Source organism: Danio rerio, chromosome 15 (genome assembly GCF_049306965.1).
Source record: "Danio rerio strain Tuebingen ecotype United States chromosome 15, GRCz12tu, whole genome shotgun sequence".
Lineage (NCBI taxonomy): Eukaryota > Metazoa > Chordata > Actinopteri > Cypriniformes > Danionidae > Danio > Danio rerio.
Genome location: NC_133190.1, coordinates 43,739,663 through 43,811,751, shown reverse-complemented (window position 1 = coordinate 43,811,751; position 72,089 = coordinate 43,739,663). Strand labels below are relative to the sequence as shown.

The 72,089-nt window shown below is 37.4% G+C and overlaps 1 protein-coding gene and 1 long non-coding RNA gene across 3 annotated transcripts in view; both read right to left on the bottom strand.

Moving 5' to 3' along the window:
- The window catches only part of LOC141377917 (uncharacterized), a 5,836-nt gene extending 1,937 nt beyond the window's left edge, over nt 1–3,899 (bottom strand). The window contains exons 1-2 of the long non-coding RNA XR_012391059.1: nt 3,821–3,899; nt 2,043–2,147 (exon numbers count right to left, since the gene is read on the bottom strand). This is a non-coding gene — a long non-coding RNA (uncharacterized lncRNA). The remainder of the gene's footprint in view (nt 1–2,042; nt 2,148–3,820) is intronic.
- Nucleotides 3,900–20,360: 16,461 nt separating this feature from the next.
- mtnr1ba (melatonin receptor type 1Ba) lies at nt 20,361–70,405 on the bottom strand. 2 transcript variants are annotated; one of them, XM_073922739.1, is made up of 2 exons: nt 70,293–70,405; nt 20,361–23,321 (listed from the first exon to the last, which is right to left on the bottom strand). In XM_073922739.1, the coding sequence occupies exon 2, from the start codon at nt 23,242–23,244 to the stop codon at nt 22,453–22,455; it is 792 nt and encodes a 263-aa protein (XP_073778840.1). In that variant the 5' UTR covers nt 23,245–23,321; nt 70,293–70,405; the 3' UTR covers nt 20,361–22,452. The 2 variants fall into 2 exon arrangements, with proteins under 2 accessions (XP_073778840.1, NP_571470.1); NM_131395.1 differs by lacking the exon at nt 70,293–70,405 and adding an exon at nt 58,686–59,035 and having other exon boundaries at nt 22,412–23,321.
- Between the last annotated feature and the right edge of the window lie 1,684 nt (nt 70,406–72,089).

The window sequence follows — 72,089 nt, the reverse complement described above, 5'->3', positions numbered from 1 at the left end:
TTGCAGGCGTTTTTGTAACTGCATGTGTTTTATTAAATTGAAGCACGTTAAGCTCTCTCGGCCACCATAGTAAACTAACTTTAAAAGGTTAAAAAAAACAGGCAACAAAGACGTGATGTTATTCTCCTCACAGTTCATCCATATGAATTGAAATGTATTACTTTCAGCAGACCATGATAATGGGGTTAAATTTGTTCTATTGATTATGATTCATATACAAATGTAAACCAATGAACAAAATTGAACACATTCACAAATGATTATGCAAACATATGCAGGAGTTGAATTAGCTTCATAAATGAAATGAGATTTGTGAATATCAAAGTATGCATAAATGTACATAGCCCAATATATTTTGTTTATATTACAAACACAACTTTGTCTGGCGTTGTCTGGCCTGAGGATTGCTTCTGTACATGTGTGCTGCTTTAATCCTTCATTTTTGGATATCACTTGGTGATTTCGAAAAATGTCATATACAGTTGAAGTCAGAATTAATAGCCCCCTTCAAATCTTTTTCTTCTTTTTTAAATGTTTTCCAAATGATGTTTAACAGAGCAAGGACATTTTCACAGTATGTCTGATAATATTTTTTCTTCTGGAGAAAGTCTTATTTGTTTTATTTCGGCTAGAATAAAAGCAGTTTTTAATTTTTAAACACCATTTTTAGGGACAAAAATATTAGCCCCTTTAAGTTATGTTTTTTTCTCCATAATCTACAGAACAAACCATTGTTATACAATAACTTGTCTAATTACCCTAACCTGCCTAGTTAACCTAATTAACCCAGTTAAGCCTTTAAATGTCACTTTAAGCTGTATAGAAGTGTCTTGAAATATATCTATTATTTACAGTCATCATGGCAAAGGTCAAATAAATCAGTTATTAGAGATGAGTTATTAAAACTATTATGTTTAGAAATGTGTTGAAAAAAATTGCTATAGGTTAAACAGAAATTGGTGAAAAAACAAACAAGCAGTCTAAAAATTCAGGGGGGCTAATAATTCTGACTTCAACTGTATGCTATTTAACTGTTATAATAACCATATGTTATCCATAACCTACAGAAGATGAAATAGTTTAAACCTATGTTTCAGATATACTTCATATTTAATAGTTACATAAAAAATACAACAACAAAATAAAAAGCCATCAGCCTTTCAAATATCCACTGGATTGTGACCCCCTTGATTAATGTCACAGCAATAGTGTTAGTTGCAACAGATTGATTTTATGGCACAATGTTAAACGTTGACACTTTTATGGCACTCACATACATTAAAAATAAAGCCCACGATTGAATATGGAGGATGTAATGTAATGTATTTTTATTTAATGCCTTGTCAGCAACCAAGGCTATTTTCAAGGCATGAATATTTCAATAATAAATATACAATTAAAAATTAACAAACAAAAGAATACATAAATTAAATAAGATTTTTAGTGTTAATACATGAAGAGAATTAAAAAAAAATTCTGGTGTCACTTTGCTAAAAATGTCCTTAAGAGAGGTCATTTCATAAAAAAAAGTCTTCTGGAATTTTTAAAAGCAGGACAGTCTAGTAAAATGTGTTTTACAGTAAGGGGAGTTGGGCAGCAAAAAACCATGGGTTATTCTATTATGCCCAATACAACATCTGGTAAAAACCACTTGATCAAATCTATTATTAAAATGTCTTAAAATTCAGTGTGAAATTTCAGGTTGGATTTACTGTAATTTATTTTTTGAATCTGGAGGATGATCTCTAAGTGGCGGTCTTTAAAATTATACCAACAATAGTCTTGTGCTTGTGTGTGAATAATGTTGCAAAAAAAAAAAAAAAAAATATATATAAAAAAAAAAAAAATATATATATATATATATATATATATATATATATATATATATATATATATATATATATATATATATATATATATATATATGATTGTTAAACTGTTGCACTTTATTATGTTGTCAATATGCTCATGTTTATATAGTTTACATAGTCCTATTGGTGTATGTGCATCATTGTGTGCAGTATTTGTATGTTTATAATCACCTCCGAGCATAGTTGGGGTCATGAGTCATTGGAGTTGTTATTTTTGGGGTCGTGGGCTAAAGTGTTTGAGAACCGCTGCTGTAGGAAATACACAATGAAAATAACCTGGAGGAAGAAAACACAGTGAACTCAAGAGTGTCTTGGCCACTGATATGCTTGTGATACTATTGTCACATTAAAATAACAAGCGTAACATTATTTTCAGACTGATTAAAATAAAGCACAAATAAACACAATAAAGAGATTATTCTCAAAAAGTTAGGCAAAAACTACCTATATAACTAGCTTAAAGGGATAGTTCACCCAAAAATGACAATTAACTAATTATTAATTTATTCACCCACAAGGTTTGAAAACTTTATGAATGTTTTGATCGTGAGACACTAAAGATGATTTTAATGAATGATAAAAACCTGTAAGCATTGACATCCATAGTAGGAAAAACATTTTAAAAATACTATACAGGTCAATAGTTAGGTTTCCAGCTTTCTTCAAAATACCTTAAACAGGTATTATTGAGGCAAACAAAGTTGGTTTTATGCCCCTGCTGGAAAAAAAAACTGCTTAAAACAGCCTAGGCTGATTGGCTGGTTTTAGCTGGTTGACCAGCCTGGTTTTAGAGGGGTTTTGGCCATTTTCAGGCTGGTGTCCAGCTATTTCTAGCCTGATCTTAGCTGGTCAGGGTGAAAAATGACCAGTAAAACCCAGCAAAAAACAGCTTGACCAACCTGGTTTAAGCTGGGCACAGCTGGTTTTGACCTGGTCATCTCCCAGCCTGACCAGCTAAGACCAGGCTTGAAATGGCTTGACACCAGCCTGAAAATGGCCAAAACCCCTCTAAAACCAGGCTGGTCAACCAGCTTAAACCAGCCAACCAGAAATTGAAGGGTTTAATTTTAGTTTCAGTTGGGATTTGCACATTCGGACTTTCTTCTTAATAATAAAACTTCACAAAAATATTATTTGCAAATTTTAAATAGTGAAATCATATTATCAGCCAATGATTATAAAAGTACAAAATTGTTTACAGTCAAAAAATGTGTTAAAGGTGTTAATGTTGTTTTGAAGTCATACGTGAATTACCATGGTAAACAATATAGGGAGCATGTCACAAGTTGTCACTAAACGAATGTGCGAATTTAAAACCAACTTTACCTCAACTAAACAGGTTTGGAATAGGTTGAGGAAGAATAAATGACAGAATTTTCTATTTTGGGGGGTGAACAGTCTTTCTAAATGTTTATTTAACGTTATCTGGCTACGTTGGCTGCACACATATTTGAGGGAAAATTATCGAAAAAATTCATCTCAACGCTTCGTGTTTGATATCTGAATATTCCAATGAATCAATTCGTAACCGTTTTTAATGCCTCTATATTGCGTTGGGACATCTGACTCGTTGTAGTGAATCGGTTCACTCAGACAGTTCATATAAATAAAAATATTCAAACGGATTCTAAACTTATCAGATGACTTCGGCGGTATTTGTCTGATAAACAGGTCCAACTGACCTTTAAGAACCCAGCAATCACACTTTTACTGCGATTATGACAATAAAAGAAAATCAAAAACAAGAGAGAAAATGGAGCTTCTCATTGGTTCTCTATACAAGATTAGCGAGTTGCTATTCAGGGGAGGTTGTTTGCAAACCAAAACCAAAAGTCCCTTGAATAACTAGGCCAGCATATTATTAGCGTAACGTCTTTTTAGGTTGGTGTGTACTGTGTAAACATATCTACTGTTACATGAAATTAGTAATTTGTCAAACTCAAACTCACCTCAACTGTCGTCACTTCAGCATCGTTTGATTCAAGCACGATTCGTTTTAGTGAATCGGTTCGTTGTAAACGGATCCTCAGTTGTCTTGGAAAACAAATCATTCTAATGAATCAGTTCGCAAGCCACCGTCATTCGTGCTATGTTTGCGTTCATTACTGACATAAACGAACATATCGAGTAAAAAACTCCAATTTTACTAAATGTGACTTGTATGTTTTAACATCATTGTCTAAGTATTTTATTCATTTAAAATATCATAGTCTGTTTTCAGGTGGCTAATTTATAGGCTGTTTACAAGCATTGAGGTAAAGGCAGTTTTATAATCACACATTCAGACTTTCTTCTTAATAATTTTTAGTATTATTTGTTATTTCCAAATAGTGAAATCGCAGACAATCACTATCAAAGTATAACATTGCTCACAGTCAAATAAATAGTGCTATTGTTTTGAAGTCGTACATGTTATTTCCAGTGGTGTAAAGAGTACAGAAAAATCATACTCAAGTAAAAATACCATTACTTGCCTAAAAATGTAGTGCAAGTAGAGTGAAAGTATCTGTTGTAAATATTACTCAAAGTATGAGTAAAATGTAGCCCTTACAAAAGTACTCAATGCGTTTACATGTAACAATGTAACAATGCGTTTACATGTAATTTGTGGATGTGTGTAAATGTAACATTCTGTAGTGCCTTTAGTTATTGCCCAGCAGACACACAAAGTCATAAGACCTTAATTTTAGGTTCGATTTAGGTTGGGATGTGAGGAAAATTCAATGGCTAGCCAGCGTTTAAGGACATTATTTTGATGTCCAATAATGGCGTTAAATGATGTTCATATTTCGTCAATTTTAGGTTGCGTTGGAAAGTGACCAAAATCCATCGTCGAGCCAACATCTCAAACCAGCGTCACATTGATGTCAAATACTGACATTTATTCGTCAGGTATGGCAACCAAAATCCAACATCTGATAGACGTCATAGAGGTAACGTCCACACAACGTCAAGCTGTAACATAATTATTAGACATTAATATTTGGTTGATTTTAGGTTGGACATTAGATATTGACCATGAGTTCTGACGTCAACCCGATTTTCATTTCCAAAAAAAAAAAAAAAGCAAAGTCCCCATGACGTTGGAGTACAATGTCAATCTGACGTCATGTTGAAGTCTTGTGCCTGCTGGGTGTTTAAGGCCATTTCGGTCATTATACAGTAAACATCCGTCCTCTTCTTATCAGTGACATGCATCTAAACAATCTCTGGGTCATTGTGTGTAAATATTTTTAGCCATCTTGGAAACTTTTAATGCTTCAAACTGTTTGCTGCAATTATAAAGTCCACATGTCTTGAGGTAGTTCATTATGATGCGATTTACCTTCTGTGTGTGATTTGATTGGACAGGAATCACAGGATTGATTTCTATAATCTCCATAGACAGGAAATAATAAAGTAGTGACTGCAGATTGAAGGAAAATAGTGGAGTAAAAGTACCAATACTGCACTAAAAAATGTACTCAAGAGAAAGTAAAAGTACACATTATTAAAACTACTTAAAAAAGTACAATTTCTGAGAAAAACTACTCGATTACAGTAATTTGGGTATTATAATTAGTTACTTTACACCACTGGTCATTTCAGACCAAATATTCAAAGTGCCATGGGGTGCAAAGAGCATGTCACAAGTTGTCACTGAACAAATGTGCAAATATAAAATCAACTTAACCTCAATTTTACAAACCTATATACTGATTACGGTTAAAAGCAGGCTAATAATAGAACACCTCTCTCGAAAGACTACAAAATGCTAGGTGTCTTTCATGTCCGTAACAAAAACGGTCTGGAGTTTGGCTAATATTTGACATGCACGGTAAGGGGTTTGTTTAAATGCCACTAAATTATATTGATGTTTGACTTAGCGAGCACTCTTAAAAAGCATAGCATCTGACAACGAAGGAGAGAAAGGAGAAGGAAATAGCGAAAACAGAGATAAGGGGAGAGCATGATTGTAAAAAGGACTGACACTCGGAAAGATTGAGCGATGATGGAAAAAGACGTTTGACAAGAAAAGGAGTTTGGAGGAGAGAAGGACAAAGAAAATGCAAAAGCGCCTTTCTTTGAGAATTCACAGGAAAAGCAGACCACTGGAGGATAGATCTGGCTCCAGCTGCTTCTGTTCAGTCCGCTGGTCATGATGGTATTTTTACTCCTTCAGCAGATCAAAGAGTGAGAGAGAATCAAAAAAAATGGACACTTTTTAAAAATAAAGTTTTATTAACATGTAAAATCTTACACCAGCAGTCTTCTGGAAACAGTTTTAGACCATGTTACAATAATGCGTTATATCCCCATCGGTCCTTTCCTCCTTTCCTTAGCACTCATGCTGTCTTTTTGTCCCTTAAAGCAATCGGCGTCTTGTTCCTTAAGCACACAAATTCGAAAGAATTTCAAATAAAACAATCAACGTTCATGCACATTCATTTTGCGGTATGAAATATCACAAGTGTTTGGGGCTGTAACAGTTTCACCCGATTAATGCATTGAATTACTAAGTTAAGTTTTACAAACGTAGCACATCAGTTCATGTTCAACACTACAGCAGCATTACTAAGATGAGAGAACTTACCCGAGTACCAAGACACACTGATAAGATGCACCAGTTGGTTGAGATTACTTCAAGGGTTTACTCAATTACTAACCTTATCCTTAAAGGGACAGTTCATCCAAAAAAAAAAAAAAAAAAATAATTAAATTGTTGATTTTTCTCATCCTCAAGCTATCCTAGATCTCATATTTCATTAGTGGACATTTAAAGGGATATATCCCTCAAAAAAAAATAGGAAATTTACAGCGACAGTGCTCAGCATAATTGAGTACACCCTATTTTGAAAATGAATATTTTGATCGATTTCTCAGTGAATATAGGCAATGTATCTTGAGGTATTTCAAACAAAACAGATTTATTAAACAGATATATTCATTAAAATTATATTTTAGTCACCAAACATATTTAGAAATTGAAAGATAACACAATTCAAGAGTTCACCCTTAGTTGATGATTGCTTATAAAGCGTGTTTGGCATCCTGTCCCGAGAGAGAGCCCTGAGCTCGTGAGATCCTCAAGCCCGGGGCTCCCTCCCGCTGCCGTGCGAGAGGAGAGTTTAAGCTCAGGTAGGACTCCAGAACTTCCCTGCTTGATAATGGTAAATGTAGATTCTGAATAACTATGGAGAGTGTATGCTGAATTTAACGCATGTCTATGATGTCGATTTAGTTTTGTCAATTTACTTGTGTTACATGTTTTTGGTCTGTGGGAGAAAACCGGAGAGCCCGGTGGAAGGGGGGATACCTCAAGACGAAGATGGCTAAGGTAAAATACTCTGGTTATTTATAGTGATTTAGAAATCGTCTGATTAGTGAATCATGCGTTAGATAATGAGGGACCAGCCTCAATCAATCATAAGTGTGTGCTTCTCTCGAAATTAGTTTATAAATAAACTTCACTTAAATTCAAGCAAAAAAAATTACAACCTACAAAATTTCAACTAAATGTCATTTTTGTGCTTCTCTTGATTTTCTCTCTTTTTTTTAAATTTGTATTTATTATTTTTCTATAACATATAAATTTGGGTGTACTAATGTTTTTATCGTTATTGTAAGTTATTTTGTTAGATTAGCTTCAGATTTGGCTTCAGTACTGACTAATCTAATGTATATGCACAAGTATAATATTATATAGCTTCCTATTAAAAATATGAATTTAAAATAGAGATCTGTGAGGGGTGTACTTATATATGCCCTCAGGATAATGACGATGTGGTATGCTTTCTTTCTAGAGCATTAAAGAAAATCTTTAACTGAATCTGTGGTCCTTGGTGATAATGCAAGTCAACGGTCATCTGTTTTTGCGATTAAAAAAATAACACATCCAAATCAATCCCCGCGGCTCCTGATGATACACTGAGGTCATATTATACAAACTGATAGCTCTGTTAAAAAAACTGAACATTGTTTACAATATTACTAGCTTTAATCCATAGATAATGAAACAAAATAGTGTTCAATTGCATGCACAGATTGCTACATAAGAGCTTATCATCAGGAGCCACAGGGATTGATTTGGACTTGTTTGTATGTGTTTATCTTTAATCTCAAAAATGGCTGACCATTGACCTGCATTATATGAATCACCAAGGACCACTGATTCAGCTAAAATCTTCTTTAATGTTCTCCTAAAGGAAAAAGTCACCTTCATCTTCAGTGGCCTGAGGCTGAGTAAAATACTTGTCAATTTTTGGGTGAACTATCCCTTTAGGAAGACTTTAAGTTGAAACTGTGGTCCTTTTTTCATTCGTAAATTGCGAGTAAAACAAACAAATAAACGAGGACTGTTTGTACTATTTTTTATATTTAAAGATACTGATGTAAATAATGTTCAGTTTTTTGCTTCAAAATACTTATGTTGTTACATTTATTTAGTGAGGAATTAGGAAATGCCATCTGAAATGTTCTTTTAAAATCTACACTTTTGTCAGGCTCCTTTGTTTATGTTCAGTTATTTCACGCTATCACATTAAAGTAAGGCTGCACAATATTGGAAAAATCCAACACAATTTCACGGCAATTCGTAACTTTTTGATTTAGTGGCTAATTCGTATGAATTCATATGATCTAATTTGTACAATTAAGTATGATTTCAACCCAAGCTCATTCTGGAAACGTAGCCCCGCGGACGTTTCTGGAGACCGCGATTTACGTGGCCGGAGGTACGTAAAGGCTGCGTTTGTTTTTTTTCGAGCGAACGCTGCGGGGCGGTGTGGCGCCGCTTCGCCCCTTCTCTTCGCGCTAGCCGGCCGACGGCTCGCCTCCGAGTGGAGGGCTTTCCCGATGCAATCAGTTTGTCCGCTTAGCTCATAGCGTTGCGTCGGCGGAGCGGAGGCTCCGGACGAGGAGGAGGAGGAGCCGGCCGCGGGGGACGACGACCGGGATTGAAAAATAAGGGCGAGAACGCGGCGGGATCCGAAAACGCGGTCGAAATCGAAGACAAGGGCTTTTGCTTTTTTTTTTTTCTGGACGGCTTTTGCGAACCGTCGCTCGGGTTTAGGGAAGGAGGAGGAGGAGGAGGAGGAAGAGGAGGGCGGCCGAGTCGGCCGATCCGGCGGCTTTTCGCGCGAGAACGGCGCGGGCGCAAATGGCGCGCGCTCCCGAGAGGCGCCCGAGACGCGAAAAAGCACGCACAGCGGCCTCTCACGGATCCGCGAAAACAAAAACCGCTCGAATACGTACCTCTCGGGGTGTAAATCGCGGTCCACAGAAACGTCCGCGGGGCTACGTTTCCACAATGAGCCCGGGTTGTATGATTTGCTTATCCCCCAATGACGATTGGGGTTAGGGGTGGGGTTAGGTGCCACGCCTCCTTTTTAAAATCGTACAAGTTTGTACGACTGAACTCGTACGAATTCATACGAATTAGCAACTAAACTGGCAAAACGTAAAATACTTGCGTTTTCTGGTGAGATCAGGCTGAAAAATCTAACATTGCGATATTTTTTATTTTGCGATAGGAATACAATTTCACCAGATGATCTCTATTTGGAAAGAATTTAAATGTTATATCTATTGGGAGGATTTTGGAGTTGGAGCGCATCTCCATAAAATATAATAAACAATTTATATATTTTTGGGGTCCCCTGACACGTTTTCGTTGTGGTGCATTTCTGTATTTGCATGTGTTTAGAGTATTTTCATGCATTACAATGTACAAAAACAATGAAGAAAAAGATACAATTGAAATAAAGTGTTTTATCATGTCCCGAGTCTAACAGTATTCAAGTACTGAATGATAAAAATAAAAATAATTCAATAAAATTAATCGTAGTTAAGGTCACAAATGGTACAATTTCTTATACCTGAATGCTTTTAAAGTCATTATATAATTACAGGCATTTAAAAATGCATGCAAATTATACATTTTAATACAAATTCAGCATATCCTGCGATGTAACTTGCAAATGATCACATTCCGATTACGATATATTGTGCAGCCCTACTTTAAAGGCAAGTGAAGAACCTAATTGTTGCCATAAAAGTGTAATAACTAAACCTACCGACAGGAGCCTGGGAGAAATGCTCATTTTAGAAGAACATTTCTGATGGCACATAGACCCTTTTGCATCTAAACCAGTGTTAATTATGACAGCAAATTTTGATTTAGATTTAGTCCTAGTCTTTTGACTAAAATTCCATTTTAATTTTAGTCGTATTTTAGTCTTTGGAATCATTTTGGTTTTAGTCTAGTTTTAACCAACTAAATTTGATAAGATTTTAGTCAACTAAATCTACTTTAGCGAGAGGCTATTCCATTTCAGTTAAGCAAAAAGCACACACTTGGGTAAATAAAAAAGATCTGAGTTTTTATTTGCGTGAATTTCAGGATGATTCTGCTGATGTCACTTTAAAATCATTTTGGTTTTAGTCTAGTTTTAGACAACTAAATTTCATAAAATTTTTGTTGGCTAAATCTACCCTAGCAAGAGGATAATCTGTTTCAGCTAAGCAAAAGCACACACTTGGGTAAAAAAAAAATCTTTAGAGTTTACCTTTGCGTGAATTTCGGGATAATTCTGCTGATGTCGCTTTAGTTTTATCGTTTTAATCCGCTATTTCCTCCGCATACGGTTTACAGTCTTTTTGTTTTGACATCTAACGTGAATCTTCCTTTTCTCTCAGCTATTGCCATCTCATTACACATTAATTAATCAGACAGACGTCCGTATGGAAGATAAAGTAATTGCATTCAGCGTCTACAGTAGACCAGTTACTTTTTAAATGTCACATTCTCGTCTCGTTTTTATTAGTCTACGAAAATATTAGTATATTTTTATTATAGTTAACATCATCACTATGTTAATCATCATCGCTAGTTTTCATCTAGTTTTCGTTGGTAGAAACTTGTTTGTCGCGAAAATTCTGAAGAATTTTTTTTTTCAATAAAATTAGCTCTGATCTAAACTCACATACAGTTGAAATCAGAATTATTAGTCTCCCTTTGAATTATTTAAATTTTTTTTCAATATTTCAAAAAATTATGTTTTACAGAGCAAGGAATTTTTCACAGTATGTCTGATAATATTTTTTCTTATGGAGAAAGTCTTATCTGTTTTATTTCGGCTAGAATAGAGCACTTTTAAAATTTTATAAAAAATATTTTAAAGTCAAAATTATTAGCCACTTTAAGCTATATATTTTTTGATAGTCTACAGAACAAACCATCATTATAAAATAACCTGCCTAATTACCCTAACCTGCCTAATTAACCTAGTTAAGCCTTCAAATGTTAGAAAAATATCTAGTTAAATATTATTTACTGTCATCAATAAAATAAATCAGTTATTAAAAATGAGTTATTAAAACTATTATGATTAGAAACGTGTTGAAAAAAATCTGCTCTTCGATAAAAAATAAACAAGGGCAAATGAATCAGAAGGTTTAATAATTCTGACTTCGACTGTATATGTATATTTTATTAGCCGAAATGCATCTAATAAATCACCCAGGACCACAATTTCACAAATATGTATATTTTTAGATCTGCTGAAGAAAAAGTCACCTACATCTTAGATGTATGCTGCGAATAAGCAAATTAGCATCGTTTTTTTTTTTTTTTGGTGGACTGCCCCTTTAATTTAGTTTCCTAAATTGAGGTAACACAGTTTGCACAGTGTTGTTTCTGGGGATACACAATCAAATAAAATGATAAATAAATAAATAAAGATACCATTTTGCATAAACCATTTAAGTAAACTCAGTTAAGACTCAGCTTATACTTGTTCTTGAAACAAAAGGATTCAGTCTTTGTACCATGTTTAAAAAAATAAAACAAAACTCTTGCCTAATACAGTACATTTACATTGTTTACTGTAGATCCAAAGATCAAAATTGACACTCACAAATTGGATAATGGTATCAAAGTACAGAAGGTAGCAATAACAACAACTAAAATAAAAACTATTAAAAAAAGAACAAATAAAAATAACAAACACATACAATAATAATAATATATTTCTCCGTTCTGAGCGAAGCACAACATAATTATTCCACCAAAGGGAATATCACTTTACAGGTGCTGGATAAAAGCTCTTCTGTCATTTTTAAAGTAGGAGTACTCATCAAAAATTCAGAGACGAGAATACTAACTGCAGATACAAAGATGCCAGCACTCATCAGATTTACCAAGACAAAGAGATTACTAAACAAGCATTTGTCATAAATACAGAGATTATTCATCAAAGGTACTAAGAAATGAGCACGAGACCCCGTCGCGGTCAGAAGGACGGGATACTCATAGAAGTTACTAAGATTAGTCTACTCTCATCTTACCCATGAGAGAAACCGATATAAAATACTCAAAACAAGGAGTCAAAACGAGGAATACCCATATAAACAGTACGATACACGAGCGCTCGGGCACTCCGCTGGAATACTAAGATATTTGTGATTGATGGTGTGACGTGTTTTAAATGCATAGAGACACATGGAGTCGTTCACTTTCCTGCGACAAACTCCATTACTAAGATAACACTGTAACTGTAAACAGAACAAATATGCCACTCTCTTTCTCACAACATCTGCATTTGTGCTTTAGAGCCGCCCTCAGAGGCGACTGTGGCCTATTGTGTTTTAAATATGCAAATTAATGATGTCAAAACTCGCCGTTCGCGTGGTCTGATATGAACTCGCACCTAAATAGTTTACTGTTACTAAGAAGTTGAAATGAAGTCAGGTAAACTTTTTTTTTTTAAACACCCTGAGCACCCCCGGACCATATGGTGTTTAGGTTTTATCAAAGAGCTTAGAATGACCAAGAGGCGACACTCAATAGAACGTTCCATTGCAACAGCAGCACCAAGCAACAGCCCCGGATTCAGCCATTTTGGAGTCAAAGCGATCGGCTGTCCATTGGATCTTATTGCTGTCGCGATGGCAAGCAGCTGCTTTGTTTTTTATTTATTTATCTAAAAAGCGCATTAAAGCTAAGATACAACCTGAAAGACGACAATACACTTACAATCACAATCATCAGCACTTTTAATAGTTTATTTTACAGACTTATGATATGCTGTTGTTCTATTGGAGTTTTCATAAAAAAATGTAGTTTCCCAAATTGCACTAGTGTCGCCTCTTAGTGATTCTAAGCTCTTTGGTTTTATTAACATTAACTGGGACACATAATAAAAACTGCATATATTTAAAGGGGCTGTATGTCGAATTCAGAAACGTTTTTTTAGTGGCGACACCGGTGGCCATTAAGTGAACTGCAGCACTAACTAACTGCTTGCAGTTGTGCAAATATAACGTACGAAAGACTCGAATTACACAAAATAAATAATTATTCATTGGATTTACACATTTTTTTCAAAGGTAAGTGTTTGTGAACAATTGATATAGGCTGAATTTAACCAAACAAATGAAGTTGAACATTACTAAATTTAATTTGTCTAAATTCAGCCCATATACATTGTTTGCAACCACTTACCTTAAAAAATTAAGTAAATGCAATGAATCGTTTTTTTTTTCAATGTAGGTTACGTCTTTACTGATATGAATACATTTAAACAGTGTTTTAATTTAATAACACTCTCTCTATTCACACTATCATTTTTAGTAATTTCATTCGTTTATTCATTTTCTTGTCGGCTTAGTCCCTTTATTAATCCGAGTCGCCACAGCAGAATAAACCACCAACTTATCCAGCAAGTTTTTACGCAGCGGATGCCCTTCCAGCCGCAACCCTACCTTAGGAAATATCCACACACACTCACACACACTATGGACAATTTAGCCTAGCCAATTCACCTGTACTGCATGTCTTTTGACTGTGGGGGAAACCAGAGCACCCGGAGGTAACCCACATGAAGGGAGAACATGCACACTCCACACAGAAACGGCAACTGAGCCGAGGATCGAACCAGCGACCTTCTTGCTGTGAGGCGAACGTGCTACACACTGCGCCACTGCGTCGCTTTTAGTAATTTCGCAAATGTTAATCATTCTCACTGACTGAAAATACTTTGATACTTTGTGCTACGTCATTTCCAACTGTTTTTACTTTCCAGCTCTTTTTAACGTTGCAGCAGTTTGTCGAGTTTTATAAATGGAACGCCATTGAGATGGGGTTGTTACTGCGAGTAACACAGGAGTATTAAGTTGCAAAAGTGATTGCGAATAGACTGGAATGAAGAATAAAGTAAACATTTCTTCTGAAAAACATTTATCTTTAACAATGCTGCACCAAATGGAGAGCATCCAAAACAATGGCTGTACAACCCCAGCAGGCACACAACATTATAAGACGTTAATATTAGGTTAGATTTACTGTGGGTCATGACATCAGGTCAAACCAAAATTCAATGTCTAGACAGCGATTAAGGACAAGGTTATTTTGATGTCCAATAACAACGTCAAATTCTGTTGATATTTGCTTAATTTTAGATTGTGTTAGAAAGTGACCAAAATACAACGTCTGATAGATGTCAGAGTGGTAATGTCCACACAGCGTCAATGTTACATAATTAGACGCTGATATTTGGATGATTTTAGGTTGAATATTGAACATTGACATTGGCTTCTGACGTCAACCTGATTTTCATTTCCAAACAAAATCCAATGTCCCCTCGATGTTAGGGTATGTTGGGGTACAATGTCAATATGCGTCATGTTGAAATCCTGTGCCTGCAGGGATGTTGTTCATAATTCCAGCTGAATTGGTCACATGACTTCATGACCATTCACAGAATGTGTTTTTCCATTCCAATGTGCTACTTATCCAATGTTTTTCTAAAATAAAACACACAACAAATAAGATAAAAACAAATAGTTGAGAGCTGAGAAAACAGCAATTCACAGGCCTCAACTAAAAATGGAAATGTTATGATAATTTAACCATAAAGTATATTAGACACTATAGATTTATATAGATTTGGCTATGCGAGGGTATCATTTGAATTGATCCATTACTTTGGATGTCACTTTGACATTAAAGCATTGCCTGTTCAGCACTATTCTGACCATTATAAGCATTGGCATAATAATCTATCAACAGACTTTAATAGACAACCTCTGAAGTCAGAAAAGCTCTTGTTTTTATAACTTTTGCTTATTACTGGTTTTGTGATGCCAAAAAAAAGCAATTAACACGTTAACATTTGTACATATAGCCCCTTTAAATATAGGTTAAAATTTCATTACAGACCTGCTAAGTGTGCCATGGTCCAGCATATTATATAAAATGCAATTAAATGTAATTTCTCACAATATTTAATGATTAAACTATACTTAAGATGTCATAAGTGCATTGATGTCTTTCATAAAGCATTATTACTAAGCGCAATCAGAACCGAAGTTCCTTTAGTGAACGTTTATAGGCCTTCAAAATAAATCACTAAAACCTTAGTGCTTCGTGTATTAATAATTTGGAGTACTTAATATTTGAGGCTTAAATCTGACCCTGAACGGGAAGATCCACTGATTACTGTGAATAGGGTAAACCAATGTCTATGACTCAGTGGGGAAATCACTAGGCATGAATTGTGCTAATAGCTGATAGTTTAATTGCGTATTTTCTAGCACCTGGGATACTAAAGTAACTATGCAAATTAGGCAAACACAACCACAACATTAATGCTTTTTAATTGCAGAATGGAATTTCTGCAATGCAATTCCTGATCACGTCAGTTGCTTTTAAGTGTTAGATCTGTAGTTAAAGTGAATTGCGGGTGTTTATAGTGAGGGTTTTTGCATTTGAATGCTTAGTGAATTCACCTTTTTTATTTTTTTTGGCAAATTCTAGTTTTTAACTTTTGAGGCTTAAAGAGATCATATACACACAAACAATGTACACACAGTTTAAAGTCTACTGATTGACAATTATTATTATAGTAGAATCTTATTTTATAAGTATTTTACTTAAATCCTTTCCAGGATACTGAAAAACTTTAAAAGCTGTCTGAGGTAAATGCAGAATGTGGGGAATTAAAAATGTATTAAACATTTTCTTTGCATGAATGTTGGGAATAAATTGGAACAAATTAGTAAGGCTTTAGTAATGCTAATCTCTTCAGTACTCTAAGGGTGCTTTCACACTTGGTTCAATTGCCTGGACCGAACCCAAGTTTGATTGTCCCCCCTAGCCACTTTCTCGGCTGGTTCGTGCTTACACCGTCTTTTTTCTTTTCTAAACCCCGCTACGCTTGCGTCATCAAGCTGCTGCTTCGTGTACAGATGTTGCTAGGTGATAGCTTCAAAAGCAAAGCAACAAAATGGAGACGTCCGCATATCACGGTCATTCTGCAAAATCAAAATACAGAGAGCCACTCTGTATCCGGTCTATCCGTCTGCGTCCATCTGCTGCAAAAATAAATTTAAAAATGTCCAGAACATCACATGATTTCTGCAGAAGTCATTTTCAGTGGAGACAAGCAGATATTCGGCTCTATTTTGACGATCCATGCGCAAAACGCAAAAGCAATTAGGGCGTACTTTCACTTTCGCTCTCGTGGATAGGGAAACCTTGAACGCACAGACATTAATTAGCCTATAAATAATTTATTTCATTTGTTAAGCGCACAGATTTGTTTCAAAACTTTTTCTAAATTCAGTTCTAATTTCCAGCAAACTAATAAATGAACAATAATAACGAAGTGTGTTCAAACAACTGAGTTATATCCTAATACACATGCTGTGCCCCATATGGTCTAAAACCTGACAGGTGGACAAATCTAAGCTTGTTTTTAATAGAACAAATATAAATATGGATATAATAAATAAAACTGATAATAATAATAACATTATACAAAAGCAATATGTTATGAATAAATTGAAAAAGCCTCCCGAGATGAAAAAGGCATGAAAGTTTGGTTTTTATATTTATGTAGGCTAGTAAAATAATAAGTTTTGTAATATTTAATCCTTTATATTTATATCCTATAGGCTATTTATTCTTAATATATCCTATATATATCCTTAATATTTTAATTATTTTTCATGTGTAAAGATATTTGCGTGTACACCTTGTCTGTATTAAGCAGTGTGTAAGCGAGGCGCACAACTAACGCGCTCTGCGCTGGACAATAGACCAGCTTTGATCTGATCTATTTGAACATTCTATTTAAGTTCCTCAAAATAGCAGCTCGCCAGCAATGCACCACAATACGCCTTCTTTTTTAGACCAGAACACCTATGGGCGCACATATGAGTGCAAATGCATTTGCTATTTAAACATTATGGTGCAAAACGTCAAAACGACTCTTGCACCAAGCTGAAACTAGCAAACAACTATTGCGTCGTGCCTTGCGCCGGGTATATGATAGGGCCCATTATCAGGGTTTGCACTGGGTCAGTCCCGCTTGTTGCCAAGGTAGGTGATACACATATGTGTACACATGAATGAACGTTATGAAAACTAAAGTCTGTCGTACAGTTGGCTGTTCACTTTCGTTATTTGGTTGCATTTATATCAGAAGTGAACCGGACCAGAGTTTGCACAAACAGTACACCAGACCACCCCTTTCAGTTAGACTCGAGTATGGTTCACAGGTGCACACCTGAGTTCAGAAGACACGTTTACACTAGCTAAACATACCGTACTATGACGTCAAATGAACCCGGGTGCGGACCAAAAGGGCTAGTGTGAAAGCACCCTAAAAACAAAAGCTAACAACAACAAAATTTGCTAAATTACATTATTAAACTCCTGCCAACTGAAATTGCAATAAATTTGCAATGCAATTGAATCCATAACATTTTGTGTGAAACAGTAGCTAATCAGTAATATAAATGATACATTTTTTACAATAAAAAAGTCTATTTTTGGAGGAATAATAATACAAATAATAGGTTTTTGGAGTAATAATACAAAATATTCTTTCAGTAAAAAAAGATGTTAAATTATTTGTAATTTACTATCTGTTTTCTAAAAATTCTAAATAAATCCTGCATTATGTTTTTTTTTAATGTAACCCATCATGCGGCAACATCTCATCACCAACAGACAAACTACTACTACTGGATGAGCAAATTTAAAAGTACTAAAATCAACGTTAGGCTTTTTATTACATGAAATGTGAGTGAATCTTTAAAAATATCAGGAGTATCTTTGTGTACTGTAATACATTAAAACCCTTCACCCTGCACTGCATAAAAACATAATATATATGAAATTTTCCTCAAATGCATAAATCTGATTATAATTATAGCTTGAGTTAAGATTAATGCAGTTTAGACTTGTCTAAAAATCATTAAGTATGTATTGATGATTTAAGAAAACTACTTCTATATCTGTTTTTTTGATGAAGCATAAGGTCCTTCAGTATTACTGTTTTTTTATTTAGACAAAAAAACTGGCACTTTAAAGTTTGACAAAATGACAAAAGCTACATGCTGGTGTTTTAAAGTAAGTACGTATAAAATACGTATATTAATGAGGATTTCGTATCATTATTATTATTATTATTTATAATGCGACTCTTAAAGGGTTAAAGGGAAACTATTATGCCATTTTTTACAAGATGTGAAATAAGTCTCTGAGGTCTCTAGATTATGTGAAGTTTCAGCTCAAAATACCCCACAAACAGCCCCTATAAGCATTGATCAAAATTATGCCGTTTTGGTGACTGTTGCTTTAAATTCAAATGAGATTGTGTGCCACGGCCTCTTTTTAAAAGGGGGTGGAGCTAGAAACGCCTATTTGTCAACACAGCAGCAGATTCAAAACTCTAATGATGACCGGCTGCTTCTCACTCAGGGCTGCTCATGCTAATGAAGGAGAGATCAGCACTAATAGTTGGGGCTTTCCCCCTCTGATGACACATAAAAAAGGGAAAATGTCAATCAAAGTGTTTCTACAGACTCTTTTTATGAAGTGTAATTATAACAAATATAATTCACATTACATTTAAAGGTTGCCTTTAATCACAGACCATTGCCACACAACTGTGTTTATACCCCTTTATAAATGCACTTGTCAACATTGGGATATGAATATCCCGAGCTCAGCAAACGCTCAGTAATATGTTTTATTATTATTATTTACAAAAAGAAAAAAATAAATATATTTGTATATATTAGCAGCAAATAAATTAACAAACAATTTAGCTTATTAAATTAATAGCTATTAAGTTGTAAAAAAATAGAATCAAGTTATCAAATCTCATTAATCTTATCTTCACTGTATAACAGACACATTCTGATTAAAGAGCAATGAATGAATCGTTTTTTCATTAGATTATGAACGACACCTATAATGAAAAAGCAGGGAATCACACTGTTTTAATATTAATTCAAAAGTGTTTTCATGCCTAAATAAAATGAAAGCACAGAACAGACTAACATTCAAGAGCAAGAGGCGTTCCCTGGTGGTTTGGTAGTATGTGTTGTGTACATGGAGGATCGGCTCTTTAATGTTTATTGCCACCCTTCATAGAAAGATTGGAAATACGGGAAAATACCTTTACGAAATAATAGCAGGATAGAACTGTGAAATACTGAAGAATCCCGGGAAAAACAGGGGGCTTGACAGGTATGTAAATGTGATTTGTGCATAATAGGTCCCCTTTAAGAAAATAAAAGCAAATCTCAGATTTTTTATATAAATGTGGATCCCTATGCTCATAATGTTTTATTAATTTCTCAGGATCATTTGAACTCACTTTATTTATTCAATGCTAAACTGCAGCATTACTTTGCTCATCTGTGTGTACAGTTATTTATGTATGCTGTATGTGCAAACATGATGCACAAACATAAAGAGCGTTTCATTTTTTTTAAACCTACAGAGAATAAAAGAAAAACTTCTTGCAATCGTTTAGTAAAGGAACGTTGTGGGAACGTTTTAGGAAGGTTTCCACAGTGTTCACATGGATGCAGCTGTGGGAGTTGCTCGTGTTGAGTTTGCATAGCAATAGGGGAGTTTTACAAGAGCGTTGCTCTAGTGTTTTGGGGGAACGTTTGAATAACTTTTTCTTTTTTTTTTTGCTGCAAACCTAAGGGAGCCCTAGTTTTACACTTTCTCCATTGAGTTTGAAATTAATTGGTTGCATAGCACGAGGGGGAGGCTCTAGTGTACTTACAGTGCCAAAAGTGCTAACTCTATTGGAGCGCAGGGAAAACGTATGTCAAGGTGCTGAGCGGTCACAAATGTGTGAGCGTTTAGGGAGCGTTTCTGTAATGTTGTTATGGGGAAGCACTTGTGAAACTGTACGAGTCCTCGGGGTGCTGCCTTCTTGTGAGAGATGAGTATTTATGGATGGCTGAGAGAAAAAATAAATACAGCCTCCAACTATAAAACTAAGCTCTGCGGTCCTTCTGTCTCCAGCTTGCACCTTTAGTCTGGTAATGACTTATTGCACTGTTCTCAATCATTGGCATGCGTTAATTGAATGTGATTGTAACACGTGTGAGATGTAATTAACTTCTCTAATACTGAGGATTATAATAATTTCCAACCCATAAGGTAATTCTTTTTTCTGTTTTCTTTTTTTTGCAGAGTGTGGTATCTGAAGTGAGACATAAAACATTTGTGGATGTGTTTTGCAGCATTCTCTCTTTGATTTCTGTCAACAGTTAAAGGATTTGTTCACTTCCAGAATAAGAGTTTCCTGATTATTAACCCCCTCGTCATCCAAGATGTTCACTTCTTTTTTTCTTAGGGTCACAGTGTTAGCAATGTCAACGAAAATGGCTTAACATAAACATGACTGGTCTGCTGTGCCAGTAATTTGACTGAATGTGCATGCTCTCATCTGCTCATTTAATGTATGAACGGCGCAATGCAATGGATTTTAACAAAATGCTTTAACAGAAGGTTGGTTAGATTTTATCATTTTATCTAAATTTTAGTCTCAACAATAATGCTCTGTTCATTCACTAGATGAGCGCATTCATCGTTTTCAGTCACATTACTAGTGCAGCAGGCACACAATGTCATAAGACTTTAATATTAGGTTAGATTTAGGTCATGATGTTAGGTTACCAAAACTCTACGTCTAGCCAGCATCCACAGAAAATGTTATTTTGATGTCCAATAGCAATGTCAAATGACGCTGATATTTGGTGGATTTTACGTTGTGTTGGAAAGTGACCAAAATCCAACGTCTAGCCAACATTTTAAACCAACGTCATATTGACGTCAAATACTGACATTTATTCTTCAGGTTTGGCAAACAAAATCCAACATCTGATAGACGTCATAGTGATAACGTCCACACAACATCAAACTGTAACATCATTAGATGTTGATATTTGGTGGATTTTAGGTTGTGTTGGAAAGTGACGAAAATCCAACGTCTAGCCAACATTTTAAACCAACGTCATATTGACGTCAAATACTGACATTTATTCTTCAGGTTTGGCAACCAAAATCCAACATCTGATAGACGTCATAGTGGTAACGTCCACACAACATCAAACTGTAACATCATTAGATGTTGATATTTGGTGGATTTTAGGTTGCGTTGGAAAGTGACCAAAATCCATCATCGAGCCAACATCTTAAACTAACTTCATACTGATGTCAAATACTGACATTTATTCGTCTGGTTTGACAACCAAAATCCAATTTCTTTCAGCTGTGAAAGTGGTAATATGTTGGTATTTGGTTGTTGGTTATTTTAGGTTGCGATGGAAAGTGATCAAAATTTAACGCCTGTCCGATGTTTGACACTGACATCAGATTTTGACGTCAACCTGATTTTCATCTCCACCCAAAATGCAACGTCCCATGATGTTATGTTGATGCTCTGTGCTTGTCAGGGAGGACCTGTCATGTGTCAAGCTACAGGCAACAAACTACTTTCGCCTTTATTTTCATGTTCGAATTTAAGGTTTAATAATTAATGTTCGATCAAAAAGTAATTAAGGTAATTGATGAAAAACATTCAAGGATTTTTCTCCATTTAGTGGTACCAAATGGCAATTTCAACGAAACTTCAAAAGGTTCTACACAATCCCAGTCTTGGATTAAGTGTCATACCTAGCAAAATGAAAGGTCGTCTTTTGGATGAGATGTTAAACCGAAGTCTTGACTCTCTGTGGTCGTTAAAAATCCCAGGATGTCCTTCGAAAAGGAATAGGGGTTTAACCTCTGCATCCTGGCCAAATTTACCCACTGGCTTCTGTCCATTATGGCCTCCTAACCATCCCCATATTATAACTGACTTCATCAATCTGTCTCTTCTCTCCACCAATCAGCTGGTGTGTGGTGTGCGGTCTGGCAAACTATGCCTGCCGTCACGTCATCCAGAAAGCTGCACACTGATGGTGGATGAGGAGATTCCCCCCAAAAATGTGTAAAGCCCCTTGAGTGTCCACAAATGCACTATTTAAATGTAAGGAATTATAATTATAATTATAATTAAAATTATATAATCAATGATCATTTTAAGCACAAAAGCTTGAGCTGCATTGAAACCGCAAAAGTTCAAACCATTGAGCACCATATAAGTCCACAACATGAAGAAAAATATATTGCTCAGAAAACAAAACAGAACATAATTTCTTTACGACTTAATAAGCAGACCTAAAATATTACAGACTTTTTATTCTGGAAGTGAACCGATCCTTTAACTGCATGGTGGGTTGATTATATTGTGTTTGCTTTGGGCTGATCGTCGTTGTTATTGTTGCCAGGTGACTGCTTGTTGCTGCGCTCAGTCCCGCCTTTTGATGTCTCCTGCAGGAAGAGGCGTGGCTTACAAAGCGACAGAAGAATCCTGCGATATTCTCTGCGGAAGTTCTGATTGAGCAGTCCATACACTACAGCGTTCAGGCAGGAGTTAAAGTATGCCATGAAATAACTCATCACGAACAGCCAATCAGGGACCAATGGCCCGACCCGAGGTGGGTCCACTGCTACAGCCAGGCCAATCAGATTGAGCGGCGCCCAACACACAGCGAATAACACAAAAACCACAAACATGGTCAAGAAATGGCGCAACTCACTAGGACGGAGGCGTGGCCTGACATCAGTTGTGACCCGCCTCCTCACGCGAAGAACCAGCACCCAAATCCTCAGATAGCAGAAGGTAACCACAGCGATAGGAAGCAGAAAATGCACAGTCACCACTGCGATGGTGTATCCCGCACTTGTCGTCTGACTGAAGGTGCAGGAATAAACGCGCGGGTCATACGTCAGCGACCCAAGCGACAGGTTTGGAAGAATAGCGATAGCGGTGAGAACCCATACTAGCGTCAGGAGCACTAGCGTCCCAGCTCGGCCGTAGATCTTCTCGTAAGTGTTGGCTTGACAGATGAAGCAGTAGCGGTTGATGGCGATGGCGGTGATGTTGAAGATGGAGCCGATGACGCTCGCACCCATCAGGAAGCCACTGACCTTGCACTCCATCTCTCCTGGGAGCCAGCCCGCGTGCAGCATGGCATGGAGGACCAGAGGGTATGGATAGCAAACCACCAGCAGGTCGGCGAATGCCAGACTTACTACAAATGCATTGCCTAAAGAACACACAAATACAAACACACAGAAGGATGAGTTCAAACACAAGATCTCAGATATGGTGTTATGCTAAGTTCTCAGCAAATGCAAAGCAGTGTCACTTGCTCTAGAATTGTGAGAAATTTCTGTGCATTTATGACAAACTTGTTGCGCATTCTACATATTTTGCACTACCCACTAAATATTTGCCTCTACTTAAGTCAGGGGTGTCTAAACTTTTTGGGCCGAGGGCCAGATGCAAAAAAAAAACCGTCGTCCCTGGCCAAATTTTACATACATCACAGAGACACGCATACATACATATATATATATATATATATATATATATATATATATATATATATATATATATATATATAAATAAATATATATATATATATATATATATATATATATATATATATATATATATATGTGTGTGTGTGTGTGTATTATGGAGTTATTTTAATTATTTCAACTGTGTTTCTAGAAAGACTTACGTTTTTAAAATCTTGAATCTTCTCTGGGCAAATTACAGTTGCAACACTCATCAGACACTCCTATATAAATTCTCCATCAGTGAAAGGTTTCCTGTGCATAACTAGCTAGCGTAGAATTTTCTTGCACTTTATTAGCATGAAAAAACTGCTGTTGTTGAGCTGATAGAGCAGCTGCTAATTGTTTTACTTTTTGATCTCATTCGGCACCAGTGTAAAAGCTGAAGGCCTGATGTTTTGTTTCATAATGTCTTTTAATATTATATTCCTTCATTACTGCAACTGATTCCTGGCAAATTAAACAGACACATATTCCACTGACCTCTGTGAAGAAATATTCTTTGCCCCAACATGACTAAAATTTCCTGCTCTCACTGATTATTTTTTCTTTTTCTTGATTGTAACATGGCTCGCCAAAACGTGATTAACAATTATGTTTCCTTCAGTTTGTTCGGTTCGTTTTGCTTCATTACAGGAACTGCTGCCTAATTGTACATGTAGGTGCGTCATAGCGATACCCGGTGGTTATTTTTTGAATTATGTTCATTTTTGTATAGCGGGCCAGATTCTATTAATATTTATAAAAAGCCTCGCGGGCCGCCACAAAACTGATTGAGGACCGCAGATGGCCCGCGGGCCGTAGTTTGGCCTCCCCTGACTTAAGTGACTATTTAAATTGCCTTTTGGTGTAAACTATGGTGGCCGAGAGAGTTTAACATGCTGCAAACACCAGCAAAGTAAGAAAACATCTCCATCAAACTGACAACACAAGGCAAGGCAAGTTTACTTATATAGCACATTTCATACACAGTGGCAATTCTATGTGATTTGCATAAACAGAAATAAAAGAGACAAGCATAAATAAAATAGAAACAAATAATATAAAAGCAGATGAAAACAGCGTAAAGACAGTTTTTTCATTGTCCAAAACACTGCTGTATCATAATTTCTCATTTTACTCTAGGACTTCCCCATTCCGGTGATCAGGCAATTGTTCCTGTCGCTTAGGAAACGGATGCGTGCAACGCATGCAGTACAGTGAGAGCGACTCTCTTCAGATCAACACGCATGATCGCATTCATCAAATTTGCTCAAACTAAGCAGCACGGGGAAAAGTGTTAGGGATGTCCAAAATTGATATCGGAAATAGGTCTGATATCAGTCAAAAAAACTATATCAGACTGCGTTAAAAATCTCCGATATAAGCAGTCCGATTCGCTTTAAACTCCGTTAAAGCTATTCTATCCAGCAGCGTCCAGAGCCAGTGTACAAAGCCCACGTGATCACAACACTGCTTGCTAGCAAAGTCCCTTTAGGATTTAACATGCTCTTCATTCTAGGTTATGGTGTTTTACGATAGAAATCTATTGTAACAGTGGCACACGCTGACGTAATCAACAACGCCACATGTCTACAGGTTTATTCACTTCACGTCAAGCGATCTTTAAGTTACATTGTTTTGTAAACGCTGCTAAGCAACATCGTGCGAGCCTCATTTAAAAAGGTTTACGTTACAATTCGGTCATGGCATATTGTGGTTCATCCAGTGTGATACCCAATTCAACACCAGAACTTCCCACACATAAGACTTTACCTCAGCGGCCCGGTTCTGTGTGCGTGAGAAGCTCCACAGACTCGGGTGCTCTGCAGCTTCAGACTTCGGAGACACGCTGGACATCTGACTTTGGTAGTAGCTTTGAGATAAGTGTGAGGACATGCGAAGAAAAGCCTTTTACTAAATAGACTGATCCAGCTCATTATTTAGGATGACAATACATCCTCTTTTCCCAGACATGTCCTCTATTTGGGACTTAAAAAATGCATTCGACCAACATTTCTAAATCGCCTAACATGTCCCGGATTCTGCTTTCGTTTTCTATAGCTGTCATGTAAAAGGTGTTCAATGCCAAACATTTTTGCTGTTTTAATTGCCTGTTAAATAAGAATAAGAAATCATTCTGTTGCTGAGGGCCATTACAGTTTAAAAGAAAGAATGGTGTTACTTTCTGGCAGAAGGAAAATTTGATATAGAGGCATTAACATGTTTAACTCTTCTTTGAAAAGCCCAGAAAGATAAAAGTGCTCTGATAAACAGTGTCAGATTTGCACATGAGTTTGCAGTTCTGTCTTTCTTTACATTGTCGTACCTTTCCCATGTGGGCAGTAGGGTGGAATCTGTGCAATTTTATGCAAATAAAATGCATTTTGATAAATAAAATTATTCTTAAAAGTCACATTATTGTATGTGCTGTGGAGAAAAGGTGTGTTTCAATCCAGCTACTACAAGTATACTTATGTTAAGGATAATACGTGCAATATATATTATTATAAAATTAACAATGTTTTATTTTTATACGGCCATACTCTTCTTATGATACAAACACAGATTAAATAGATCTGATCATGTAAATGTTTGTACTAACCATACTGCACATTTTTATTAATTTAACATTAAACTATAACAATAACTCCTTATTTCTGCTGCCCAGTGTGACAGATATTTTTCAGCTCAAAACTGGATCAAGAATTCATCAAAAAGTTTGAACACTCAACCTTTAGCAGTTGGTCAGTATTAACCAATATATTTTTTTCTTATGTTCCTGCTCTCAGCTGTTTCAACCATTTGCTGAAGGTAAAAATTAAATAACTGAAGTGACCTTTAATTAGTATTTTGCATTTACAAATATATATTTTGTTTATTCAATTAAGATATTTTTCAGGGTCTCAATATTTATTCTTTAATTCTTTTCATATATTCTTATGTAAAACGTTCAAATTTATGCAACCAATAGTTAATAAATTGGTTGTTTTTTTTCATACTTACTGTTGCTAACTTTTGTTCTCAGTTTGATCTAGCCATTCATACATTCACTCAACGAAATAGGTAAAAGTAAAGTATTCATGATTTGTGCTGATATCGGATTTGTATCGGTATCAGTTCGTACTGAAGGCTGCAATATCGGTATCGTATCGGAAGTTAAGATGTTGTATTGGTACATCCCTAAAAAGTTTAACTGTCAGAATGGCAATTAAAGCCCTGCCTTCTAGTACAGGAGCCAATCAGCAATCGCTATATGGCGAATAAAGCCCGCTTTCTAGTACAGGAGCCAATCAGCAATCACTATATGGCGAATAAAGCCCGCTTTCTAGTACAGGAGCCCATCAGCGATCACTATAGGATGACAACTCTCCGAGGGAGGGGCTCGGACCAGACGTGAGTTTTTACAGACTTTGTGTGATATGAACATTTAGAAATGAAACTAAAGAGACAGCTGTTGTTTAATTTCATTGGTTATTCATAATATGTAATGTAATGGTAAGCGTGGCAAGCAGTTATAGAGAATTTGATGTTTCCCCATTTAAACAGAGTGCCCGAGCATACTGCCCGAGAGGCGTTTCAAAGATGGCTGCCGAGTGAAATGACTTGCCTTAAAGGGACTTTGGTATGGTCAAAGAGCTTAGAATGACCAAGAGGCGACACTCAATAGAACATTCCATTGCAACAGCAGCGCCCAGCAACAGCCCCGGATTCCGCTATTTTGGAGTGAAAGTGATCGGCCGTCCATTGGATCTCATTACTGTCGCGATGGCAAGCAGCTGCTTTGTTTTATATTTATTTATTTATTTAAAAAGCGCATTAAAGCTGAGATAAAACCTGAAAGACGACAAAACAACACTTACTATCACAATCATCAGCACTTTTAATAGTTTCTTTAACAGACTTATAATATCCTGTTGTTCTATTGGAGTTTTCATTCCAAAATGGCCGCCGCACCCTCTAGTGGCTGTTTCCCAAATTACACTAGAGTGTCGCCTCTTGGTCATTCTAAGCTCTTTGCATGGTGCTGTGTCTGTGTTGCTTGGCAACCACTTAATTGTTGCATTCAAAACTGTTTCTGAGAATCTATTGTTTGGTGGAAGAATTTATTTATTTATTTATTTATTTTAGTGGCATTACATTTCATTTGCGTTGTTTTATTTTGTCAAACCTTCCACTGTCTGTCTCAATCTGCTATATAATACAGCACAGCTAATCTGAGAATATTTAAATGAAGCAGGACTTTAAACCAATGAGAGTGCATAAATGTAAATTATTATTTTTTTTACTTCTCCAATTTAAAGCAGGGATTTTAGACAAAATATATGACACTCCCAACACTTCTTGTTGGGTCAGGGCACAGGAATAACAAATCTGTCCCTGCCCTTTGGAGAAGAAATTAATTCTTGTTAATTATGGCTACAAAAAGCAGACTCATTTCCAAAAGTCCAATAAAAATGCATGAATAATTACTTTTCTATAAAATCATGACACAATGCACCAATGCTTTTTTCCCGACACTAGAAAATAAGTCGAATATTTTTGGACACATTTTCCCCAGGCAGAATTTCCAAGAGTAGTAAAAACTCTGCATGCAATGGAATGGAAAGCAAGCAAGGAAATCTGACAACAGCATGTGAACTGTGGTGGATATATTGCGTGTCTGGAGCGTTTGCGTGAGTGTACGACAGGCTCAGGTGCAGTAGTTTTTGGACTGTGAGGTTCACGCGAAGTTCAGATCCATTAGCTTAAAAGCGGTGTCTGTGACATGAGATCTCCTTTACAGTGCTTGTGTGTGAACGTACACTGGCTTTAGCAGATGGTTTCTTGCGTGCGTGTATTGTGTGCTGCTTTGCTGGGTGCAAGATTGTGTTCCCTTTAGATCAGGTTGTATTAGCATTTTATTTAGCAGATGGAGTTCAGATGAAGTTCAACGAAATATTGAACACAAACACACACACACACTGCCACACACACACACACACATACACACACACATGCTTTACAGAACTCAGATGGGTTTTGCAATGGATACATACATTCAGTGTGTATCGATTAAATGCACCTGGGAAAAAGAATCCCTAAAAGATGATCATTTTAGATTAATTCTCCATAGCGTTTATCATCCAAATGTCTAATGCTCAATTCACACTTAATTTATTGCTCAAGATTTCCAGTCCACTAGTAGTCATTCATCTAATATATTAGCATAGATATTAGGAAAGTGCTGTATTTTATGAACAAGATAAACGGCTATGGAGCTGCACGATTAATTGATCGCAATCTCAATTGAAACACCCATGTGATTTTTCATTTTTAATAAATCGCAAATCATTTACTTTTTAAAGCTTTGACAATCTTACTTAGAGGTTTTTTTTTTTTTTTGGTCTTGATTATAGTCCAAATATTTAAACTTCCTAAATCAAAAAGCATTTACTAGACAAGCGAAAAATATTGTCTACATTCATTCATTCATTTTCCTTCACCGTAGTCCCTTTATTAATCGTGGATCACCAACTTATTCAGCATATGTTTTAAACAGCGGATGCCTTTCCAACTGCAATCCAGAACTGAGAAACATCCACACACTCAATCACACTCATACACTCAGGCCAATTTAGCTCATTCAATTTACCTAAAGCGCATGTGTTTGGACTGTGGGGGAAATGGAGCACTCGGAGGAAACCCACGCAAACACAGGGAGGACATGCAAACCCCACACAGAAACACCAACTGACCCAGCTGGGGCTCGAACCAGCAACCTTCTTGCGCTACCCACTGCACCACTGTGCTGCCCTCTTAATATTTTTATTTATAGGGTTACAAATATTCTGATTGTCACAGAAGTTCTATGATAATAGTTCATATGTAACGACTGGGGGGAGTGACACAACAGAGGGTAAGATCCAATATGCAGGTTTATTCAATGTCAGGCAAGCAGTGGTCTTCAGGTGCAAACGGGTATCTATAGACAGTCCAGAATCATAAACGATAAACAGGCAAAAGGTCGAAAGGCAGGCGGCTAAACTAGAGAACAAGGGTGACAAGGCTTAGGTCTAACACGGACAAAACAAGACAGGGAAACGCGTTGTAATGTCACAAAGATGCAAACAAGACTCGGCAAACTGGAAGCGTGAATGAGTGGCTTATGAATGGAGTGATATCAGTCTGTGACAAGGTTCAGCTGGTGATTGCAATCAGGATAGATGAATGAACAGGCGTGCGTGTTTGGGAGCAGTGCATGTATGAAAATGTAGTCCTGGGAAATGCGGAAATGTAGTTTTGAGAGTTCGTATGAGAACCAGCGATCTCTGAAAAGCGATCGCTGGTTGTGTGACATTAAAGTTCGCATATAAACACTAATTTTAGTGGTAGTCTTAAAAACAACTTGACGCTTTAACAATTACACTTTTAATATGTAATAAATATTTCAGCTAGTGATAAAACATGATGTATTTGTGTAAATCACTGGGTATTGTATTAATTAAACTTTTGACACACGGTCACCCCAGTGTGATTAGAGCATTCGGTTTGTCACGTGACCAAATTCCAATCTACGTTCCTGCAAACACGCTTGTCATAAATCACAATTTATCAGTGTTTTCAAACAAATAAAGTTTGTTTTAGGTCTCAGACATTTAAATACACATAAGTAATAGCAAAACATAACACTTATGGTTTGTAAAATACAAGCTGATGTCTATAAACAGTAATAATTGTTTTTAAACATAGTCAGACGATGTGTGTTCTTCACTGCAAAAAAAAAATATTTTCTTAGAATTAGTCTTAATTTTAGTGCAAAAATGAAAAAAAGTCTTTAAATCAAGAAGTTAAAAATATTCCCAAATTTTTAGAAAACAACATTTGCTTACATCATTAGCAGATTATTTAGCTTGCTCTAAGGAAAAACTTACTTAATTTTGGCTTATTATTTCAGAAAGCAAGACAATGTTTTGCTTGTCTAGAAAATGGTTCTTGATTTAAGAATTTTTGGATATTTGGTCTAAAAACAAAAAAAAAATCTAATTTAGAAAAGCGTTTTTGCAATGTACATTCAAAATCGCATTTAAGCTCGATTAAGCAATCTTCAGATTTGGTTATGAATCAGCTTTTAGCATCATTATTATTATTTCAAGGGTTACAAACATTCAGATTGTCTCAGAAGTTCTATGATTACATTTTATAGTTCGCATATAAACACTGATTTTAGTGGTAGTCGTTGAAACAACTTGATGCTTCAACAGTTATACTGTTAACATGCAGATATAGTTGACAAGAATCCTTTAATAAATATTTGTCACTGAATAATTCGTTTAAGAGATTAATTAAACATGCTGATTCGCCTACTGATAAAAGATGATGCATTTGAGTAAATTAAGGGGTATTTTATTACGTTTTTGACACACGATCACACCAGTGTGATTAGGGCATTCAATTTGTCACGTGATCTACTGCCAAATTTAAATCTGCTTTCCAGTAAACACACTTGTCATAAATCACAATTTATTAGTGTTTTCAAACAAATAATGTTTATTTTAGGTTTCAGACATTTAAATACACATAATTAATCGCAAAACATAACACTTAAGGTTTGTAAAACACAAGCTGATTTCTATAAATAGTAATATTGTTTTTAAACATAATCAGATGATGTGTTATTCACTGCAAAAAAAAAAATCTTAGAATTTTTGTGTTAATTCTAGTGCAAAAATCTAAAAATCCTTAAATCAAGAAGTAAAAAATATTCTTGAGTTTAGAAAACAGCATTGTTTTGCTTACACTATTAGCAGATTATTTAGTGGATTATAAATTTTGAATTATTTCTGAAAACAAGACAATATTTTATTGCTTGTCTAGAAAATGCTTCGTGATTAAAGAGTCCAAGTAAGTATTTTTTGCAGTTTATAATTCAGCACACTGTTTAGATAACTAGAAAGTTTACTCTATTCTTCTCCCAGTTAAACAGCCACTTCATTTTGTGTATTTTGGGAGAGTCTGGTAAAATAAATGTTGTAAATCCAGCAGCTTTAATCTCTCCACTGTAGCGCAAACTAACCTGGTTACACCCATAATCCATTATAGATCAAATAATATGATCTATAATAAGGGTCACAATCCTCCAAATTCTCGATTCGATTACATTTTCTATTCTAAAGGCACTAATCGATTCGAAAATTAATTTCTTTAATTATTTGTAGCCTACCGTTTAAACTACCTGACCTGCATGGTCTTTGTTTTACCCATAAACAAATCACACAGTAAATGAATAAAGGCAAGATACACACATAATTACCACCTGTCAATCACTTTTTCTGCGGGACTCGGGAATAGGCAGTGATCTGTGTCGTTATAATGGCGTCGGTAAAAAAGACGCACAACCAACAGAAACCAGCCAACAGTATCTGAGGTGTTCGCTAAAATGACAAAGTACAAGTGAGTGAAAGATTGAAGCAGTCCTCTGACTGCCTGAACCTGCTGTCTCGAGCGCATGGCTGTGTATGCGTCTGTGTGGTCACGTGATGTGCATTTTCAGAGGTAGAGAGGAAGGAGGGCTGCTCAGAAATGCTACACGCCACTGTGGATGTCAAATCGTTGTCGTTCTAAAATGCCATTTAAAAACAAAGACAGTGTAAACAGGTCCTGAGTGTGTACTTTTCACGAGCGGATTTGCAACGGGGGCGGGCGGAGGATCGCGATGCTGGTGTTGTCTATCGGACGAACCGTACGTAATACGTACATAGCAGAGCTTGCAAAACTGTTTTTTTGTCGACAACACGAAAGTTGTCAACATAACTCACTGGAAATCCAAAATGCTTAAACACCGGCGACTTCATTGAAAGAGGAGAGGGTTTAAGTTCTGTCGACGGGTCTCCTGCTTCTGCAGTTTAACAAGCACTTCAACAAGCCTGTTTTTTTCCTGCTTGGCAAGCCAAGCTGACGTGACATGGGGGCGTGGCAGCATCGACGATTCTATTTTTTGATTCGATAATCAGAATTGAGCATAAATTTCGATCGATTTCGATTAAAAATCGAAATCGTGACACCCCTAATCAATAATATTAAGCTGTTTAAATGACAAAAAAACATTTTCCTACCATACTTGAGAATCACAATATCAGATGTTTCATAAAATAATTAAGACATTGTCAATATTTGCAAAAAAAATGGGAAAAAAAGATGGAGGGGACATGCAAACTCCTCATAGAATTGCCACCTGGCCCAGCCGGGACTTAAACCAGCGACATTCTTGCTGTGAGGCGACAGTGTACTCAGATTCCAATTGTGTTATTTAAGTTATAGAAATTCAAGTTATAGAAATAACTTGAAGTTTTAAGTCAGTTTAAAGTTGACTTCAAAATCAACTTCAACATTGAAGGCAGCATTAAAATGTTTACCATTATTTAGTTTGTTTGTCATTTCAGAATTGCAGGATCTCTTTTTAAACCAACACAACTTCAGGTTCTCATTTTATTCAGAATCGTTCAGCTCTAATGACTAACATTCCTGAATCAAACATGCTTAAATCATTTATGCTCTCTCCAAATCACTGTCAACTTCCACAGACGCCCATTTCCTCTGATCCCTTTCTCCCTCTTCTTCTCCATTTTGTCCTCCTCGTGTGGATCTGCCAGTGTCTGCTCTATTTCTTTCGCCCTGTCAATATCTCTCAGCGTATCTGATTTCTGATCCATCTCTGTTCCTCTCACTTATTACAACTCAGTTCGACTTCCCTCTCCCTCGTCCTTCCTCGTGACAAGATTGAAAGGCAAGTGGAAGAAAGCAGGCGGACTTTTAATTGTTTTTAACTGGAATGTCAAAAGCCTTTCTGACAGAGGAATTGGGTCTAATCTCTTGTTCAGAAGCAAGAAGCTCAATTAAAGAAACAAATAAGGCCTGTTTACACTTGGGGCTCTATTTTAACGATCTAAAAGCATGATCCAAATCGCACTGCGGTAGGGTGTCTACGAATGCACTTTTACTATTCTAAAGTCAGAATGAAATAAAAACGTACTGTTCTTATTTTTATATTTATATAGAAGTGCTTGTTATAAATGATGTATCTATGCACTTGAGGATTAAATTCTTTATTAAATTGCTTTTAAATTTAGATTGAAATTAAAGGCCCTATCTTACAGTTTACAGTTTGTTGGAGATGTATGCTTCATATGGGGCAATTGGACTCGTCTTTGGATATAACTCGTTATTATTGTTAATTTATTTGATAGCTGGAAATTAGAACTGGATTTAGAAATAGTTTTAAAACAAATATTTGCGCTTAAACTAAATTAAATATGTAGGCTAATGGATGTCTTCATTGGAGTGCGTACAACACCGTATCCTTACTTCACTAAAGTAAAGGAGTAAAGAGTATAAGTAAAGTAAAGACAAAGCAAAGAGACTGAATAAAAGAGACTCGTTCTTTATCATTACGCTGCAGATGGTCTGTTTAACTGTTTTCTTGCTAGTGAAGCATTCTGTTTTTTACTTGCAAAGTCCACCATGTAAATAGCAAATGCGCTATGGCGCGACACAACTGACTCTTAAAGGGAATGGAAGATGAAACTGTGATTTGTTTAATACACGTTATGCTCAAAACACACCCATAACTCATTAAGGGAATAAGCACAATCCTGTTAGACCATGCACCCGCGTGCAAACCGTATGTTCCTATCCTTATATGGGACACGCCCTTAATGCTTTTGCGCCATTTGCTTTAGATTATGTGCCTAGATCGTTAAAATAGAGCCTTAAATTACTCCTTTCTGTCCTGCCTTCATCAATCCAATCTTTCTTAATTTTTTTTATAAACACCCATTTTCCAACAATCTAATTCGCTCCCAAAGAATAGAATGATGCACTGCATCAGATTTTTTTTGACTGTTTTAAGGATGTATGTCACGATAGAAAGAAAAAATGTCAATTTCGTGGTGTATTTAAGGAGGTAAAAATGGTTGGTGCACCCAGCGCATGGTCTGAAAGTGTTGTCCTTATTCTCTTAATGAATTATGGGTGTGTTTGGTCATAACATACATTAAACTATTCAGAGTCTCATCTCCTATTCCCTTTAACACGGGAACTGCCAGAATTCTATAACTAATAGTATTACAATAGTGGTCATTCTAACCAATCTTATATATGATGTCATATTGCCATGTCAAACTTACATTCAAAGCTTCTATTGAGATATTTAAGTTAGGCTCTGATTATTCTAAATCAAGTCATCCCCCTAAAAATATGAACTTTTTGGCAATACAGTCTATAAATATATAGCTAAGTTAGTATAACAGAGGCCAGCTAGTGAAGTGCTGTGCAGGTAAACCTCACTCCTCTAAACTCGAAAAGGTTCTCTAGCAACAAACAATAGAGGCTATGGTCTCCTTGTTAGAGCAACCAATTCACACGCGGTGACTAGCTGGTTTGATCCCAGCTCGGAGCAGGTTGGGTAGTGTAGGACCAGCGGGTTACGCTGGTGCCGTGACCCGGATGGAAGTAAAGTTTAGGGGGGTGAGTGTAACAGGCACCAGCTAGTGAAGTGCCGTGCAGGTAAACCTACTTTAAACCAAAAAGGTTCTCTTGCAAGAAACACTAGAGGCTATGATCTCCTTGTTGGAGCAACCAGCTCCCATGCAGAGAGAAGCTGGTTTGATCCCAGCTCGGAGCAGGTTGGGTGGTGTAGGATTGGCGGGTTATATTGGTGCCATGACCCAGATTAAAGTAAAGTTTTATAGGGGTAAGTGTAACAGGGACCAGCTAGTGAAATGCTTTGGAGGTAAACCTCACTCCTCTGAACTTGAAAAGGTGCTCTAATGACAAACACTAGATGTCATGGTTGCCTTGTTAGAGCAACTGACTCCTGTGTGAAGAGTCGCCGGTTTGATCCCAGCTCGGAATGATTGTGTGGTCTCGGACTGATGGGTTACATTAGACCACTCACGAATGTCTGCGTCTCACTTTCATTTTCACTTTCTCAAGCAGGAGAGAAGGCTTCTTTGCTACATTTATAGGCAGACATATTTAAAGTCACAGGGAAGAGTAGCAGACTGAAAAGTGTGCGATCATTTTGACCACTATGGTAATTCTAGGTAGAAAAAATCATAATTTAATTTCAATAAAATTGTATTGTTAAAAAGAAATATACAGATATTTAGTAAAATATGCAAGGAATTATAGATATGTGTGTATTATTTCAACAAAGTTATTAAATTGCAAAAAAATAAAATAAAAATGGTCAAAACGAAGCCCATTTAGTTCTTGTTTTAAGAGCCAGTTGCGGTCATGCCATGGTGCATTCACTGTTTACATAATGGAATTTTTACTAGTAAGGAAATGGACTATCTACGAAATGAGCCAGATTCCACCAAAGACCCCTGAGGTAAAGAATGCATGGGAGGAGGTAGTAATAAACTTTTACATTTCAATCCTTTTTCATATTTAAAGATGTATGTCCTGTGTGTATAGCCAGCTTCATAGTAAACCACATTTACACGCTCAAAAGTTCCTTCATTGGCATTGATGCTTTTCAGAAGAATATTTCACATTTATAAAAACTTTCCAATGCATCAAACTGAAAAGGTCTTTTAGATCACTGACATGTTTTTCACACTAAGAAATAAAATGATTCTGTTAAGAACTGTTTATTGAGAAGTTCTTCTGCAAAAACCTTTTTTTGCAACCATTATTTTTTAAGAGTGAACTAGACAAATGCAAACTTGTGCTCATTACTTCTGTGATCTGGCTGATGTGAGGAAGAGAGTGTGAGGAATAAGTGTTTGGGAGATGAATACTGTGCCAACTGCACAGATGCTTCCTGTGGGGATTTTGGGCTTTGACATTCGGAACAACATAAAGTTTGTTTGCTAAAGAGATGAATGTAGGAACTGCTGCCGTTACTCAGAAGCACACCGGTCCCACTTTACACATAGCAATAAAATGCTTTTAAACTACTGCTGCCACATGCATATTATATTAGACTTTTGTTAACCAAAAGCATCATATTCTGAATATGTCAAAATTCAATTCCCAGGGAAAGCATGAACTGATAAAATGTACGTCTGCAATGCAAAGCAAGTAGCTTTGGATAAAAGAATATGCAAAATGCATAAATGTAGTGTAAAATGCATTCTGTCATTTGAGACCAAAAAAAAAAATAATACAAATCTGGTGTCTGGTCTACTGCTTTTGCCTACTTTAGAAACATTCCCAGTAAAGAATGCTAATAGGGATTAGAAGACAAGGGGGGAAAACATAAAGTTTTAAAGTAGCTCACGAAACAAGAGAGGTGCAATTGGTAAAGAGTGAAACTGGAAAGAGATTCCAAGTGTATTCCAGTGGAAAAATTGTTTATGACTTTTGTTTAAATGAAATTGGATGACCAGATCTGCGTTGTCTGGGGTGTTTTGTTTTTTCCATTGCAAAAGCAGAACAAAATGAAGAAGCAACATCGCTGTAAAAAGTGCCTCGAGATCAGCATCATATAGAAAATTCTAAGCTTTGCAAATATTTTAAGGTAACACAGTGGCTCGGTGGTTAGCACTGTCGCCTCTCAGCAAGAAACTCACTGGTTCGAGTCCCGTCTGGGTCAGTTGCATGTTCTACCCATGTTGGTGTGGGTTTCCTCCATGTTCTCTGATTTCCCCCACGGTCCAAAGACATGCGCTATAGGTAAATTAAATAATCTAAATTAGAGGTGAGGCAGTGGCACAGTAGGTAGTACTGTCGCCTCACAGCAAGAAGGTCGCTGGGTCACAGGTTCGAGCCTTGGCTCAGTTGCCGTTTCTGATGTTCTCCCTTCCTTCGCGTGGGTTTCCTCAGGGTGCTCCGGTTTCCCCCACAGTCCAAAGAGGTACAGGTGAATTGGGTAGGCTAAAATTGTCCGTAATGTATGAGTGTGTGTGTGAATGTGTGTGTGGATGTTTCCCAGAGATGGGTTGCAGCTGGAAGGGCATCCTCTGCGTAAAAACTTGCTGGATACGTTGGCGGTTCATTCCGCTGTGGCGACCCCGAATTAATAAAGGGACTACGCCGACAAGAAAATGAATGAATGAATGAAATTGGCTGTAGTGTATGTGTGTAAATGACTGTGTATGGATGTTTCCCAGTATTGGGTTGCGGCTGGAAGGGCATACGCTGTGTAAAACATATGCTGGATAAGTTGGCGGTTCATTCTGCTGTAGCGACCCCTGATAAATAAAGGTACTTATTTGTAGGTATGACAAATATTTGACTACTAATAAATATGGAGCGGAAATTGTTTCAGATTTCAATTGTTAATGCCAGCTGTAAAGAGACTAATAAAGTCAATTGACCCTAAAAGAAAATCTTCATGTTGTTGCAAACTGATTTCATGCATCAAACAGAAAATGTTGAGCTTCTGTTTATGTTTGCTGATCAATGTTTTAATCTGAATAGAAGCTTAAATTAAATGTGTCTTGCCTCATCAGAAAAATTAAACCGCTCGATTCATATGGATTTCTTTATGAATACTTTGAAGTAGTTCTGGGAGATCAGACCTTCAAAGGCTGAACAGAAATCTCTTAGATTTATATAAAATATTTGTTCATTCATGTTCCAAAGATGGTGAAATAATCCTTTGTTTGATTTGATGTGCACTAATGTAGGTTTGAAATGTTTATTATGTAATTGCATATGTGACCCTGGACCAGAAAGTCAATCATAAGGGTTTTTTTATGGAGATTTATACGTCATCTGAAAGATAAATGCATAATTAAGAATAAATACGCTTTTTAATTGACATATGGTTTGATAGGGATGGACAAGATTTGGCTGAGCTACAATTATTTTTAAATCTGTAATCTGAGGGTTCACAAATAATTTTTATTGTTGTGAATTAAAGTTAAAATAAAGCTGCTAGCAAGGCACATTACTTATCAACAAATACAATTGTAATATAAAAAACAAAATCATAAGTCAAAGGCAACTAAAAGAAAGTAAAAAATTTTTTTTTAAAGCTTAGGCAAGTGCAAAAGGCAAGTGTTGCCGAAAAGTTATAGGTGCTGTTTATTGACCTTATTCTAAAATGCGGAAGTGCGCCTGTTTTCGCGGTTGTCTTAGAACTTCCGATTCAGTCGCCTATGGGAGAAATGACTAGGAATAATAAACGGCAGAAAACGGTCAAACTGCTTGCATGACTATACAGACCAAGTAGAATAATATAATTAAAAAAATATCAAATTGCAACATCAAGCAGCAAAGCGAGCAGTTTTTAACGTCGAAAAATGAATGGAAGAGAATGAGACCGGAAGTCTCTAGCCAAAAAGAGTCAAATGGCAGCGCCCACTGGTCGACGGAGAATAAGGTGAATAGAATAGCTATGTTAATAAAGGCTTTTCTAAAATGATAAAATTTATATTAATTAATGGCTCTTCGAGTGCCTTGTACTTCAAGAATCTCTTACCCAAAGAGCATTGACACATTAACTACCCCTGAAGCACTTTTAATTTTTGGTTTTAATTTTGGAATTATACAATTATAATATATTTAAAGTATAGCACATTTACACAATATCTTTAGAAAGCATGATCTGCACTTAATATTCTAATGATTAATATGAAGATCAATATGAAGCAATCATTATTATGCAAATTTTATTGGAAGAATACACAGCTATTAATGAACAAAAAACTTTATTTACTGGCTTAATTTTTCATGTATTTAATTAAATGTTAAATATTATCCGGTCACAAAATGGAGCCAATCGCCAAAACACAAAACTGATGACAGAAAGAAAACAGCCGGTGGAGTATACACTAAACTGCGCATTATTTAGTCACAAGATGGCACCAAACAGTCAAAAATGCAAAGCTGACAGACATGAAAGCAGCTAATGGAGTATACACTAACCTGCACATTATTCAGGCACAAGATGGGGCCAAACAGGCAAAAATTCAAAGCTGATGGAAATGAAACTCTCTGAGTAAAGCATAGACTAACCTACATTTAATTTATTCATTACACAGCACCATACAGTCAAAAAAGTAAAAAACCGTGGTGTGACAGACAAGCAGATACACATAAATGGGGATGTAAATAAATGGATGTGAACATTTCCACTAACAGTCAAGGTGATTAGAAAGTTCCCTGATAAGCTTGTGTTATTTAGCGGTTGTTATCTTGGGATAACATACCTTGGAATGTCGCTATTGACCAATCAATATTGACTATATTCCAGACAGCTGTGAAATAAGAAAGTTATAAATTAAATCCAGGTGATTTTTATTAGAGAATAAAGCCAGACATATTTATTGCCATAGTTTTAAAACACAGAAGGGCTTTATTCTGTGAAAACAACCACTTATTGCTACCTGCCACTAAACATCCAAATTACGCACAAAACTTTGTATTGTTTATTAATTCTTTAATTAAAGGCAAAGCTGATAGAAACAAAAGCGTCTGAGTGGAGCATACATTAACCTAGGTAATATTCAGTCACAAGATGGTGCCAAATTGTTAAAAACGGAGGCCTAACAGACACTGACGGTCTAGATGATTATCAGTAGCCGGAAGAGCCGGTGTTATTAGTTTCAGCACTTGATATCTTTAAATAACATACCTTAGGATGCAATGACTGACCCATCAGAATCAAGTATTCCAGACAGCCATGTAAAAAGATAAGATAAATGTTAGGGTTTGTGCCCTAAATGCATGAGTGGCCACTGTTTGGCTCCCCAGTTACTGCGGTCGAGAACCTCCACAGGTCAGGGTCTCATTTATAAAATGTGTGTAGATGCAGATTTTATCTCGTGTGTGTGCTAAAATTCATGCCAACATTCATATATTAAAACTATTTTTGACATGGGAAAAGTGCTTAGTGCTATACGTCAGGTTCTGAGCAGACGCATGCATTTTTCCTTGTGGCAAAGTCAAAGTATTTAGAAATTTAAGCAATTCTTGCTACTCGCCATTTTCAAGGAAAGGATTTAGATGTTGATGGGTGCTCTTTTTTATGCTGAAGAGATTAATTAGGGGGCGTTTGTAAGGCGGAGATCTGAAAGCATTCGGCTGCAAGACGATTTGCGATTCATACTGTAGATATAGACAGGCATACGCATGATTTTGCGCATACATTCCTGTCTCTCAATCACACATACAGTGTGCACACTTGAGAAATGCTTTTACACAGCTGAAGTCAAGATTATTAGCCTTCCTGAATTATTAGTCCCCTTGTAAAGGAAAGAAGATTTTTTTAAAACACATTACTAAAGATAAAAACTTTATTAACTCATTTCTAATAACTGACTTATTTTATCTGCCATGATGACAGAACATGTTATTTTACTAGATATATTTTAAGACACTAGTACTCAGCTTATATTGATATTAAAGGCAAGTAAGGGTAATTAGGCAATATATTAATTCTTTGTTCAAGGGTTGTTGCGATTCCATTAATTAATCTTTTGATATTATACCAGCTGAAGATTCCCTTAATGCCAAAAAGTATTATTTGCACCCCACTTCAACTTTCAAGAGTTCACACTTAGCTGATGATTGATTATAAAGCTTGTCTGGCATGCTGTCCCGGGAGAGAGCCCTGAGCTCATAAGATCCACGAGCCCGGGGCTCCCTCTCGTTTGCAAGGTGAGAGGGGAGTTTGAGCTCAGGAAGATCTCGAGAACTCCCCTACTGTAGTAGCTAATGAACAGACAGTGATTGCTTTTAAGAGATAACTACTTACTAGGAGCATGTCTATGGTGCCCATTTGGATTAGTCAATTAACTTAGTTGCATGTTTTTGGACGGTGGGTGGAAACAGGGGAACCCAGGGGAAGAATGTGTAAACTCATGCAGAGAATGTGTAAACTCCACACAAAAATGTTGGATGGCTTGTTAAGGGCTAGAACCAGTGATGTTGTTGCTGTGAGCCAACAATGCAAACCAATGGGCCATCATGCCACCCATCTAGGAAAGGAGGAGTAGGGGTGGGAGGTGGGATTCTTCAAAATGAAGATGGCTGTCATATGGAACTTAGGGTATTCATAGTGACTTCGGAATCGTCTGATTGGTGAATCATAAATTGAATAATGCAGGGCCGGCTGCAAGCAATCATAAGCATGCATAAGCAATCATACACCTTTAATGACGATACCACCGTTTACAAACTACACCGCCAGTATTTTGGAGCCATAGTATCCCAATACTACCATAGTACCAGTAAATCATGCAATTCTAGTTTGCTCTAGACAATCGAAACATAATATTGCTAAAGGAGGCTAATAGTATTGATCTTAAAATATTAAAAAAAAAATTAAAAACTGCTTTTATTCTAGCCAAAATAAAACAAATGAGACTTTCTCCAGAAGAAAAAATATTATAGGAAATTCAGTGAAAAATTCCTTGTTTTGTTAATCATCATTTAGGAAGTATTTGAAAAAAAAAATGACAATAGAGCGAATAATTTTCACTTCAACTATACAGTGGTCCTTTGTTATTCACGAGAGTTACGTTCTAAAAATAACCTGCAATAGGTGAAATCCACAAAGTAGTCAGCATTTACAAGTATTATAGATGTTTTAAGGCTGTAAAACCCCTCACTACACACTTCAGACACTTTTCTCAGACAGGCATTACCATTTTCACTTTACCATACCATTTTCACTTTTCTCTCTTGTTTAAAAACACTTAAAGTTTAAACTTTCATAGAAAAAAAATCCAGTATTATAAAATGAAGCCACAGATCAAAATCAGGATCAAACATTCATCGCTGTCAGCAAAAGGTTCATTAAGTTTTTTAGCTTTTCTTAGAGATGGGTTGCGGCTGGAAGGGCATCCGCTGCGTAAAAACGTGCTGGATAAGTTGGCGGTTCATTCCACTGTGGTGACCCCGGATTAATAGACTAAGCCGACAAGAAAATGAATGAATGAAAAGTTTTTAGCTTTGTGCAGCTTTGTTTTTTTCCTGCAGTCACTGATCCACATAACTAAAGCAGATTCCATCATTAGGGGCGTCACACAGCGGATAAGCCGCACACATTGGCAGTTGAAAGTAACACACACCGGACATGCACATTCGCATGTTATTTAAAATGAAATTATTCAGATGGTTCTCTGTGGCATGGCAGAAATATGAACAGTGTCCTAAGTGGTAGCTGGGCACCACAGACAGCCACCGACTTGCGGCACCGGTGTGACTATCTTGATATAAACATATATTTGCATGACGCTGCATGATGCAGTGCATCTGCTGTGCAACCCCCTTTATGATGGTCTTGCTGCGAACAGTTACAACCCTTTTTACATCCTTGTTGAAACTAACACTGCTAGCAATCGAAGCTTAAAGTTAATAAAGCTGAACGCATACTTTACTGTACTGGAGACATGGAGGAGATTGATTGACAATGGTCTACAGCCAATCAGAATGCACAACACATTCATTCATTTTCAGTTTAGTCCCTTTATTATTCAGGGGTTGCCACAGCGGAGTGAACCAGCAACTTATACAGCATATGTTTTATGCAGCGGATGCCCTTCCACCTGCAACCCATCACTGGGAAACACCCATACACTCTCATTCACACATATGGCCAATTTAGCTTACCCAATTCACCTATACTGCATGTCTTTGGACTGTGAGGGAAACCGGAGCACCCAGACGAAAACCCACGCTAATACGGAAGGAACATGCACACTCCACACAGCCGAGGCTCGACCAGCGACCTTCTTGCCAGTGAGGTGACAGTGCTACCCACTGCGCCACCCTTACGCAGAATACAATGCAATTTTTAAAAAAAAGCATGTCAAATTGTACAAAAAAAATCTGCGAGTCCATGAAAAGTGAACTGTTATAGCGAGGGACCACAGTATATCAAACAGTTTCTATGCCACATTTCACAATGTGTGTGTGTTTCACTGGTGTTGAAATAGTCCTTAAAAATACGATCTATATTTCTGAAGTCTGTTTTGTTTGGTTCTGACAGACTCCAGTACTACACAAGTGATCCTTAAAACCTAAACACTCGGTATCATGGTCTGCCCAAAGCCTCAACAGCACTAAATATCCAGCTACACCCATGGATCTCATTAATCCTTCAGTTGTTTCTCCGGGGCATCAGTGAGATTAAACGGAGAGACCAGAAGACTTTCTTAGATTTTACTCCAGTGAAAACAACCCCGTTCAATTCCTCTCACATCTCGCATACAGCTTCAGTGCAGAGCTCAACGTCTCGATCTCTGTCATTAGATTTCTCAAAGTCCAGCTAATTTCACTTTGCGTCATTCTGTAAATTCTGAGCGGAAGTGGACATTTAAATGAGCCCCACATGAGATCTCCATTAGGTCTTTTTGAGTATTGAAAGTTTCCTCTGGGTCTCTCTCTCACGCACATAAGCACACACAAAGCCTTTAATTAAAAACAGCATAACAGAGAATGCACACACACACACACACACTCTCACACACACATACGCACAACCATTAATGACGGCAACGGAGGGTAGTGCTTAGTCAACATGAATGTTAATTAAATCTCTAATGACCCCAAACTAACGAGGACTTCACTAACACAATCACTATTTCACAGTGTAAAAACACACATGAAGGGCTGGACCACGGTAGCATCTCTGTTTCGCCTACCTGACTGTGTGTGTGTGTGTGTTTGTGTGCTGAAGATAAATGAACGCAGGTCTAAAGTGCTTCCCGTTGTAGCAGCTCCGCAGGCAATGTCCTCTGGGACTTTGTAATCTCACTTGGCACCAATAACCCTGTATCTGAGGAAATTTTAGTGTGTGTGAAAGTGGGTGTGTGTAGAAAGGAGTGGCTTTGTTGGGCGATCAAACGGCCTTGTATAAAATGACCACACACACACACACACACACACACACGCACATTTGGAAAATGGTACATTTTTCTTGGTCAGCTAGGGATCGCGTTTCACTGCACGCCGCTGACGTGGCCGCTCTCCATTGACACTGAGGCTGTTTTTTGACTGACCTCTGTAGCCCACGTTCCAGAACTTTTACACTTCCGCCTCCACATTTCTCAAAAACACCAGTGACTTTTAAACAGGCCTGCTTACTCCCAAGAGGCGAAACAGGTGCCATGTTAACAATTTAAATCCCTGTAGAAAACATATGGTAAGTGTCCATTTTCCCCTGCAGAATTCATTCATACATTCATTTTCCTTTGGCTTTGTCCCTTTTTTATCAGAGGCTGCCACAGAGGAATGAACCGCCAATTATTCCAGCATATGTTTAACGCAGCGGATGTCCTTCCAGATTCAACCCAGTACTGGGAAACACCAATAAATCACACACACATACACTAGAGCAAATTTAGTTTATCCAATTCACCTACAGCGCATGTCTTTGGACTGTGGGGGAAACGGGAGCACCTAGGGGAAACCCACGCCAACACGGGGAGAACATGCAAACTCCACACAAAAATGCCAACTGGCCCAGCTAGGACTCGAAACCAAAGGACCACCCAAAGTCAATTCACTTCAGATAAATTAAATAAGAAATATATTGAAAAGAAAAAGGTAATATATTGGCACTGCCTTGACCTCTGTGTTTGACCCCATAAGTCTCTAAAGCATCTATTCTTTTTTTTTTTTTTTTTAAGATTTATTTTTGGCCTTTTTGCCTTTATTAAGTCGATAGAACAGTATTTTAGACAGAAAGCGAAGTGGGAGAGCGAGAGAGGGGTTAGGGATGAGAAATTTTCTCAAGCCGGGACTCGAACTCGGGACACCCTGAAGTGTTACAGCACCATATGTCAGCGCGCTAACCACTAGGCTATTGCGCTGACTAAAGCATCTATTCCAATGAAAAAAAAAAGAATTAATTTCCAACACAATCTCAATGCAGTTCGTTACTTTTGATTCAGTGGATAATTCATATGATCTCATTCATATGATTTAGTATGCTTTGGTCATCTCCTAATATTTTAGGGATGGGCTTTAGAGACAACTTCTTTAAAATAAATTTTCCACTTTTCAGACAATACACAAATTTCTAACATTTCCTGGTGAGATCGGAATTAACTTTCCCATTAATGGTGATATTGTCTATATTTTGAATTTACTTATATATTTTAAAAAACTTACCATCTTGTATGTAAAAATCTTACTATTTTCATAATACTATAAATAAATACTGCAAAATGTTTTTCTTACTTAGATTTTTTTTGTCCTGTTTCTAGTCCAAATATCAAAAAATTCTTAAAAATCAAGAAATTAAAAAAAAAGAATTTCTAGACATCCAAAACATATTGTATTGTTTTAAGAAATAATATGCCAATATTAGGCGAGGCAGTGGCGCAGTAGGTAGTGCTGTCACCTCACAGCAAGAAGGTTGCTGGTTCGAACCTCGGCTCAGTTGGCGTTTCTGTGTGGAGTTTGCATGTTCTCCCTGCTTTCGCGTTTCCTCCGGGTGCTCCAGTTTCCCCCACAGTCCAAAGACATGCGGTACAGGTGAATTGGGTAGGCTAAATTGTCAGTAGTGTGTGTGTGAATGTGTGTGTGGATGTTTCCCAGAGATGGGTTGCGGCTGGAAGGGCATCCGCTGCGTAAAAAGTGGCTAGATAAGTTGGCGGTTCATTCTGCTGTGGCGACCCCGGATTAATAAAGGGACTAAGCCGACAAGAAAATGAATGAATGAATGAATACCAATATTAATTGAGTTTTTCCTTAAAACAAGCAAAATCGGCCCAATCCCAATTCAATTTTTGTACACCTACCCCTTCCCCTTGGCCCTTAAAACCAAGGGTTAGGGGAAGGGCTTCCAAATTTACCCCTAAGAATTGGGACAGCACTACAGCACCTGCACACGTCATCATATGTCATCGCAATCTCTTGCTTAAAATGAGATCAGACGATCACGACTGCTGTAGTTATTAAAGTTGTGTCATTTTTTGTTTTTTATATTCAGGAAATCACTGAAGGCATATATCATGTTATCATTACAATCTAATGTGACAATAAGATCGTAATACTGTGCATTTAACACAGTGGCAATATTCATCAATGTAAACACACTGAAAACAACATCAACAATATAGTAGACACTGTAAAAAGCCCATTCCTAAGCCCACTAGACATTACTGATTGGGTATTTGAGTGTCAAATTGTTGTGGAACTGCTGTACAGGAGTTATAATTATGGATTATAGATCGCGGAAGTTAGCGGTTTTTATTTAGTGGGGTTTTTTTAAGCGTGACGGTAAAACACGATCGGGGTTATGAATATATTTAAACATGTTTGTTTGTTGTAAAAATTCATAATAATGACAAAAAAAATTACTAATTTGTGGATCTCCTTACTTCCGGGTGCAGCTGTGGCTAGTGTATTCTGGGAAATTTTTTTACCCCTTGGTTTTGAGTGTGGTCCTGAAAATTATTTGTTGGAAGGGCTATTCACCCCTTCGCTTTCAAGCTAATGAGAATTGGGACACCCCTACCCCTTGGCGTGAATGCGCAAATCGATGGGTAGGGGTAAGGGGAAAGGCTAAAGTGTAGAATTGGGATTGGGCCATAATCTGCCAATGGGGTAAGAAAAATAATCTTATGTCAAAAGGGAAAAACAAGATTATTTTGCTCACCCCACTGGCAGATTACTTCTTAAAACAAGACAATATGTCTTGCTTGCCTAGAAAATTCTTCTTGGTTTTAGAATTTTTTGATATTTGGACTAGAAACAAGACAAAAAATTTAAGTAAGAAAAGCATTTTTTTTTGCAGTTAATACTTTAAAATAGTGAAACTAATACCACCAGTGGGTGGTGACACTGAATCGATTAATCCAACTGTTTTCTTTTCAATCACTTTTAGCCAGTGCTTAATTTGTGAATTGCGAGGTCCCGGAACAGATCGGGGTACCGGATACGACGTGAGGATGTAGAGGTGTCACTCATGAAAGTGGAGAGCGGGGGTGGGTGATAGTAATGGCGGGGCGTTGGATGGGAGAAGGGTGTTGCTGAAGAAAGTGAAGAGCGGGGGGTGGTTGTCACGGACGAAAGTGAAGAGGGTTGGGGAGTCGCAGAAAAAAAGTGAAAGGGAACAGCTGGTGGATGAGGGAGGAGGGCGGTTGAGGAGGGGGAACAGTAAAATGAGGTGCCAGATCAGATTTCAGAGGTGTTCCGGCACAAATTAAGCCCTGCTTTTAGCATACTTGGTTTATCTTCATTTGTATATTACTTTAGATATAATTAATTCATCTAAATGTTTTAAAAGTTTCCATGAATGAAATTAATCGATCACTGAACTCACTTGATTCATTCAAAAATGCAGATTCATTCATCAACTAAACACTAAAAAAATAGTTCTAAACATTCATTCAATTTCCTTCAGCTTAGTTATTTTATTTCTCAGAGGTCGCTACAGCAGAATGAACCATCAACTATTCCAATGTAGTTTTTACACAGCGAATCCCCTTCCAGTCACAACCCAGTTCTGGGAAACATCCATACACTCTCACATTCACACACTATGGTTAATTTACTTAATTCAATTCACCTATAGCGCATGTCTTTGGACTGTGAGGGAAATCAGAGCACCCGGAGGAAACATGCTAACTCCACACAGAAATGCCAACTGCTCCAGCCGGGACTTAAACCAGTGACCTTTTTGTTGTGAGGCAAGATTTTCAATACACTAGCAAATAACACTGATCAATTTATTGTGATAGCAATTTAACTAAGTTGGCATGAAATAAAATTTATGATAATCTTTTCCCTGATTCATTCATTCAATTATTTTCTTTTCGGCTTAGTTCCTTTAATCTGGGGTCGCCACAGTGGAATGAACAGCCAACTTATCCAGCACGTTTTTACGCAGCGGATGCCCTTCCAGCCGCAACCCATCTCTGGGAAACATCCACACACAATCATTCACACACATACGCTACGGAAAATTTTGCCTAATATTCATCTGTACCGCATGTCTTTGGACTGTGGGGGAAACCGGAGCACCAGGAGGAAACCCACGGAAACGCAGGGAGAACATGCAAACTCCACACAGAATCTGAGCCAGCCGAGGCTTGAACCAGCGACCTTCTGGCTGTAAGGCGACAGCACTACCTACTGCACCACTGCATCACCCCTTTTCCCTAGTGTGATGTATATATCCAAATATAAGGGCTTTAAAAATGCAGGGCATTACTTAATAGGATAGTTAACATTTTCTTACTATTTACTCACCATCAAGTGGTTACAAACTTCTATGAGTTTCTTTTTTTCTGTTGAACACAAAAGAGCATATTCTGAAAATTGTTAGAAATCTGTAACCATTGGCTTCCATACTAGGAAAAACAAATATTATGTAAATAAATGCCATTTTGAAACATTTTTCTAAATATCTAATTTTGTGTTCAACAGAAAAAGATTTGGGACAAATGCAAGACAAGTGAATGACAGATTTGTTTCAGTTTTGGGTGAACTCCCCTTTAATTTGGTCCCTGGGGAATTGATTGCATGGCTGAGGTTTACTACTGCTGGACCTAATGTGATTGACAGGTTAATCCCGCCCTTGTGCCAGTAAACACATCATTAAAGAAGAGAAGAAATGACAGTAATAAAAGAAGGGAAGTTGTTATTTTAATTAAAGTGGGTACCTGAATTTAACAAAATGATATGCACCCATAGGAGCGGCACTGTAGCTCAATGGTTAAAACAGTCACCTCACAGCAAGAAGGTTGCTGGTTTGAACCCCTGTTGGGTCAGTTGTTGTTTCTCTGTGGAGTTCGCATGTTCTCTCCGTGTTGGTATGGGTTTCCTCCAGGTGCTCCGGTTTCCCCACAGTCCAAAAACATGCGCTTTCAAGAGTACACACTTAGCTGATAATCAATAAAGCGTAATTGGCATGCTGTCCCGGGAGAAAGCCCTGAGCTCGTAATATCCTTCAGCCCAGGGCTCCCACCCGTTAGAAGGGCGAGAGTTTGAGCTCAGATAATGTCTCAAGAACTCCCCTGCTTGTCGCTTTTTGAAAGGAGTAAACTAAGGTTGTCTTGGGTGATAATTTGGTTTAGTCGATTGGCTATTGCAGTGGTCACCAAACTTGTTCCTGGAGGGCCGGTGTCCTGCAGACTTTTGCTCCAACCCTAATAAAAAACACCTGAACAAGCTAATCAAGGTCTTACTAGGTATACTAGAAACATCCAGGCAGGTGTGTTGAGGCAAGTTGGAGCTAAACCCTGCAGGGAGCCCTCCAGGACCGAGATTGGTGACCCCTGGGCTATGGTGTATGTTTTTGGATGGTGGGAGGAAACCCGCGTGAACACAGGGAGAACATAGAAACTTGCCAACCGGCCTGATAAGAGGCTGCACCAGCGGTGTTCTTGCTGTGAGACGACTAGCTGTGCTTGCCACTAGGCCATCCTGTCACCCTATCGGAAAAAGGGTGGGAAGTAGATAACTGAAGATAACGAAGATAACTGGAGTGAAAAACTCTGGGTATTTATCATGCTTCCGTAATCATCTAATGGAGTATATTACAGAGCTAATGAGGTGCCAGCCGTGTTAATCATAAGCATTTGATCCTCTTGAAATTAGTTTATAAATAAACCACACATAAATAAATTAAATAAACTAAAATGGCCGTAGTGTATGTGCGTGAATGCAGGAGTGTATGGGTGTTTCTCAGTGCTGGGTTGCATCTAGAAGGGCATCCGCTGGAATTTAATAAATAAAACATGATGGAATAGCTGACGGTTTATTCCGCTGTAGTGACCCCTGGTAAATAAAGAGACTAAGGATGCTTTCACACCTACACTTTTGTTTCGAAACCTGTCTCGTTTGCCCAGTTAGCGCGGTTCGTTTGGCATATGTGAAACCACCAATCGCTCTGGGATACGCACCAAATGAATTGCTCCAAGATCGCTTGAATGAGTTGGTCTCGGCTCAATTGAAACGAACTCTGGAGCGGATCGATTGCAGTGAGAATGCGATACAATCAGAGCGCGGTTATATCACTGTGTTTTATGGACATGTAATAGGCATACGGCTATATGAAGAGAGAATTATGAGTAGGGCAGGAAGTTTCGCGAGTCTCCGGATGCCTGCAAACGAGTGATAATCTCCCGGTAATTTCGCTTCTCCCTCCCGGTCCTCAAATAGGCTACGTCATGCACCCTTCTCACCCCTTCCCCCACAGCATCTCTCCTTACTCTTTGAGCCTGATTTATACTTCTGCGTCAAGTGACCGGCGTAACCCACGGCGCATGCAACGCGCGTGGCTGTGCATTTATACTTCTGCGCGCTGTCTCTGTCGGTCTGCATTAACACTTCCAAAACGCTAGTTGGCAGTGAGATGTTAATGTTCCTCTGTGTCGAGTTTCTTCGCTGCTTTTTTGCTTTTCCTGAACATTTCCGGGATGTACAAGTGGCTCAAACTCGCTAATTTTGAGGCAGGAACTGGCGGACGTGCAACAACTTTAACTATGAGGTAAACACAAAACAAAACTTTCCATCCGGAGCTCCTTCACGGGACTCCACACTTGTAAACAATCGCTCGCGCCATTCGCGCGGCTCTCGGTCCCGCCCAGACTCGTCAGCGCTACCAAGCCGACTAATCACAGAGCTTACGCTACACGTCGTTGCGACGTGTAGTTACATTTTTCGAGAGGTGCACGTCAGTGACGGCGACGGCCACGGCGAAGGGCTATGCGTCAGCGCCGTAGCATACGCCGGCGTTTGACGCAGAAGTATAAATCAGCCTTAAGACGTTGCGCGCACCTTGTCAAACACCACCAAACCACCACCTCTCCTGACAGCTGAGCGGGACTATGCAAAATAAACCCTGACACTCTGACAAATGTGAGGAGAGTTTATTCACACGTGATTTGTTTTAGCTCTTTTGGTCCGATTAGAAACTTTGCAGTGTGAAAGCGAACCGCACCAAGAGCAAAGAGCAACAATGTAACAATTGTAATCTGTTTCAGAACAACTGAATCGATTCACAGGTGTGAAAGCACCCTAAGCCGAAGGAAAATGAATGAATATGCATGGATAAATTACTAAATACAGTAATATTGCATAAAACATACGAATTGGAGATTGAGATTCCAAAGAGAGCTCAAAACAGAAAAAAAGTCCTGATTGATGCCCAAAGAAAATACTTTTTTCTCAGAACATAATTTTTCTTTTCAGTGCTCTGCTATATATTCATTGAACGGACCAAAAAAAACACACTTTTTCCCACAAATAGCTTCTTTTGTGTTCAACAGAACAAGAAAAAAAACACTATCCCATCAAAGCTCCACTCCTCAAAGTTCAATACATCAGCAAACATTGATCATAAATCATGCGAAAAGGCTTTTGCAGCACTACAGGGATATGAACCTCACTTTCACGAGAAAACAAATGTCTTAAACACACCCTCATGGTTTTACTCCAGAGAATTGCACAGCTGCGAGGGAGTGGTGAACACACAGAAGTGTGGGCGTGTCATCTCATTTGCATACTTTCCCCCAAACACCCAATAGGATTCGATCCTGTCCATGAACAGCAAATGGAACCTTTAGGACAAAACTAAACACATCTGATGTATAAATCAATACTTCTTGCTCCTGCTGTTCAAGTGGACGCAGCACAAACCCAGACAAGCACGAGACCAGAAACGCACTATTATCTTTCAACGAAAATTAATCATCACAGGTCAAATCTGAAGGATGCAGTCGAGGGTGACAGACACGCACACACAACATTTATCTCACGCCCTTTGACTATCTATATAGAGCACCAGCAAGCTCATCACTCTATGCTAATGAGACACTGAATGTCACCTTGCGGCACGCAAACACACTCCACCAAACACGGCTGACATGTGGGGGGTCACAGACCAAATTGTCCAAATACACAGTAGGAGCGAACTTTATCGAAAGCACAATAGAGATGCGAGAGAATGACAGCAACATTTCTGTCATGTTTGGTCTCCCTCTTCATCCCTTTTAGTAGACAACAATGTTTTATTTGAGAGCTGGAGTGCAGGGCTGTGCTGGTAAACGGGCACATTGCCGTGGTTACCGTGGCTTTGTTAAGACAGTGATGGGATGATGCCACCTGCACATTTCAAGATAAGAAAATGTCAAAAATCTCCAAAGACACAGTGACATGCACAGAAAAAAAAGCCTCTCTTTCCTTGCCGTGCTCTCACACACTCCGTATTACTGATGACTATTGCAGAACACAGCCGACATATCAAACTCTGACCTAATAACACAGCGCTGTCGAATGCCTTGACGGACTGCCTGTTTGGAGATATTGCGCTTCAAATCTGTGTTTACCTACTTTTTTTTTGCTCCTGTTCACATTGACAGTGTTTTCTCTCTTGCGCTCGCTCAATGAGAGCTGGAAAAATTGCATTTTAAAAACCTCATTGACACAACAGAGGATAGGAGTTCTGGCATTCTGAGGTCAAACGATGCAAATTATAAAGAGAACAAAAGAATATTTTAATAAAACTCATCATCTCTTTAATTTTCCTCTCTCTCTCTCTCTCTCTGACATTTGTTTTGGATTCTTTCATTGTCTTTCTCTCGCATCTCAATTTGTATGACTGCCTTTTGTAGGGTGTCAGAATGAATTGTTTCTTCGATGCACCGCGATGCAGACGCAAACAGTTCGGTATTGGTTCAGTAATAAACATAACCAGGTATTTCAAATGGGTATTTTAAATACAAAATAGTGTTTTGTAATTTGTATTTGATAGGATTGAAGAAAATGGGTTTATATTGTGTATCAAAATACTTTAGCGTCTTGCATTTTTAAAATACTGTAAAATACTTTGAAAAAAGTCTACATGATGACTAAGGGTGTCACGATCCTCCAAATCCTCGATTCGATTACATTTTCGATTCTAAAGGCACGAATCGATTCAATTTTTGATTATGAATAATTAATTAATTAATGACCAATTAATTATTTGTAGCCTACCGTTTAAACTACCTGACCTGTATGGTCTTTGTTTTACCCATAAACAAATCATACAGTAAATGAATAAAGGCAAGATACACACATAATTACCACCTGTCAAACACTTTTTCTGCGGGACTCGTGAATAGGCAGTGATCTGTGTCGTTATAATGGCGTCGGTAAAAAAGACGCACAACCAACAGGAACCAGCCAACAGTATCTGAGGTGTTCGCTAAAATGAATTAGTACAAGTGAGTGAAAGATTGAAGCAGTCCTCTGACTGCCTGAACCTGCTGTCTCGAGCGCATGGCTGTGAGTGCGTCTGTGTGGTCACGTGATGTGCATTTTCAGAGGTAGAGAGGAAGGAGGGCTGCTCAGAAATGCTACACGCCACTGTGGATGTCAAATCGTTGTCATTCTAAAATGCCATTTAAAAACAAAGACAGTGTAAACAGGGCCTGAGAGTGTACTTTTCACGAGCGGATTTGCAACGGGGGCGGGTGGAGGATCGCGATGCCGGTGTTGTCTATCGGAAGAACCGTACGTAATACGTACATAGCAGAGCTTACAAAACGGTGTTTTTTTTTTTTTGTTGACAACACGAACGTTGTCAACATAACTCACTGAAAATCCACCATGCTTACACACCGGCGACTTCATTGAAAGAGGAGAGGGTTTAAGTTCTGTCGACGGGTCTCCTGCTTCTACAGTTTAACAAGCACTTCAACAAGCCTGTTTTTTCCCGCTTGGCAAGCCAAGCTGACGTGACATGGGGGCGTGTCAGCATCGATAATTCTATTTTTTTATTTGATAATCAAAATTGAGCATAAATTTTGATCGATTTCGATTAAAAATCGAAATCGTGACACCCCTAATGATGACTTTAAATAAATGCACCCACTGATTGGGGGTTTGGACATTGTTAATTCTAAAAATAGGTAATAAAACATAACACATTTGGAGAAAGATTATACTGTACAAATGATAGTAGTTTGCAAAATGTTTGTCTTGAAAAAAAAAAAAAACTACACAAAAAAAGTCTACAGATTTAAGTGAAGCTTCATAAACTAATTTCATGAGGAGCCTGTAATTGAGCACGGCTGGTTCTCATCAGTAATTAGTAATAATCCAATCAGATTGATCCACACTTACAACAAATAGACAGATTTTTACCCTTCTGCCTCATCTTAGTTTTGTAACAATGCCCCCTTCCACCCCATCTCCTCCTTTAACTCCCTTTTCTAAGGGTGAGCTCTCGAGACCTACCTGATCTTTGGCCATGGTTTTTATTTGCAAAAGTAGATCAATCATGTTTTTACACTGAGTATTAAAGAGTCAGTTTAATGGTAAAGGGACTGATGTCATGCTTCTTTATAGAAATATTTTGTAGTATTTTAAATAAAGAAAAATAGTATTTTGTAGTTTATTTTGATACACTTAAACCTAAAGTGTTTGGCATTTTATTTAAAAATACATTTCAATTTATTTTTGCCCAACGCTGATCGTAACCGGTTGTGCAACCCTGATCATCGCGTTTCTGCACGTTTCAATTTGTGACCCTGTTTTGACAAGAGGGCGGAGTCAAGGGAACTTAGGCATTTACAGCAGGCCCAGACCTGCCTCTATTTAAGTGGTGTCGTGTCCTAAAGACATAGTTTCACCAAGGTGGTCTTACAGCCCGGTAGGCCTAGGCTTGCCGTAAACACCCAACTTCCCTTGTAAGGTTTGGTTTTGTAAAGGCAATGCTATAAAAAAATCTTTCGCAAATATATCGTTTTTGTTTTTTAAATTGCAGATTTTTTCGTTTTTTGATTTTTATTTGCAGTTCTTTTTAGTTTGCATTTTAATTTTTCAAAGATTAATTTTTGCTTTGCGATTTTTGGACATTTACATTTATTTATTTATTTTTTGCTCAATACTTTATGTTTTGTTTGCAATAGTATATATGGCCCTAGATTGACTCCATATATTACAAATAATATATAAATATATTCATTCATTTTGTTTTCAGTTTAGTCCCTTTATTAATCAGGGGTTGTCAAAGCCTGATGAATTGCCAACTTTACCAGCACGTTTTATGCAGCGGATGCCCTTCCAGCCGCAACCCAACAATGGGAAACACCCACACACACTTGCACTACAGACAATTTAGCTTATTCAATTCACCTACAATATAGCGCATGTCTTTGGACTTATGGGGAAAACTGGAGCACCCGGAGAAAACCCACGCGAGCACAATGAGTACATGCAAACTCCAGACAGAAATGCTAACTAACCCAGCCGGGGCTCAAACCAGCAACCTTCTTGCTGTGAGGCAATTGTGATACCCACTGCGCCACTGGGCTGCCCATGTAAATATATTTAAATATTATACATTTTCATAAAGAATTATTGTGTTGCTAAAAAAATATCAAATTGTTTTCGGAAAGGATCATCAATGCACCGAATTGAACAGAATTAATGGCATAATAATTGTAATCAAACCGAACCGTGAGATCAGTGTAGGTTTACACCCCTAGCCTCTTATCTCTAACATTTAACATTTCATAATATAATGACAACACAGTTTTTTTTTTTGAGGCCTCAAACTATAGGAAGTGTCGCCAGAATGTAATAATGAAAAAAATGCAAATGAAGACCCATAACTTGAAACCATATGCTCCTTCGTTTTAATGAATGGGGGAGTCCAATAAAATGCTTTTTTGAGTGGAATTAACAGGGGTTGCTTTGTATTTTCTTACTTTCTCACTGACTTCAACACAGAAAGCAAATAAGAGATGTACATTTGTATATATATATATATATACATATATATATATATATATATATATATATATATATATATATATATATATATATATATATATGCAGAAAGCAGAGAAGAGAAGGACATTTCTGGTAAATCTGGACTATTGCATGTCTGAAATGCCACACACTCTCAGGTACATACATGTGTGTGTGCGTTTCAGTTGTTCTCAGAATTATATCATTAAATATCCAAACACATGTGCATTAATCATTTTTCGCAAGCACAAACAGCACTCTCCGAGGCTCACATTCACATGGTCTTCAAACGTCCGCTAACGTATAGCTGTCAGACAGCCTCGAGTGCACAGTGTTATTCTCGGGCTCCAACCGTCTTTGATATCTGTGTGTTATGTAACGTCAAACCCTCTTGTGTCTATGAAACATATTGTTTCAGGTTTCACTTTGTACAAATGAACATGCAAATGAAATAACGAACTAAGAACGAGTAAACAAATGTGCTGATAATGAATCAACGTGAAATAAATATACATATTTACTTGCATGAACGTTGTTTTGTGTCTTTAAATTTAGAACAGGTTTCTTAATTTATAAGTGAATGCCAAAATAAGCAAGTCAATCATTATATCTATATGTGAGCCTGGACTGCAAAATGTTGCACAGGTATATTTTTGGGAATAGTTAAAATTAGATTGTATGGGTCAAAATTGTAGATTTTACATGTTTTATTAGAATATTAAGTAAAGATCATGATCTATTAAGATATTTCTTACTGGAAATACATCAAAACTCTTTGATTAGTAATGTGCATGGCTAAAAACTTAATTTGAACAATTTAAAGGTGATTTTCTCAATATTTCGTTTTTTTTTTAACCCTTAGATCCTAATTTTTTACTTTTATCTCTGCCAAACATAAATCAAAACTAAATTTTTGTTAGTAATTAGCATTGCTAAGATCTTAATTTGGACAATTTAAAGGTGATTTACCTCATTATTTAGGTTTTTTAACTCTTAGATCTTATTTTTTTAGTTTTATCTCTGCCAAACATAAATCAAAACTCAATCTTTGATTAGTAATGAGCATTGCTAAGAACTTAAATTGGACAATTCAAAGGTGATTTTCTCAATATTTTTTTAACCCTTAGATCTTATTTTTTACTTGATATCTGTGTGTTATGTAATGTCAAACCCTCTTCAAATGTCAAACGAGTAAACAAATGTGCCAATATTGAATCACAGAAAATAATGTACATATTTACTTGCATTGACGTTGCTTTGTGTCTTTAAATTCAGCAGAGTTTTCATGATTTTTAAGTGTAGGACAAATTTAGTAAGTAACTCGTTATTCCTATATGTGACCCTGGACTGCAAAATGTCGCACAAGTATATTTTGGGAATAGCTAAAAATACACTGTATAGGTCAAAATTTTAGATTTTACATTTATCATTATGATATTAAAATATCATGATCTAGATAGATCCAAATGAAAATACATCAAAACCCAATTTTTTATTAGTAAAGGGCTTGGCTAAAAACTTAATTTGGACAATTTAATGGTGACTCCTAATATTTAGGTTTTTTAACCCTTAGATCTTAATTTTTTAAGTTTATCTCTGACAAATATATATCAAAACTCAATTTTTGATTAGTAATGAGCATTGCAATATTATGTTTTTTAACCCTTAGATCTTAATTTTTAGTTGTATCTCTGCCAAACACCGTCCTAAATAGATATAGAAAGTTTGTTTATTATGTGATATACATCTCGATTAACGAAAAATTGTCACTTACTCCATGCTCATATTTCTGTAACTGAATTTAAATGAAAAGAAGTTTAGGGCAGATTATGTTAAATTGACCAAAAATGTTAAATTGACTTCATGACTTGCAGAATTACAGCAGATTTATAAGTATAATCAAATGCTGAGTCAGTTTAGACTACAGCAGATGGCTGAACTCAGAATATTTTAAGAAATCCCGAATTCTCTCTTCTTTTTTTTCAGTGCACGAGACAGTCATTCACGTTCTGGCTTCAGTGTGCACGTGAATGACTGGTAACCCTGTGAATGAAGCGCTGGGTTTATTCTTGAAATTCTCCGTGTGGCAGCAGGGGAATACACGACAGCTGTTAATAATGACCCTCCTCTGAAACTGCAAATGAGTCATAGCACTATTATCCTAATAACTCCTTGTCATGAGCCAGTGAATGATTCCCATCCACTTACCGGGGTTGTTCACAAGGGGCGCGTTCATGCGTTTTTTGTATCTAATCGTTTTGCGTTGTAATTTAACTTTAGAGGAGGCACATTGGAAAGCGTTCTGCTACATTCCGTTACACTGCGTTTAATGTTCTAAATACAAGAACGTGCCCTCCGTAAACATTCTAAAATCTCTCAGGTAATTGATGTGGACCGAAGGCGCGCGCACACACACTCATACACTCACTCACCCGCGTTTCTGAGTTTTCTATTTCGGAGCACCGAGATGATCACCAGCACGTTACCGAGCACGTCCACCACGCTCGTGAAGATCAGCACACCGGCCAGTACCATGACGACCCACGCCGGCCGCGCGCCGGCTCCGCTACCCCAAGCGCGACCCTGCCCGACTTCCGTCCGGTTCCTGATGAGGGAGACATTCTCGGGCATGTCGAATAAACTTCACCCTCTCTCTCACACCAAAAACACGCTCGGTAGCCTTTCTCACGAAGCTTCTGCCATCTCCACCATCGTCACCAATTAAACATTGGCATGTTCTCAGCAAGCCTTGGGAAGCTCGGTGACGTGTTTGGGTTTCTCATTCATGTGGCACATGAAACACTGTTTTATTTGCGTCTTGACTGACGGATGTGTTCAACTTCACGGTGCTCGTTCTCCTACCTCGCCGCGCGCTCTTTTAAAACTCACTCACGGCGAGAGCGCGCCGACGCACGAGACGGTTTTTCTGAGCATCTCGCCCCAGTCGCGTGCGCTCCGGTATTTCCCATTGAAAACGCTGGCGTGGGTTCACTGCTCTTCCTCCTCATCCAATTGTTCCTCCTCTTCCCCTTCAGCTTATTTACATTGATGCTCGAGAATTCCTCCACACACACAAAAACAGCTGTCAAAACGCGGGACGCATCAGTTCACATACATGTCCAGTCAGACTTTATTTATTTAATACATCTTTCGGTGGCGGCTGACGCTCTCCCGTTTCGGTTGAAATCCCTCCTCAGGAGTGTCTAACGCTCAAGTCCAAGATGTGTCAGGTTTTTTGACAGCAATGTATTTCGCCTTTCTTTGTCAACTACGATGCTGTTCGCGTTTGAGGGCAGGACTGCCATTAAATGAAAGACTCCAACTTAGAAAATGCGCGATAATTCCGTGTTTTCCCTCCTCGAAGCGAGTCCCTCGGCGACTCCGCTCAGGCGAGTAGAGTTTACGGTCCAGTTCTCGGACATGTCCATGGACACGGCGGATGGAGAGACGTCGCTTTCGACCCGCTCCACACGGCCAGTCAGTCTCCTCATTGAGGACCAAAATCCGCGAGCGCGCGCCACCGCTGTTTACAGCTGCCCCGTTCACACTCGCGCTCCGGGAGCCTCCGCGTGCGTCTCAACTTGTACTGAGAGCGCGCAGGTGCACGTGAGGGCGTCCTGCCACCAATAACGGATTGGAATTAAAAGGCCTTGCAGCGGTTTCCACACCGTGAAAAGCTAGAGACATTTTCCACGATGCTTACCAAGCTCTAATATTCACATAGGCTACTAACCTCTAACATATATAGCAATTTAGATGTAATAATAGCAATTATTATTAGCCTTCTGTTTAATACGTTTTTAAATATCTTTTAAGTTATATGTTTAACGGAGCAAGGACATTTCACATTATTTCCTAAAACACGATTCTGAAAAAAAAAAAAATGGCTGGAATTGGCTCTTTTAGTTTGGCTGGAATATTCAGTTTTACGATTAAAAAAACATGGGCAATCAAATTAGCCCCCTTGGGATTTTTTTTTTTAAATTTCTATATAGAAAAAAATCACCATTTTCCAATAACTTGCCTAATTAACCTAACGTGTCTAGTTAACCTCATTAAGCCTTTAAGTTGCACTTTAAGCTGAAAAGTATCTTGCATGCAAACATTCTAACATGATGTACTGTCATTATGACAAATGCAATATACGTTTGTTATTAGAAATTAGTTTGTAAAACATAATTTAAAAAACAAATGTGTTATCTTTGAATAACAGCATATGAAATACATTCACTGAAGAGCTAATAAATTTGTCAACTATACACTTACAGGCCACTTTATTAGGTACATCTTAATGGTATCGGGTTGAACCCCCTTTTGCCTTCACAACTGCCTTAATCCTTCGTGGCATAGATTCAACAATGTACTGGAAATATTCTTTAGAGATTTTGGTCCATATTGATATGATAGCATCACGCAGTTGCAGCTGATTTGTCGGATGCGCATCCATGATGCAAATCTCCCATTCCACCACATCCTAAAGGTGCTCGATTGGATTGAGCTCTGGTGACTATGGAGGCCATTTGTGTTTAGTGAACTCATTGTAATGTTCAAGAAACCAGTCTGAGATGATTCGTGCTTTATGACATGGCGTGTTATCCTGCTGGAAGTAGCCATCAGAAGATGGGTACACTGTGGTCATAAATGGATGGACATGATCAGCAACAATACTCAGGTAGGCTGGGACGTTGACACAATGCTTAATTGGTACTTATGGGCCCAAAGTGTGCCAAGAACATATCCCGCACACCATTACACCACCAGTCTGAACCATTGATACAAGGCAGGATGGATCCTTACTTTCATGTCGCTGACCCCAAATTCAGAGATGCATTCAGAGATGCTATTCTGCATTCCTCAGTTGTAACGAGTGCTAAATTGAGTTACTGTTGCCTTTCTATGAGCTTAAACTAGTCTGGCCATTCTCTGTGATGGATGGCAGGCATCTGTGCCCACAGAACTGCCGCTCACTAGATATTTTCTCTTTTCAGACAATTCTCTGTAAACCATGGAGATGGTTGTGCATGAAAATCCCAGTAGATCAGCAGTTTCTGAATTACTCAGGCCAGCCCGTCAGGCAACAACAACCATGGCACGTTCAAGGTCACTTAAATCACCTTTCTTCCCCATTCTGATGCTCGGTTTGAACTGCAGCAGATGGTCTTGACCTACATGCCTAAATGCATTGAGCTGCTGCCATGTGATTGGCTGATCAGAAATCTGTGTTAACGAACAGCTGGACAGGTGTACCTAATAAAGTGTCTGGTGAGTGTATATATCGTATCAAAATAAAACAAAGAAAATAAATTTAAAACATAAGAACAACCAGTGGTATTAAGCCATAAATGCCATGCATAAATCACTAGATTTTCAGATTGTTACATTTTGTTATTGGAATAGACCTTTCATGATCATTCCCGGTTTGTTTAGCTTCATGTAATATTAAGGGGTATCTAAAATACATGATGCAATGTCAAATTGTACAAAAAAAGAATGCACACCACTGGAAAATGTGTAGAAACAGTACAGGAAATCTAAACAGAAGGTAGAGACTATTTCCCATACATAATTCAGGAAACAAAGCATTATATAGTTCTGCTTTGGGAATTCTCTTGCAGTGCCTCAAACAAAACTGAATATCTTTTTTAAAAATCTGATAGCACCAACACAGCACATGCTGAATGATTTTTTTCCTTCCTCAAAAGTGCCAGAGTGTCTGCATGGCATCTTGCAATCAAGACTTTGTTTCCATGCACCTACAGGTATTACAAAAAAAACTATTTACCGGGGTTAACCAATCACAATATAGTTTACTAGGTAAGACAGTTTTATTTTCTGTATACATCAGACGGTCAGCGAATGGATTGTGGGTGATCCTTGGGCATGCAGACCGCCAGAAGCTCAGGGCAGATCAGTATTGGTTAAAACTGAGACTTTTAAATAACATTGAGAATAATTGTTACATAAAAACAATAGGGTACGTTTCCCAAACAACGACATAACTTGCAGCTGAACCATCATAGTACAATGCATCTTTTGGGAAAAGAACAATGTGGTGACGAGTGTTTCCCAAAACCTAAAGTTTCTGTCGCAGATCCATCGTTTAAACCACGTTAAAGTTTAAAACGGACATAACGATGCTCTAAACAGGGTGGAGTAACTTCTTTAGAGAAGAACCTCATTATTTCTCTGTGCAAATTTTATTGTTTTACAGGCACACACATTAAAAAAACAGCCAATGTTAGTTTTGGTAAAAACATGCCCTCATTTTCTATATTAATTTAAATATATGTGAATGGCACATATAGGGCCTGCATGTGTTTCCTTTGCAAATATTGAGAACATTACAAATTCTAATCTAAAACATAAAATCACTTACAAAAGATAACACGTATTCTAATAGCGTATATAAATCATATAATAAATAAATAACGAGGTGATTTATTAAGAAATACAATTTAATTTTTATTATTTATTAGGAAATGAAAAAAACTACTTTAACAATAACCTTAATAATATTAATGATGATGATGATGATTATTAATATTTTTAAGTAGGATATTGTTTATTTATTTTTTTAAAAGTCTATTTTAACAATTTGTCACATGCAAACCACTGCAGAAATGTTCTAAGCTCATGTCATAACAGCACAGATCCTTAATAAATAACCTACTATAAATTAAAAGCATTAACATACGCTGTATATTCAGCCTGATAAGTATTTTACGTTTTGTCAGTTTAGTGGCTAATTCATACGAATTCGTACGAGTTCAGTCGTATGATTTTTAAAAAAGAGATGTGGCACCTAACCCCACCCCTAATCCCATCATTGGGTGATGAGCAAATCGTACTAAATGTTAAGAATTAGATTGTGCAAATTCATATGAATTAGCCACTAAATCAAAAAGTTACGAATTGCTGTGAGATTGCGTTGGAATACTTTGTAATCACAAGCTTTGTAGACGTAACGGGGGTTGGTAGCGGGGCGTTGGATGGCGGAGGGGTGTTGCGGATGAAAATTAAGAGGGTCGGAGAGCCGCGGAAGAGAGTGAAAGTGAACAGCGGACGAGGGAGGAGGACGATTGAGGAGGGGGATCGGTAAAATGAGGTGCCGGTTCAGATTTCAGAGGTGCCAGGATCCGGCATGTTCTGGCACAAGTTAAGCCCTGAATACACCTAAAAGAGATTACTTTAATGTTTTTTTAAAAATTAAATTTAGTTTAAACTAAAAAAGTTCAAATGTTAGAATGTTCTAAACAAATAGGGCATGGGGGGATAACTGGGAATAGAACACAGCCAGGAACTATGTTTCTAACTACAGCTCTAGAGGTGTAGTTGCAAGTGTACAAGTTTGCAATGCAGTTTGTGAATGTTCGTTGTAACGGCTGATTTGAGAAACGCCAAACGAATGAACTAAGTTTGTAACAACAGATCTTGCCACCTTAGTTGGCTAACGGTGGTTTTCGGAAACGCACCCCTGATCAGAACTTTCAAAAATGGCACGGTCCAATTTAAGTCACCATTTTCCAGTAAAGGTTGGCTGAAAATCTAATTTTCAAAGCCTACAATGTTTGTTGCCTCTTATGATTTAAGCAGAGCATTTTTTTTTGCTTCTTTAAAAAAGGAGATGCATGCTTCCTAGTGTTCAAAATGCAACCTATGCCACTACAGTTGATTAACTTGACCTTTTTCTGGCTTCTAGCAGCTAAAAGATCTGTTTTTTTCATTGAGCTCATCCTATTTCTGTGTTGCAGATGGATAGCAGCTGAAATGAGAGAGGGCTGAGAAGTACAGCACAGGGAGCCACTCGGAAGAAAAGTTGCCCGCTATAGGTCACAATTCATTTAAGGGAAAAACCATTGTGGCGAGTCCATGTCCGACAGCTCCGTGATGGCATTGGGTCCCATGCCACCCCAGAGAAGGATGCCACCTGATTCTGCTGCTTGTATCTCCTATATATGCCAATGACACACACACACACACAGTGTCAGAAAGGAAGATTATCCAAGCTTAACACAGACCTGCTTCACCTTGTGCGTTTCCATGCAGCTTGGGAAAAGGGTTCCAGCATATCATTCACTGTTACTCAATTAAAATAAATGTACGCCTCTGATGTTTGAGCTAATCTGTCTGAAGTGTTAGAAATACATCAAGCTATTGCACTCAGGATGAAAGACCACTGAAATGTTAATGGAGTGCTCTAAAAATGCATTAGATTTGTGTACATATTAGGGTTGTGGCAATACCATTACTTCATCTTGCGATACTATACCAGCTGAAGTATCACAATACCAAGTAGTCATGTGATACTGTAATTCATAACTCAAATTATTAAGAAAATGGTCAGAAATACTATATTTTACGTTATAATAGGTTTTTATTTATTTCATAATTCCCTTATATTAAAAAATAAGTATTATTTGCACATCACTTCACCTAAAATTATTATTATTTTGTTAATTTTGTAGACAACAGACCAACAAAAAATACATTAAAGATACATATTATACCAAATAACAAAAAGCTACAAAAAGAGCATTTTTCAAACAAAATTAGGCTAAATTAAGTGCTATTTTGGGTTTTTCATCTATTTTCATCTGCTTTTTCGTCTTATAAGGTAACAATCCAAAGTAATTAAAAATTTCACTTTGTGAGTCGTTCTTTTTAAGAGATTGTTGCGGTTGTTGTAGCTACTAAATCATATTGAGAGAAACAGAAATGAGTTTGAAACATCAGAAAACATCAGAAAACTTGCAACCTTAAAAGGTTTTAAAACAAACATGGTAGCATTTAAGTGGCTTTTCCACATCCAGCATTGTCTTTTGTAGATAGACCGTTAATATCGATACTACCGTTTATCGTTTATTTTGGAGCCATTGTATCGCGATACTACCATAGTAAACCGCGCAACACTAGTACATATGAGTTTACACTATATCTGTTTGGGTTTAAAAAGCAATGAGTATATGGATGAGGGGCGGATGGACATAGAGGTAGAGAGGACAGAATGATTTGGATAAAGGCTGGATGGAAAGATAGAACAATAGACAATGAAAGAATTAACAAATGCTTTACACAACATTTGAACAACAAATAGACATAGAAGGACAGAATAAATGACAAGATGAATGAATGAATGAATGAATGAATGAATGGATGGATGGATGGATGGATGGATGGCAGGTGAAAAAAATAAATCTGGGACACAGTGATGACCATAGATGGATGGAGATGGATGATGAATGGATGGATGTAAAAAAATAAATCTGGGACACAATTGAATGACCGTAGATAGATGGATGGATGGATGGCAGGTGAAAAATAAATCTGGAACACAATGATGACCATAGATAGATAGATAGATAGATAGATAGATAGATAGATGGATGGATGGATGGATGGATGGATGGATGGATGGATGGATGGATGGATGGATGGATGGATGGATGGATGGATGGATGGATGGATGGAGGTGAAAAAATAAATCTGGAACACAATGATGACCATAGATAGATAGATAGATAGATAGATAGATAGATAGATAGACAGATAGATAGATAGATAGATAGATAGATAGATAGATAGATAGATAGATAGATAGATAGATAGATAGATAGATGATGGATGGATGGATGGATGGATGAATGGATGGATGGAGGTGAAAAAATAAATCTGGGACAGAACAATGACCATAGATGGATGGATAGATGGATGGACGGATGGGTGGATGGAGGTGAAAAAATAAATCTGGGACACAATGATGGAATGACCATAGATAGATGGATGGATGGAGGTAAAAAATAGATAGATAGATAGATAGATAGATAGATAGATAGATAGATAGATAGATAGATAGATAGATAGATAGATAGATAGATAGATAGATAGATGGATGATGGATGGATGGATGGATGGATGGATGGATGGATGGATGTGAAAAAATAAATCTGGGACACAATGATGGAATGACTATAGATAGATAGATATAGAATAGAATGATAGATATAGATATAATGAGAACACCACAGCAACAAGAGAGCAATGTATACAGACAGGTAAGCTACACGTTCCACATCTTTTTTTATTTCTGTTTACAAATACGGTACAAAAATATAGTGATGTTTGCTGGCGCGCGTGCGCCTTTATCTCCGCGAGCCAGCAATGCCATCCAGAGCGGTTCAACAACAACAGATAACAGCCCTGCCTACTCAAATCAGTCCAATGCGAGGTGTTTGAATGATTATTTTTTTTACACCCACGACACCACCGCTGGGAATAAAGGAGGCGTTTACCGCGTGGAAACCTGGCTGCGACTTTTCGGTCGGGTGTGTGCGTGGGTTTCCGGGCTGATTGTTTGAACGCGCGGCTCGTTAGGAGAATCGGGTTATGTAAGCGGGCGTCTGGTTTCTCCGGGATAGAGAGAAAGAGAGAGGGAGAGAAAGAGAGGCCTTGCTTCCTTTGATGTCAGACTGCAGGAAACCCTCCCGAGACCGCCGGTGCTTGTCACTGTCTGTGTGTTTTAGTTTAATTTGTATGGCGTGTGAAGAAATCCACACGCGTGTCTGTGCGGTGTGAATGAGTGTGGGTGAATCTGCGCACTTCTGAGACTGGTTAATGACTGAAATGATGGGTTTCACCCTGTCTGCCTTCCATCACGTGGTAACAACGATGTGAAGCGGCCTCAAGTCACAAAAATCTTAACTGATTTATTCTACACCTTCATTAGTCACCCTTTTCAAGTGACTACATGTGGTATAATAACGCTGCCACATGTAATATTCACAAAAAGAGATATGGGTCAAAGATAAGACGATATAAAGTGTATAGGTCTAAATAAAAATAAAAAGTCAAAGTAATTTTCCATTGTCATACAGTGAAGCATAAGCTATATATTCATGTATTGTAAAACAACACATTTATTCTGATCTTTATAAAGGAATATGCAAATGTTCTAAATTGTACATATTCAGTCGGTGTGTCTGAAATGTCATACCTCCAAACAATATGTGAAGGTATGGCGAGTAGTAGGATGCCTGAATTCATAGTATTTGAAAATCAGTAGGCAAGAAGTACACAAATGATGTAGTACTTCATTCATTTATTTTATTTTCGGCTCAGTCCCTTTAATAATCTTGGGTCACCACAGTGGAATGAACCGCCAACTTCCTTCCGGCTGCAACCCCTCACTGGGAAAAATCTAATACTTCTGGCGAGAATTTAAAATCCACATCATTGGACACTTCGGTATTATATGGAGAGAAGTTATGAATGGGAGTGAAGCGATGCAGCTAACTAGGTCATGTGATATTATCTACATGGCTAATGTAGTTTGAATTCCATTTATACTACTCACATTCATACTGTATTATAGAACACACTAATGGTCATGTAGTATTCAGATACAAATTTAATACCTATACTCAAGCAGTAAATGCAATTTAAGACAAAACAAATCAAATTAAGACAAAAAGATATCTTACTGCTGATAAATGATTAGGGTATCGATTAAATATCTCTATAAAACCATTAAATTGTACAAAAATAAAAATGACATTTTATGACTTTTTAATATGAGGTGGATTGAGGGTTATAGGATAAAGTTTTTTTTACTAAATGCAAATTTAAAGGTACAGTGCATAATTTTCATCACTAGGGGGTGTGTATTTACAACAAACAAAGGTTTAGTTTGATGATGGGATGACTGAGTGTGTAATCACGGGAGTTGCAGTCTTTATTGCATCATATGAGACCGATGAGTAGGGCCAGACGGAATCTGCAGAAATTTTTAGCCATTTCTGTGCAGAATTGTGTTAAAAATCTGACGATTTATGCAGAATGATTTTGGGAGTATCATAACAACCTTAATATGTGAACTAAAAAGTAATACATTTTTAACTTGTCTTTAATGTTTACAATGCAAATCCAATCAGATCCATTTTATTTGGTAAACAAAGCGTTTTAGGAAATTAAATTGTATCTTTCGAAAATGATGCATTTTAGTCATGTGACCAATTCAGTTAACATGGTGGACGACATTGTTAAGCAAACGTCTTTAATGCTGTCCGTTTTGACAGCTTTATTAAAGATTAGTATTAGTTTATACATGCTCCGTATTGCCTCTCTTCAAAGGACTGGAAATGTTTACTTGGAGCTGTTGTTCAGCGAAAGAAGCAGACCGCAATGTTTCATAGAGATGTAAAGTAAATAAAGGGCCCAAAGGCTGATTTAAACACTACCGGTCAAAAATTTGGGGTCAGTTTTTTATTTATTTTTTATAATTAATTTTATTTAATAATTAAAAAAAACTATTCTGTTCATCAAGGCGGCATTTATTAAATGTAAAAAAAGTCAATAATAATTTATTACATATTTATTTATAACTTATTGTATGCAGTTTAGTTTCAGATGAAATTATTCCTCCAACCATTATTGCTTTTATTACTATTACCATTAATAAAAATAATATTAATAATATTAATAAACAATAATAATTAATATTACAGTGATTTCTGAAGGATCATGCGACTCTGAAAACTGAAGTAATGAAGCTGAAAATCATCTTTAAAATCACTGGAATAAATTATTAAATTAAATTATAAAGTACTTTTGAACAGTTATTCTATAGTGCAATAATATTTCACAATTTTAAAAATTTTACTGTATTTTTGATTAAATAAATGCAGCCTTGGTTAGCAGGAGAAGCTTATTTTAAAACATTTAAAATCCTACTGACCCCAAACTTTTGACTGGTTGTGTACTTCTGCTTCAAGCACATGCAGATCAGCCTTTGTGCAGTCATATAGCCGTCAGCGCGGCTGATGTGCACCTCTCAAAACTTTAACTACGTATCACGACGACGCGTTGCGCAAGCTCTGCAATTGGTAGTTATGATGAGTCTGGGCGGTGTTAAGAGCCGCAAGTCTGATGAAGTCACGCGAAGGAGCTCCAGATGGAAACTTTTGTTTTGTGTTTACCTTATGATTAATGTTGTTGCATGTCCGCTGGTTTCTGCCTCTGAAAAACAGAGTTTTAGCTACTTGTACAGTAAGGTAGTGTTCAGAAGAAAACAAAACACCTGCAAAAAGACTCGATACAGAGGAACATAGAAACCTACTGCCAGTTAGCGTTCCAGAGGTGTTATTGCAGGGCAACACAAACAACACGCAGAAGTTTAAATGTGCAAGCATGCGCCGTGGGTCATGGCGATCACTCGATACCCCCTTTTTAAATATTGTTTTGTTTTACCTTCGCTCTGCCAGTGAGAGTGCTTGAGCTCAAGCGCATCAAATGAAAAGCAAACCGTCTTGAGGGGGGCGGGGCATGTCAGACACTAGAGAGCATTTGATTGGGAATGATTTGATGATAAACGTGAGGTGACGTGAATAAAACCTTTGATCCATTTAAAAAGAAGTGACAAACTGCAAGGTATACAAGTTTATTTCAGTGTTATATCCTCTAAATGCAAATGTTTGTTCTGGCTTCGTTAAGTTCAAAAAATCTCAAGAAACAGTTTAGAAGTTCACATTTATTACTCCATAAAATACCCCTAGAATCAGAAGCTCTGCTCTGACGTGCCACTTACACACACGCACACACACACACACACACACACACACACACACACACACACACACACACACACACACACACGCGCACACACACACACAACCACACACACATACACACACACACACACACACACATACACACACACAAACACACACGCATACAGCATGATGTACAATAAACATGGACAAATATAAACCCAATCAGAGTAATGCTTGCCGATTTTGCTCACCAGATATGTTGTTGATAAAGGCAAAATTATAATTAAACTTGACAAAAGAGAGATGTGTGGTTTTGTATTTTAAAGCTAGTCAAAGAAAACACAGCCAGGAATTAATATCAACCGCTGCATGAACAGATGACAGTTGAGCTGAGTAATCTGACACAATTCAGCAGTCTACATGTGTTTGCTGAAACATACGCATCAAATTTCAAAATAAACATGATAAATTAACAAAAGATGTAACTAAGCATACCATATGCCTCTCAGAGTGGAGATGAATGAATGTATAATCTGCAAATCTTGCATTTTGCGTCCTGATGCCAGTTTGAACATGCCTCGTGCTGTAGTTACCAAGTAACGCACAGTAAACAGATTGGCGATAGCGTTTTCAAAATAAAAGTCCCACATAGATAGTAAGTCAAATATACTGTCAAAAATAACTAAGGGAGAATTATCATTGTTGTCTCATTGAAAAACGTTGTTGCTTATCAAACACAGCAAGAGGCATGCATATTAATGATCTCAGAGCTTTTTTATGATCTCAGAGGTTTATTATGAGGCTGCTCTTTAGGTCCGGATGAATGACCCTGATTATCTTAGGCATAACAGGAGCTGTGTCTCATTTCAGAGGATGTATCCTCCAAATAATGCAGACTTCAAAAAGGAGTCCTTCAAAGTCCACACAGGCCAAATCGAGCGCTTCGAAATGAGACGATCTAGCCTACAGAGAACAGATATCCTCACCTAGCAATCGTAACAGTTGTCGTTAATAAGCGCTAACAAAAATTGTATTGACTTTTATTCAAAGTGATTTTAAAACTTATTGTAAGCGATCCATAGGCAAAACAAGGTTTATAAAAGCTGGAAAAATATTTCCTTTGATTCATACATGTACACATAAACATGTAAGCTGTCTATAAAAATTACTCTTTCGTAAGACATGTCATACTCTTTGTTTTTTTATCGTGTTTACGTATCCCCGTAAAATAAACCTAATCCATACATTTGAACCGGAGTTTTGTTTTAAAAGCGTCCTGTCGTTATTAGCGCGCTAAGGATCCACAGGTTGTGTTCTTCATTAGGCGTACCTGGGAAACGAAGGGCGCATTTGGAGGCTGCGTTTGAAGGAGCCTTCGAATTTTTTGAAATGAGACAGCCTTCTTCACGCTGCAATAACGCAGGGCACTTCAAATGCATCCTTCGGAGGATTACTCGCACGTGCCCGTCAGAATCGGCAGGCTAGCGCAGACGCTCCATTTAATATAGCCTACTGGGGTAAAATAAATATTCATATTTTAAAGACATGGCATGGAAATATGTAATTTAATGCAGTGCTTCTTGTACAATCTGAGACCCATTTTATATCGGATATCACTCAGCCAGTGGAGATTGCTAATTTTTAAAGAAAACAGACCCTAAATACGCTGATTGTAGTGGCATAGAGTTCACCTCAAGCGCTTTACCCAGGTTACTGACAAATTAAAAGTCCTTTTGCATACTTCCGCATATACCCTACTACATGCTAATGCAGAGAGCATGGCTCATGAATCTCGTCACAGTTTGTTTTGTCTTCTGATTGACCCATTGTCCATCGGGGTTTTGCTTTTATTGAATTTACATGAGAACAAGGAAACAGAGGTGTCTGAGGCTCACATTAAGCCCATTTCCATATACTAAACTTTTATCTTTCTACTATGACTTGCTATACCCAGATTTTCATTGTAGGGTACCTTTAAAAACTAACAAAACTCATACTACTAACATCTAAAAAACTTTATTTTAATTTAATGGGACCGTTAAAATGGCTTATTTCTCTGGATTTAAACATTCCGTCAAACATTTGGGATAAAATAAGTGCATAATATAAAACTGCTGTCGTGTTTTTTGCATGAAAAAGTGGCACTTTTTGCCATTAACATGAAGTAAAACTCTCTTATAATGACCATAGCTCAATATAATCTGCTTTCATCAGCATTTTGTATTTAATATAACACAAATAAGACATTGTCAGTGTGACTTCAGCATCCAAATATGTTGAGGTTGGCGGATC

What these genes read in the sequence shown, in the direction of transcription:
- mtnr1ba (NM_131395.1), bottom strand. Translation starts at nt 58,884, where the DNA reads ATGCCCGAGAATGTCTCCCTCATCAGGAACCGGACGGAAGTCGGGCAG. An exon ending in TAGAAAACTCAGAAACGCGG is followed by an intron (nt 23,322 to 58,685) that starts GTGAGTGAGTGT and finishes TGTGTTCTTTAG; the next exon opens with GCAATGCATTTGTAGTAAGT.